The sequence below is a fragment of the Coffea arabica genome, chromosome 5c (genome assembly GCF_036785885.1).
Source record: "Coffea arabica cultivar ET-39 chromosome 5c, Coffea Arabica ET-39 HiFi, whole genome shotgun sequence".
In the NCBI taxonomy this organism is placed as follows: domain Eukaryota; kingdom Viridiplantae; phylum Streptophyta; class Magnoliopsida; order Gentianales; family Rubiaceae; genus Coffea; species Coffea arabica.
Genome location: NC_092319.1, coordinates 46,803,777 through 46,875,865, shown reverse-complemented (window position 1 = coordinate 46,875,865; position 72,089 = coordinate 46,803,777). Strand labels below are relative to the sequence as shown.

The 72,089-nt window shown below is 34.9% G+C and overlaps 5 protein-coding genes and 1 long non-coding RNA gene across 12 annotated transcripts in view; 3 read left to right on the top strand and 3 right to left on the bottom strand.

Moving 5' to 3' along the window:
- The window catches only part of LOC140007846 (stem-specific protein TSJT1-like), a 1,647-nt gene extending 1,106 nt beyond the window's left edge, over positions 1–541 (bottom strand). Inside the window, exon 1 of the mRNA XM_072051322.1 lies at positions 86–541. Coding sequence (XP_071907423.1) covers positions 86–303 — 218 coding nt within the window. The 5' untranslated portion in view covers positions 304–541. The remainder of the gene's footprint in view (positions 1–85) is intronic.
- Positions 542–12,360: 11,819 nt separating this feature from the next.
- On the top strand, positions 12,361–15,628 carry LOC113743813 (CBS domain-containing protein CBSX5). Of its 2 annotated transcripts, XR_011815304.1 has the most exons (3): positions 12,361–12,874; positions 13,497–14,502; positions 14,978–15,628. XR_011815304.1 is itself a non-coding variant. In XM_027271913.2 (2 exons), the coding sequence occupies exons 1-2, from the start codon at positions 12,531–12,533 to the stop codon at positions 14,347–14,349; spliced, it is 1,197 nt and encodes a 398-aa protein (XP_027127714.2). In that variant the 5' UTR covers positions 12,361–12,530; the 3' UTR covers positions 14,350–14,620. The 2 variants fall into 2 exon arrangements, 1 of the variants encoding a protein (XP_027127714.2); XM_027271913.2 differs by lacking the exon at positions 14,978–15,628 and having other exon boundaries at positions 13,497–14,620.
- Positions 15,629–17,503: 1,875 nt separating this feature from the next.
- On the bottom strand, positions 17,504–21,941 carry LOC140007844 (ultraviolet-B receptor UVR8-like). 2 transcript variants are annotated; one of them, XM_072051319.1, is made up of 6 exons: positions 21,151–21,941; positions 20,072–20,284; positions 19,421–19,531; positions 18,714–19,082; positions 18,488–18,595; positions 17,504–18,041 (listed from the first exon to the last, which is right to left on the bottom strand). In XM_072051319.1, exons 1-6 carry the CDS (start codon positions 21,487–21,489, stop codon positions 17,700–17,702), a joined length of 1,482 nt encoding a protein of 493 aa, XP_071907420.1. In that variant the 5' UTR covers positions 21,490–21,941; the 3' UTR covers positions 17,504–17,699. The 2 variants fall into 2 exon arrangements, with proteins under 2 accessions (XP_071907420.1, XP_071907421.1); XM_072051320.1 differs by having other exon boundaries at positions 20,072–20,281; positions 21,151–21,633.
- Positions 21,942–22,866: 925 nt separating this feature from the next.
- Positions 22,867–27,481, top strand: LOC140007843 (uncharacterized). Its single transcript, XR_011815303.1, has 3 exons — positions 22,867–23,303; positions 25,025–25,111; positions 26,976–27,481. It is a non-coding gene; the product is annotated as an uncharacterized lncRNA (long non-coding RNA).
- A 10,218-nt stretch (positions 27,482–37,699) lies between these two features.
- Positions 37,700–39,125, bottom strand: LOC140007388 (plant intracellular Ras-group-related LRR protein 6-like). Its single transcript, XM_072050145.1, has 5 exons — positions 38,926–39,125; positions 38,738–38,834; positions 38,580–38,654; positions 38,041–38,096; positions 37,700–37,898 (listed from the first exon to the last, which is right to left on the bottom strand). The coding sequence occupies exons 1-5, from the start codon at positions 39,123–39,125 to the stop codon at positions 37,823–37,825; spliced, it is 504 nt and encodes a 167-aa protein (XP_071906246.1). The 3' UTR covers positions 37,700–37,822.
- A 689-nt stretch (positions 39,126–39,814) lies between these two features.
- LOC140007842 (putative F-box protein At5g55150) lies at positions 39,815–48,214 on the top strand. Of its 5 annotated transcripts, none has more exons than XM_072051317.1 (3): positions 39,815–40,210; positions 41,933–42,019; positions 46,498–48,214. In XM_072051317.1, the coding sequence occupies exon 3, from the start codon at positions 46,523–46,525 to the stop codon at positions 47,987–47,989; it is 1,467 nt and encodes a 488-aa protein (XP_071907418.1). In that variant the 5' UTR covers positions 39,815–40,210; positions 41,933–42,019; positions 46,498–46,522; the 3' UTR covers positions 47,990–48,214. The 5 variants fall into 5 exon arrangements, 2 of the variants coding, with proteins under 2 accessions (XP_071907418.1, XP_071907419.1); XR_011815302.1 differs by lacking the exon at positions 46,498–48,214 and adding an exon at positions 44,064–44,691 and having other exon boundaries at positions 39,821–40,210; XR_011815300.1 differs by lacking the exon at positions 46,498–48,214 and adding an exon at positions 42,593–44,691 and having other exon boundaries at positions 39,821–40,210.
- Positions 48,215–72,089: the final 23,875 nt, after the last annotated feature.

Genomic DNA, 72,089 nt, shown 5'->3' with positions numbered 1-72,089 from the left:
GAAACAGACACTCGTACAACTAGAATTTAAAGAAGAATAGCATTTAAAGAAACGAAAGGGAAAAAAGAAAAGGGGCTGATATTACCTTTGGTTCTTGTGTAGGAGGGAAGGTTGGTCATGTCGAACATAAGAAAGCACAGCAGCATCTCCAAAGCTCAAAGAAAAAGCATCACTGGGGTTAGAAGCGAGAAACTCTTTGAGGGTCTCCTCTGGCATCTTTGGCTTCTTGCTACCATGGTGAGATGCAGGGCTATTAAGCTCATCTGGTGGATGAGCAAATGCCTTGTGAAAGATTGCCAGCATCTTTTCCTCTATCTGAAGCTTGAACCAAATAGTCTATAACTAGCTGATAATTATAAAATCAACTTAAAAATGAGATTCCTCGGTTTTACTATAGAGACGGGATGTGATTGGAACCAGGAACGGTTTTCATTAAACTGAGAGTGATATGGCTTAAACAAAAACAAATGGGACTTTAAAAGAGACGCACCATATATTTGTAGCAAATTGGAAAGGATACAGGATAACACAAACAGGCGATCGAAGGGGGGGCAGTTTTATCTTTATATAAGGGAGAGACGGACAGAAGTCACAGAGGTGTGGGGTTGATGTGTAAATGAGGACAAATTGATGATGATGATGTTGGATAAGGATTCTCGTACTTCGATGACATTACTCTTGTCCAACGGATCTTCTGTCCCACACCCCGTGTCATTCTCTGTCCCACTTTTTATTATATTACTATTTCTCTCTCATAAATATCATATTTTAAATTACATATAAATTTGTCAAATTTGTCAGATTAAATTACATATAATCCCCTATAGTTTTGCATAATACACATCATTCCCTCAAATTCTAAAATAATCATACAATCTCTGTGAATTTATGCAAAGTAAAAAATCATCTACTACGTCTATTGAATCACACGCATTCAAAAAATTCATATGATGAAATCGTAATATCAACTTTACTTTTTTATGATTTATATGAATATCCACTCTACTCTCCTTTAATTATTATCTTTATCCATATAATTTTCTTATATTTTTATACAAGATGATCGGCTCATTGTATGATTTAGTATTTAAATAAGGGTAGTACCAATATTTCAACTAACAATGTTATAGAGATTATTTCTAGTCAATTTTTCACTTTACAAGAAATTACAGAGAGATTAAGTGAATATTTTAAAATATTGGAAGGGTTACATGGCAATAAATGAAATAATCAGAAGGTTATGTGTAATTTACCAATCTTTTGTTTATTTTCTTCCAACAGCTTTATCCATGCCATTGCAGCGGCAGGAGTCATCTATCTATGTTATCCTATTAGAACTAAGGAAGAGTGCTTAAGCAACTTCTCTTCTGCCTTTCCTCGTCACTCTATTTTTTGGACTTTTCTTTTGTCTCGAACCTCTTGAAATTAAAGGAACCAATGATCATTATCCGTTTCCCTAGGGAGATCCTTTGTGTGTCTGGGTTATTTCCCCCGCGGGGGGGGGGGGGGGGGGGGGGGGGGGGGGGGGGGGGGGGGGGGGTGCGGAGGAGGAGGAGGAGGAAAAAGTAGATTAAACATTTCATTAATGCTTGCGGGTAAAACTTGAGGAGGCTGGAGGGATAGTGAGAGCTCTCCAAATGAGGAAAGTTTGGTTTCGATTCTTATCCAAAACTGGTCAGCATTGTCGAGCAGCCACGCCATTTTTAGAAACCTGTGGGCATATCTGCCTGATTCAAACGTAATCTGACCCACAGTTTTGTGAAGACGTTTAGGAAAATGTTATTTACACACTTATTTTTATTAATCATATTTTTACTATCATTTTGATTATATAATTTTTATTTATTAAATTTTATAATAAATAAATAATGAGAGTGTAAATAACCAAACATTTATTTCCGAAAATATCAGTCAAATGGCAGATGGTTAGAACAATAATCCGATCCTATTTTCCAAAACAAGTCAAAAGAAAGAAGATTAAAAGAAAAAAAAAAACCCATAATCCAACCTTTTTCTTTTGTTGCTTTTCTTTTTCCTTGAAGAAGAGTCCGAAATTTACTATGTGATTGATTTTAAAAAATTAAGAAAAAAGAAAAGGTTTATTCTCTGTGGGCTGTTATGGTGAAGCGTTATCGATGTCCTTACGACCCAATTTAGTACTGCCGCCTTACAGAGACCCCATGGAATTTGTTGTGTGTTTTGTGGGTTTGTATTTTTAAGTTGGTGAAAGGGTGGAACGACAAACAAGCCCAAACAGAGACACCCACAGCTGGTTCCGGCATGTATAAGTAGAAGTTTTCCTGGCATCTCTTTTTTGGATTTTTGGAGTTTAGGCAAATGGGCTTTCTTGGAGTTGCACATAAAAAGCCCAAAACTAGTCGGGCTTCTGAGTTAGCTTATTTTGTATTTTTTTCAAACAATATCCATTTCAACTGGCCTATTGTTCAAAAACTAGTTTTTTATATATAATGTTATAATAATAGACAAATAAAAACAATTCATCTATATAATATATTAAAAATAATGCACGAATATACAAATATATATATATATATGAATTCTATAACATTTTTCACTTATCACCACCACTTACCAGTACCACCACCATCTCCACCCATAAGCTGGTTTGGGCAAGTAGAAGTTTCCCTAGCATCTCTTTTGCAGAGATTAACCAAATGGCCTTTCTTGGAGGTGCACGTAAAAGCCCAAAACCACTCGAGCTTCTGATTTAGCTTTTTTGTACTTTTTCAAACAATCTGTTTGGATTTGGCCTATTTTCAAAAAATTAGTTTTTCATATAAAATGTTACAATTATATATAAATAAAAATAACTTTAAAAATACCTTATCCATACAATATATTACAAAGAAAAATTCTACAACATCTTCCACCTATTACTAGGGCAGTGCATCGAAATCGAAATCGGTAAATCAGAAATTTGAAATTGAAATTTTTCGAAAATTTGACATAAATTTTCCCGATCGAATTCGATTTCGAAATGGCCAATTCCGATTTCAAATTCGATATCCGAAAGCTCTAATTCTTAGGCTTCACAAACCTCCTCCTCAACACCCATGCCGAGCTCGATCTCACCGTCCAATCCATAGTTGACGCCTTCTTCGCCGCTGAGAAGCCTCGCTATGTCATCCTCTCCGCCGCTAAAGTCGGCGGCATCCACGCCAACAACACCTACCCTGCTGATTTCATTACCATCAACCTCTAAATCCAGACCAACGTCATCACTTCCTCATTCTCCCATGGTGTCAAGAAACTCCTCTTCCTCGGCTCCTCTTGCATTTATCCCAAATTCGCCTCCAACCCATCCCCGAAAGCGCGCTGTTGATGGGTCCTTTGGAGCCCACAAACGAATGGTACGCGGTTGCCAAGATTGCTGGGATTAAAATGTGCTAGGCTTATAAAGTGCAACACAAATTCGATGCGATTTCAGCAATGCCCGCGAATTTGATGTGGCTGAAGAGGGAAGAGGTAAGAGGCGGCTACCGTAGAGGAAGACTCTCGAGAGACGATGAGGAAGAGGCGGTGGAAGAGTAACAAGAGAACATATTAGGTTTTTGCAATTTCAATTGTTAGATGTATTATTAACTTATTATGTTATATAATATATATTATATATGTATTGTTAAAAAAATATTATATTATATATAAATATTATTAATCGAATTCGAAATCATATTTCCTATTTCAAATTCCCAATTCGAAATCGGTAATTCTGATTTCAAAAATTATATTTTCGAATTCGAACCGATTTCGACCAATTCGTAATCGGAATTACCGAAATTCCGAATTCGAAATTTCGAATTCAATTCAAAATCGGTCGGTAAATCGAAAATTTTCGAATTTGCACACCCTAACCTATTACCACCACCATCTCCACTCATTATCGCTACCACCCCTTCCCTCTTTCTTTCTCCTTCCCCTCCTCCTCCTCTCTCTTTTTTCTCATGTCCTTCCTCATCTCCCCATCCTCTTCCCTCTTCCTCCTCCCTTCCCCTCCTCTTTCTTGCTGCCTCTCCGTCTCCTTCTCTCCCAACCTTAATCTAGCCTCAACTAGATCGTGATAGGGAAGAAGGGAGAGGAAGGACGAAATTGGGCGGGAGACGGGGGTTGGTGGGAAAGAGGAAGGGAGGAGAAAAAGGGAAGGAAAAGAAGGGAGAAGAAATGAGAAAGATAAAAAAGAGGAAGGTGGAGGGGGGAAGAGGAAGGGGGTGGTGGGTGTGGGTGGTGATGGTTTGTGAGTGGTAGTGTTAATTTTTAAAAATATATTCTAATATTTTTTAATTTTAAATAGTACCAAAAAATATATTCCAAAAATCCTTTCAAAAACACCGCATAAAAACATTCAAAATAAAAATTTTTCATATACACTGCTGTAGCAAATACATTTCAAAAATCCCTCCAAATAGTGTTTTTTTTTTCTTTAAAAGATTATGTGTAACTTACAATTATGCAATCAATATTCACATTTTTTTTTAGTATAAGTGGGAGGTCTCAAGTTGGAGATCTCTCACTTACATTCCATCCCTCCGTACCATCCAACTCATTTTCTTCCATGAATCAATATTAACATACTATAGCTAGTCAACACATAGTGAAATAGGTATTAACATAAATTTAGGTGAAAACTTAAAATTAAATATATATAACTCTTAAGTCCTTTACCTTGAATGTCTTAATATTATAGTAGATTAAAGCCTCTTTGGCAAAACTATAGAATGTTAGAATAAGTCATCTAAATGAAATTTATTAGTTTCCCACACACTTAGTGATGATCCAATAATATATTATATTGGTGCAACTTAGATATAGTAATTTGAATACGTTCTTATTTGTCAAAAACTATTTGATTGCATCATAAATATATTTTTTAATTTTTTTAATTTTTCAATCATATTTTTATCTCATATACATCACATCATTAATATCACTACAGTGCTTTTCAAAAAATTATTACAAATAATCACCTATCCAAACACACATGTTATACATTGGTTTATGGAGTTGAGTAGGGATACCCAAGAATTTCTTGGGTAAACAAGCAAAAAAGTTTTCTATTAATTTCCTTTCTTTTTGCACCAATAGCGGCACTTATCTATCTATGGATCATTTTAAGTTGAAACATTGCAAAGAAAATCATTGAACGGATAAGAACAACAGAACATGTATCCCAATATCTTCAAAACTTAGCAGCACAAGAACTGGATATAGCTAATGCATTCATGCAATGGCCATGTTTTCAAGCAAAATTTTTTAAATAGCAACCTTCTTACCCTGTCTAAAGTTTTTTTGTTATTTCCAAGTAAAAATCCTTCAATATAGAACTCAAAATTTTGTAAACAAAAATGAGTAGCCACACTTTCTCTAAGTTAAGACCTTTCCAAGTTAAATTTGCTATGGTAGGATCTTCATGGTGTATCATTTTTTCTCCTTAATTTAAATCACATAAACCCCAATATTTTATAAACTTCCAGAATTCTAATTATATAATTAACTCAGAAATCTAAGTCAAGTCGTCAATTTGGAAAAACTTTTCAAGAAACATACTTAATCGAACAACCATGATGGAGTGTACTTGGATAATAGATTATTTGACGTAAATTTTTTTTAAAAAAAATTCTCTAGCACTTTTTTGATATAATGTGAGTGAGATTAAAAGTAATTGAAAAATATGTTGATAAATAAAATTTGATAAATAAACTACAATCCAACAAGCCCATATTCCTATCATATAAATTTTTTTTTGAATACGACAAATTCTATTTTACACATATCATACTCTATACTAAGAGGAAGGGATGGATCCAAAGAGGTCAATGAGTAACTCGGAAGGGACTAAACTGTCATCGAACCAAACAAATAGCTTAACATTCATCGGTGAAATTTTCAAAAAATTCTGGATAAGAATGCAAATCAAAAGAATGAATTCTAAAGCTATCCCTCATCGCTACTCTAGGAGTGATTGGTCCCATATTCCTACCATATAATTGCATTACGGGAAGAATTGAATCCCGAAATGGGTCTCACGGGGTTTTGCTTCCTCTGTCCTTGTCGAAAAGAGGAAATGCTGAGAAGCCAATGAGAGCGATTCCACACCTTTGTGCAGATAAGCCAGTGCACGTTTCATCATCTTCTCTCATTAGCGCAATCAGTAGATAGTAATGGCCCCAGCTGCAGCCCCCATCTCCGCACATGGTCACCGCCTCCTCCGTGTACTTTTCTGTCATTTCGTATGTACTACTTTTTTGTCGCTTGTGAAAAGTACGGAACTCGACAGCTCATACCATGATATTATCGCTGGCCACGTCGAAGACCTTCTGCAATATTTCATGTGCGGCTCTGCGACTTGCTTTATCAGCCTTTCGTATTATAATTAAATTATTAAGACTTTTATTTTCTTTGTGTTTTTTTTTTGGAATATTCGTTGATTATCATAGTCAGCTGCATGTTTTTGTGCTGTCATCGTACTTGTGACAAAGTACGAATGGTTTTTTTTTTTTTTTTTTTGGAATTTAAGTAGAACATGGGAAAGGAAAAAAGTTATTAGTACGAACTATCATTGGTCAAATATATTAATGATTGAGATAGTGACCATTTGGTAGCCAATGCCAACTTCTTGTTGATGCCATCATGTGTCTGGAGATTCTTAATGGTAATTGGAAAAATTCAGAAACTTTTATTATTTAGAAAAAAAAAAAGAAGAAGAAGAAGAAGAGGCTAGCATCCATCAAGAGCATTTTTCTTGATCATCATACAAATTAGAGTCAAACAAAGTGGCATAATTTTGTCTTGATTGATGATAATGATAATAAAGGTATCATCAATATTTAAAAAAAAAAAGTCTTTATCAGTATTATAATATCGTAGAATACAACTCCTCCTTGTATAGGACGAGGAGATAAATAGGTTGAGCGGTTTTTGACAACCTGTTGAGTGGGTTGAGAATTTGAACAAAAACAAAGGCATGTTCGTTGTACATTAGGTGATCCTTCGCACGGATTACAGTACAGCCGTCATCAACAGAACAGGGTGCATGGAGCAACATGCTACGTACGTACATTAAAATAATCAATATGGTTTGGTCACAAGTCGCTTATTCAATTGGCGTAATTTTCGTGATTATAGTTATACTACTTGGTTTGTCTTTTGTACGTGATAAGCCGTATCAATTTTCAATTCCCAAGGCTTGTTCCGAGCAAATTCCACAAGCTCATTTGGTTTTATGATAGCACCTTCCTATCCTCTACTTTTATTATTCCGATGGTTGTTGTAATAGCGGAGTTGAGGATCAGAGATAGGTCGATTTTGCAGAAGCATATACCCTAGATATTGTACTCTTGAATAAAGAAAATTTTTTTCAGAACAGGAGTAAAGAATATTCAACTGGCCGTCTCAATTGACAATATGGGGGGGGGGGGGGGGGGCGCAGGTTAGCTATATTTTATTTATGTGCATTTTAGATACCCTCGGTGGAGTATGGAGACCGGAGAGTTGACTCGGTGACATGATTGCTCCTCAATCCTTTTCGATGACTACAAGACGGATTCGAATGCCGGAAAGTATTTTTCTGAATTATTATTAGAAATAGCAGCCAGGATTTCATGTATTATTGACTTCACTTTACTTTTCACCCTTTTAAGGGAAAGGAGATGACAAAATGGGTTGGTTACTAGTAGTATATATATTGCAACATATACATGCACACATACGTTAGCATTTGCAGCATGTCCTACAATACAACGTTAACATTTCCAGCAAACCTTCGATTGTTTGATCGTCTTTGGCGACAATGTATACATACATATACATATATATGTTGCAAAATGAAGATAAAATTCAAACTTTTTCTTTCCATTTATATAAATTCATGAATTTTTATTTATAATACAAAAAGTCATCAACATAAAATTCATCATTAATTAGTCCTTACCGCGTTGAAAACGTTTTCTACTACTTGACGCCAACCTACTCCTAGCTTGGTTTTCCACTTTTTCATGCATGTGCCTCTTAATTATTTATTATTAACTTTTCAAGTTACAAAAAGGACAAATGCAATGAAACTGCCAATCGAGGCCCTGTAGGAATTTGCCTGCGAATAGGAGCCAAGGGACAAAAGTACACAATTGTGGGCTATGGCTTGGTTTGGTGGCGTACGCACGGAAAAGTCTGATAACTTGTCCTCCAATATTCAGCAATCCGACGACTCTTGGTTGTACGGTTTTACTAATCTTTATTACCGCCTCTTTGAGTAAATACTGCATTCAATGAATAAGTTTTTTCAGAAGAGGTTTGAAAACTGTTGAAAATTTTAAATAAAAAAAAAAAAAAAGAACTTGCTGTTTGAAAATTTACTCTCGTTATAGCACTGGTAATCATCACTAAACATGCCAAAGCTAAAGTGCCTTAGTAGGCTCACCAAATAATCACACATTTATCCTAAATTAGTGGACCCTTATAACTTCCTCCGACATCAATAATATCACTTTTACTAGTAGTAGGAATTGGCCACACCGGCAAAAGTGCAATGAATGTTTAGAAGTTTCCAGGTAAAAAAGTGGAAAGTGATGAACTGTTACTTTAATGTTAAGTTTTATTTCCAAATCTCCATCACGGGTCAATATCTTGTTCCATCCATACCCATAATCGTCAGCACCCCAAAAAAGAAAAAGAAAAAGAAAACAAAGAGAGAGAGAGAGAGAGACATTTTTTTCGGACGAAGGAGATGAGGGGGGCGGGGTTATTGGACCTCTAGTCTACATCGATGTAAATTTTGTGCTGATTTTTTTCCTTTTTTGTGGCAAGGAAAAAATTTTGTGCCGATTCATTTACGGGGTTCAATCAATTACTCCCTCCCTTCTTTTATAACTGACGTTTAAGGTTTTGCACACCAATTAAGAAAAGTTTTTCATTGTTTAAATCTATACATTACTTTCCTTTTGTACCCTCATTAATTATCCAATTCACTCATGTTTTCTCTCACTAGAGTATTAAATGGTGCTGTTTTACTAGACCAAAAGCAAAGAGAGAAGTAATAATTACTAGGAGTAGTAATTAAGAGCCCTGTATTGGTAGAGAGAGATAAAAGGGTAAAATTGTAAAAAAATAATTAATGCTGCATGGGAATAATACAAGATAGATAAAAGTACTTAAGAGCAAATTTCTTAAATGTCAGTTATAAAAAAAGGGAGGGAGTATAACGCTAGTGGATGTACAAAAGAAGTACACTTTTACGTGTTAAACAAATATCCCTTATCCATAAGTTCTCCTGCTATGAATCTGATGAAAAAGAAGTTTGTTCTCATCTCGTGTTTATTTCCTTGATTGTGATAGAAATTAGTCAACTTTTTTGTGATATGCTCTAAACATTTCCAAAATCAGTGTGACAAAATCTAAAGAAATTTTTTTTTTTTTGGGGGTCAGTATGATCCCTTAGAGCTCCTTTAAATAATGGAATACTTTTCATTTCAGAATAAGTGGTCCGCCAGTGTAATTGTTCTGGAGTTATTCATCTTGTTCTTGGTCTCGTGTTGATAATTAAGAATATGTCTTGGAATATAAACAACCTGTTGAAAGGAAGAAAATTTTGGTACAATACTGTGAGGGTGATTAAGTTATTTTAGCACTTAAAATTTTGGATCAAATCTTACATCACTATGTGGAAAAAGGATTATGCATTTAAATACTTAAAATTAGACGAGTAGTCTCTTTTTGACAATCATACGTTAAATCATAACCAATTAATATTTGATCTCGACTCATTCCAAACACCAAAATCCAAATGGACTTTTGGTACATGTAATCATGTAGGTAGATACTACTATTTGTCAGCGGAATCATACCTAGGGACAAAGTTTTTTTTTTTTTTTTTAATAATACGAGGATCAATATCAATTCAGGTAATATTACAAATTAACTCACAAATGATAGGAAAAATAATAACACATAAACTAAGCAATTCACACAGTGAGACTTGAACGGAAAACAAGACTAGTATAAGACCAACTATCATTATAGCAGTAACTCATGTAATTAATGGGTTCATTTGGTGGTTAAACTCGGTCTTTCTTGGGCTAAACACTACTTCTTCCGTCCCATTTTGATAATTTTGATTTTTTTCGCTCAATTTGAAAAAAAAAATTAGTTAGCTGAAGACTAAATCTAACCTATTATTTTTATAAAATACTCTTACATTAATATTAGTAGTATGGCTAATTATTATACCTTGACATTAATTACAAATAACAGTATTGATAGAAAGTTGCACCGTTCAAAGAATGAATCAAAGCAATTATTTAATAAGATGGGTTATATTCATTGATGATAAAATATATTAAATAATAACATTTTAAAGAAATTAAAAGTTGATTATATTTTTTTAATTAAAAAATGAAGTATAATTTAAAATCGATGAAAAAGAAAAACAAGACAATCAAAATAGGAACGAGGGAATAATATTTTTCAGTCATTTTATTACTTATTTACCGCGATACAGCACCCTTTCCCTTATTCCATCAACCAAATTTTAGTTCGTGCCCAGTTGCTCTTTTGTACCATACCAGAAACAAAAAATAGGACAGAGAGCTCTTTTGTTCCATCAACAAAATAGGTCATTTTATTACTTGTTTACCGCGATACAGCACCCTTTCCCTTATTCCATCAACAAAAGTTAGTACATTCCCAGTTGCTCTTTTGTACCATACCAGAAACAGAAATTGCCCAAAAAAAAAAAAAAACAAAAAAGCAGTCGGGGGTTTAATCAGCAGTGGGCTCAATACGGCAGCGCAGTTTACCTGTGGCTCCAAAGGACGAACGGATGGGCTGGGGTAATTGTTACTTTTGTACAATGTTGACTAGTAATCCTCATCATTTTTTAATAAAGAAATAGTAATAATAATGCAACCGAAAAACTTTATACGACTAGACTATTAACTACTAAGTGTCAAAGACCCCACTAATTTTTTTCAACAGTTTTATAGCACAATCAAGCACTGGTTCTAAATACCTTCAGCTTTAATTTTGCACTTTTATTCTAGAACTAAAAGTAGATGCTATGGGGTCTATTGAGTCCAATCCAGTTATTATTGGTATTAGACTCAGAGTGAGTGAATCCCTGGTAATTGTGAGATCTGTTTCTATGTATATTCATGGTTCCTTAGTTAATTTGTGTTAGGCTATTGTGTTAGTGGCCGCTATGCTATCATTTTTTTCTTGGTACTTTTCCCTTCTGGACTTTAAATCACGGGATTGTTTGCTAAGTCATGGCAAGTTAGAATGTTATATTGATCTTTTGAAAGGTGACATTTTTTTTAGACATTCTGATGGAAGGTGAACCTCATTCCTTTTTTCAACTGATATCTTTGAATTTTTTTCCCTCGTCCCGGGAAATTTTTATTTTTTTTTTGGGTAGAAGAAGGTGCCAACATGTTCTTGCTTAATATTGCATTAAGTGGTGCGATCCATGTTTGAATTTGCGTATGCCAAATTGTGAATTCAATGGTTTGTTGATAAGCACTAATTCATTGATCTCCAAGGAAAAAAACGTCAAGGATATGGATAGAATTTGAAACTTTTATTCGGACAATGCTTAAGAATGCGCAGTCTAAAGATACAGACATGGCCTAGGATTGCTTCGACCGTGAGCTTCCCCACTATGTTTTTGTTTTCTTTCTTTATTTGCTAATCAATTTTATAAAGCCAATTTCACCAATTAAACAATTTAAGAAAAGGTTCAACTAGCTACCCTAATAATCAAAAGAATTATTTTCGCTAGGAAAAAAATAGAAATGACCTTAAAATTAGCTAAGCAGCAAAGGCTGCATGTTACAGGTCTTCCAAAAGACATCTGGTAAAATTTATTGTCCAAAAAGCATAAAGTAATCAGTAATCATTCATCCAATCGCTCCAAAAATTTGGTATTCTCCGACTTCGAGCTACTTCACAGTCATGCTCAAATTTGTATCACTCCAACACCTTTATTGTAAAGACCAAAATAGAAGGAAATTGAAAAAGAAAAAAGGGCAGAAGGGCTGGTTGTCAAATACATGCAAAATAAATATGGTCATAAATATATAGGCATGTTGTTCATATATTATTTCCAGCTATTAATCTTGAGCTGTAAATGAATAGGCATTTTTCTCATTTGATATTCATATTCCCAACTATTAATCATGAACTGGGCATATAAGCTTTTATTTCTACCGCGCGGAGCGCGGTTTATACCTCCTAGTAAGAAAGAAATAGTAATAATAATGCAACCGAAAAACTTTATACGACTAGACTATTAACTACTGACCCCACTAATTTTTTTCAACAGTTTTATAGCACAACCAACACCCCGCACCCCTTCCCGAGAACTCCCACTGAGCCGGCAGCCCAACCAACATCTCTGCTTATAAATATACAAAAAACATCCACTCCCCTGCATCAGCCACTTTCCACCCCATTCCTTTTCCAAGTAGATTCTTTAATTTCCTGAACAAAACTTCTTAAACAACCTCCAATATTTTCAGAGTTGCATGGCAGCTGGTTTGTTGGCTCATGAGGTAGCTGACCTCTGTTTAGGAAAGCCACCCCTGAAATCTCTTTCCATTTCGGCCACTGTTGCTGATGCTTTGACTGCTCTCAAGGCTTCCGATGAGAACTGGATCAGTGTATGGAGCTGCGACCACCACTCCAACAAGAACAGCTTCAATGTGAATGAGGATTGTGTCTGTATTGGAAAAATTTGCATGGTTGATATCATTTGTTATCTTTGTGAAGAAGAGAACCTTTGTTGCCCTTCTTTGGCTCTGCAGTCTCCTGTTTCTGCATTGCTGTCAAAGGTTCCTTGCTTGGTGAGGCACGTGGAACCCTCTTCAAGGTATTGGTCCTATTGGATATGGATATCAATCTCTATCTCCATATCCCTCCATCTCCTCTCTCTTTCTTTGTCTTGTTTCTTTTTTTTTTTTTTTTTTTTTTTTCTGTTGCATACTTCAAGAAATTTGGCACTTTCTGCAGTGTTGTCTTCAATCTTCATCAGAAGTACTGCCTGCTCAGTCCGATTGTTGTTGAGAAACAAATATATATTTCTGTACCTTTCTAAACCTCATTAATGGCCTTAACTCCAATTCTGTTTACTTATAGTTTCCCTTTGACTTAATTAATATCCTGTTCCTAGGAGTTTCTTTAACTTTTCTTCTTCGTTTAAAGAAAGGTCTAGCTTTGAATAACAATATATAAGTAGAAGGTAATTATGCGGAGGGAGATTCATGTGCCCAAAGATCCTTCAATTTTTGTTTTTCAGGTAAAAGTCACTGTTTGTTTTTTTCTGCAATTTTGCAACGAACATGAGAAGGATTTCTCATTTTTATGTTGGCATTAGCTATTGTTTTCTTTTCTTTACAGGAGTCACCGGCACCTGAATGAAAACTATGTTTATTTGGTTGATGACAAGATTTGAGGATCTAACCTTAATTCAAACCCTGTCTCTCTTTTTACAGCATAGTCGAAGCTATTGATCTGATCATTCAAGGGGCTCAGAATCTTGTTGTCCCTATAAAGAGCAGAATTACTGGAAGCTCAAGAAGGAAATTACTCCAAAAATCAACCTCAGTCACTCCCACGATACACAATGGCCGTGAATTTTGTTGGTTAACACAAGAGGATGTGATCAGATTCCTTCTCAACTCCATTGGCCTTTTCTCGCCAATTGCTGCACTTTCAATTGAAAGACTTGGGATTATTAGCTCCGAATTTATGGCCGTAACGTACCACTCGCGGGCCTCATCAGCGATTGGAGCAATTGCACAAGCCCTCAGCGATCAAACATCAGTGGCTGTTGTTGATGATGACGGATTTTTGATAGGAGAGATTTCTCCCTTCACCCTTGCTTGCTGCGACGAGTCCGTGGCAGCTGCAATCACAACCCTCTCCGCAAGTGATCTGATGGCCTATATAGATTGCGGGGGTCCACCTGAGGACATTGTGAGGCTTGTGATTGCAAGGTTGAAGGAGAGAGATCTCCAGGGAATGTTAGATGAGTTCATGATCGATTCGTCTAACATTTCCTCTAACTCCTCATCTTCATCTGACGAGGAGTTCTCATCCTCAACCACGACGTTGTCACGGTTGGGGAGACTTAATAGGTCTAGTAGTTACTCAGCTAGGATGATGAGAAGGGCCGAGGCAATAGTTTGCCATCCAGGAAGCTCTTTGGTGGCTGTGATGATTCAGGCACTTGCGCATCGCGTAAATTTCGTTTGGGTGATTGAAGAGGATGGCAGTGTGGTTGGAATCGTCACATTTTCAGACATTTTGGGGGTTTTCCGCGAACATCTGGATTCCATGGTTTAAGGGATTTGATCGCTCATCAGTAGAAGTTAATAATGCGGTGTTGTAAAATAGAAAAAAGGGGCACATGTGAATATGTCGAGCGAGCCTGGGCCCCAGTTTTTGTTTTCTGTCGTCGCATGTGAGATTGAACATTTGCTGACTGAGAATCCGGCTGTACGTTTTGTATGCTTGACTTTTATGACTTTCTTCATGTATGAACAAATCTATCACGAGTACTCTTCTCTTCATTGACCCCTATTTACATGGCAAAGCCAAAAAGGTTTAGCACCCACTTTCCTAACATTTTCCGTAGAAAATTGCAGCATCTAGTATTTTCTTAATGTGCATTGATCCCCTGCTTGAAATGCCGCTTAAGGCACGCATGATAGCTCGGTTACTCGATGCTAGGCTCTCTGAAAAGAATCATAAATTCTTGATCCTTCAATTTTCAGTCGCCGTCTCTCAAGGCAGTAGATGCAAGGAAGACATTCGCAAAGTTGTCGTCGTAGTCCTGTTAGCTAGCTATGTATTTTGTTAGTCTGTCTCTATCTTTGGCAAAGAATGCAAGAATACACGGTTGCTTTACTCATAGCTTATTGACTTAAATGAACTTTTTCCGAAGAACTGAAGAAGTTTGTTTTTCCTACAGCATCCTAGTCTCTTCCTCGGCTCAACAACAAAGCCTTTCTACCTAGAAAATGGGGGACAAAAGAGATGGATTTCAACAAGCATGAAAATATGTGATTCTAACACATATTTCAACAAGCATGGTATGTGGTTCCAATTTGTTGAAATTGATTGAAAGCACGTTGAAGAGAGAATGTCACAAGTAGCTTCAAAGGCTAGGATGAATTTATGTAAGCAAATAACTTCAAGTTTTTTTTTTTACCTGTGTTCCCCCTAGCAAAGCTATGCCTTAAAAAAAAAAAAAAAAAAAAAGTCTTTGCAACCATGTTTCAACGCTAGCAACACCGCAATATGGTGTCTTGTACTTGCATGATGAGTAATGGTATTTATGATTTCTTGTTCAGAGAAGACGAGACCAAGTTTGTCTTGCATGTTAACTTGGCATCTATGTATGAAGAATTCTTTTTATGGGCTATATATATAACCAATTCTTGTATCGATGTTAAGAGAGCTCAGGCATGGCAGTTAGTTTTATCTCTGTACAAGCATTATGCCTCGTTCCACTGTATATTTCATAGATTGGGTCATGTACTGCTACGAGCTTCTTCAAGATGGCTGGTGAGTTTCCTTTTCCTGGCCCAAAAGATGATGTGGATTTCTTAAGTTTCTTTCTGTCTACATCCTGTTGTCATTATAACTATATGTATAGAAGTAATCTCCATTAATGAGATGAAAGGCGTATGCTTCTCGCTTTCTTTTTGCCTACTTCTTGTTTTGTACTATTTTGATTATTTAACACGTTCACTTTCGAGTGAAAAGACAAAAAAACTACTCCAGTTATAATACAAACTGGCATACATTGATTACATGAGACGTGAGTCTCATAATACACAGAGGGCAACTGTCCTCATAATATAGGATATGACGAGTTGATTTGATAGCACTAGTGGGAGGTGTTCTTTATTCTTGCTCTAATCTACCCAACATTCTTCTGATATAATCCATCGAATCGAAAGTAAACCAGCTAGTATTATTATATGGTTTCTCCCGGGATTATGTATGTTTTCAGAACATCAGCAGTGTGCATGCAAATTGCAATCCCTTTAAAATTGGGTTGCAGGCTTCCAGCTCCTACTTCTCTGGCATTCGTGGTGAAGGTATTAACAGAGGTAGGTAGGTTTAGCTGCTGTGAAATGAAAGCAATAGCGGAAAACAGTAAAAGCAATTGAGACGCGAAGGAAAAGTGGCAAATGGTGAAGGCACGATGCATTACGATGATTAGGCCATGGTGTTAGAAAGGAGCAGGTGGGGCAGTTGCTCCAACCTATGACAAAATGGGACTGCATTTTATAGTTGAGAATTCGTTTTCACCCACTTTTTTCCCCCTTGTCTCCTCTGATTTGAAAGCGAGTTCCGGTTATTTTTTGGGACTATGAATAAGTCTGGTAGTATACACGAATAATTTCACAAGGCTTGCACAGTAAAAACTTGTTGGTCTATTCAGTCATAATTTCAATATTATCCAGTTGACAACTTGGTCAAAAATGTGGAACTTCATTTTCGAAATTTACCTAACCCATTTTGGTGGGTTTTAGCTATACACTTTATTGGGGTGTAAGCTATGAATCAGTTTCAAATCTGCATATAGGTACAGTATCATGAATTAATAAATCAATCAAGTCCTTACTCTTCTTCATTGGCCAGCCATGAAGCCATGCCATTTGCCTATTACTAAATGTTAATGGGGTTAAATTTCACTTCTGATCAGGCTCAAGTCTCTGCTACTAATTACTACTACATGATTAGACGGCAAACATATCCTTAGTTATTGGACGGTCGAAAGTCTAACTGAAATAATGAGGGCCATTTATCTGATGGTATGATAAGCCTTTTTTTTTTTCCTTTAAAAAAAATCTGCATCATCACTTATTTGCTAACAACAACATGTACTTGATTTCCAAAGAAACTTGATGGATAATAAAACTGTTCAATCAAGTTCTCATCAATCCTCGGCCACACAGGTTCTTTACGGACATTCTGGAGGCCGAGGTACAAGTACAGCAAAGCTGCCACAGCCACGAGGAGTAAAAGCTTTTCAGATTGTTGCAGACGGTGTAGACGTGTGTTATTCGGACACGGGGCAGGGACCGTCATCCATCCTGTCCGTGTTATTCACTATTGTAGTCCTACATTTTTCAGAGCTTACTAGGAGGGGAGGAGGGAAGTACATCAGAACTGCTGCTCTTCAAGAAAGGGTGATGCATGCAGATATAATAATTGCAGTTTGCATGGTTCATTTTCACGTGGTCCACAGGCAAATATACAAGGAAACGTTTGTGCTTCCTTTGCCTTTTGAAAGTTAAGTTGTAGCTGTAGGTAGCAAAAATGTAAAAAGCTTCAATTATTGGCACAAGCCAGACCAGAGCAATCTTAACAGTAGCACGTGAAGAACCATTATGCAAAAGCTAAGTGGCAGCCAGGTTTGGATAAACCGATTTTAGCAAGAAAAAACCAGGAATGATTACAGGAAAAGATCTTTGGACATCAATTTTGCAGTAGAAGTTCCACCAAGGAACAGGACGTTAGATAAGCATACCCACATAAAAGCATTCAAAAATCATTATCCAGCACAAGCACTGCAACACTACAACTGTCTTGTCATCAGTTCCGAACATCGAGCAATAATTCTCCAATACAAACACAAAATAATATCTAGCCTCCAATAATCAAAAAGAAGAGAACCCCTATTCAGCACTTTCTGGCACAAGGTCTATGCCATCTATTTCCTGAAGAAAGATTTCAGTTGGTTTAAGGCATCCTCTGAGTGAGTCGTGCCCGAGTTGTGCTCTTTCATTATCTCCGAACCCAAACATTTGTCCCTGATTAGTGACCACGACACTGTGGTACAACCCAGTACTAACTTGGGAAATGTGGTGGTTTCTCAAGCAGTCAAGAACTCGAGGCCATAATATTTTGTCAGACACTCCCCTGTCAGGAAAGCCCAGACTACCAAATCCCATCCACCCGAAGCCATAAAGAGAACCATCATCCACCAGAACAAAGGTTTTCCTCTTGCTTGCACAGACCTATGTAAAATGATTCATTAGGTCAATGCGCAACTTTGAAGGAATAAAGCAATTAAGAAACGATTAGACGCATAAATTGGATATTAGCAACTTAAATAAGGCTATTGCAGTGGACGTCTAAGATGACGTGTGAAGAAATGATAAACAATCTCCAAAGCTCAGACATTTTGTGGATCACATTAACACAGATAAAATAGAGGTACAAAGGTATATTGTTGAGACTAAAATATTATTTAGGACATTGTATTTGTAACCCAGAGAGTGATGCCCTTCCAGCAAGAGTCTGGCTCCTAGTTACAAGTTTTAGATTGACGGATTCCATCTTCAGACCTCACATCTAGATATCTTTTCCAATATGACCTATGCTTAACACGTGAATAAATTACAACAATAACACATGTTTTTCTCAGCCAATTACTATATAAATTATAACACATAAACAATACCTGCACAGCAAGGTGACTCTGAATGCTGCTCAAGAGCTCTGGAGTCGTCCTATCAGTTTCATCTCCATGGCCAAGTGCACCACAGTAACCTTTGCCCCAAGTATACACCTGTAGGTTATCAAATAATGCATAAATATGATTGGGATAATTGAGTAACTAACAGCAAACATCTCTGCAACAAAAAAAAAAAAAAACTCATTTTCTCTTAGCTAATGTGAGGGATTACATATCCGCAGGAATCAAGTGCCACCACATGTTCATCACCAGCAGATACACGAACCACATGAATTCCTTTTCTCCTGAATGACTGTAATGCACGTGGTTGAAGCTCATTATGTTGCTCGCCGTGTCCCAGGCAAAAATTAGTGCCTGAACCAAAAGAGAAGAGCGTCCCATCTTTGCATACAGCAAAAGCATAACTTGGACCCGCAGCAATATGAACTATAGAACCAAGATGTTCAAGTAATTGTACAATTTTCGGTGTTGGTCTATCCAGTGTGTCACCATGTCCAAGTTGACCATGTGCATTGGTGCCACATGTATAGACATGGCCTTGTCTTGAGAGGAACATAGTGAAACTAAGCCCTGCAGCAACCTGAAACAAGTTTTATTAGTGTCAATAACAAACTCACGAAAAAACAAAAATTCAATAATGGGCCTAATGGCTCCAAAATGCCAAGAACTTAATTTAAAACTCAGCAATAACATGAAAGCTGTCCATTCAGAGTTGGAAGGGTAGACTCAAAGGGAACCATTCCACTTCAACCCAAAACACTGTGTCTTCTAAGCAACCACCTTATGGACTATAATTCTTCTAGTTAGGAAAGAAAAGGGTAGGAGGAGAGGGTTTTTGGGTCACTACTTGCATAAGTTTACTAGCAGTGTCTATAACAAGGGATGGTTACATAGAAAAGCGTAACAACAATTATATACCTTCTCACAAGGAATTCCTTTCAGTGATTCAACAAGACGAGGCCGGAATATAGGACGGTTTGTGTCTCTGTGCCCACAACAGAACGATGAATTATCTCCACAGGTGAAAACCTGCATCATTAAACAGAATCACAAGAATGTCAAAATAAAGGGCTTCAGAATTTAAGATACTCAAAATATTAATCATAAAGGGGAGATTGATATATACAAATAAACCAGGACAAATTACCCAAAAAATATGCATTTAAATACTGAAACCTTTCCTGAGACAAATGCAAAAGAAATACAGTTGTATTCCTTTGAATTATGTATAACAATTTCTCCACTCATGTAGCAACAGTATTAGAGTCTCCACTCCAGAAAAATGTAGATATCATTTAAGCCCAAATTAAAAATAAAAAGATAAAAAAGGAAACATTATAAATGACATGCTATTCTTACTTCTTAACCCCTTCAAAATGCAAATACAACCAATGCCAGCAAAAGTAGAAATGGAACACCTAAATATATATTTAGGCATAATCTCATCTTACATGCTCAGGACATCACAAACAATGCAGTGAATCAGAAGCAAATGGAACTATCTTCTTCCAAAATATTACTGGAAATATCCAAGGATAGATAGAAAAAGAAGTAGAAGTAGCAACAAACCTCTCCAGACCGAGTAACAAAAGCAGCATGGTTGTGGGAGGCCGACACATGGACTACTTGTGAAGCAGTTGGGAAGCTAATGCATGTAAATGCTACACATTGTGTTGTCTCTGGACCGTGACCAAGAACGCCGCATAAGCTGGAACCACAAGAGTATACCTCTGAATCCTTGATCAGCAGTGTGTGATATCTACCACATCTTATTTGCATCTGCTGGTAACACTATTGAAATTAGTACCTAGAACACTTGCATCCTGGCTAACTAAACAAAGATCACAACTCAAACACCATAAACATAGTCATAGACTCTTTTAACTCCCCTTAGAATCTAAGATCTCATTTTTGATACTTCCACTCGATAACTTTAATTTGTTTCTATCCTTCTTCAAATCAGATATTTATAGTTAGCAACTTAGCTTTGCAATACTTACCCAAAATTTTAATTTTCTATTATCTTCAAGTTCTGCTAATATACGCTACAATGGCATACAGAACTAATATCCCGAACAATGCAAAGTATCAAGTTTAAATAACCAAGTAATGCTGTTCGATTTCATGTTGCCACAGTTTACACCTAGGTTTGTGCTTTATTGTCAGAGAAATCAAACTTATCCATGTAAAAGCAATACTCCCATAACACAAGGAAAAAAAAAAGTGCCATGGTAAAGAAGTAAACGACTAAATGTCCTGGCAGACTTGACTCATTTTTCGTCCTCTCATTGCAGCGATGGGGTCGTGTACAATTTTTTTCTCAACTGTTTGGTTGTTTTTTGCCTTCTATATCGATCCTAGAGACCGCCGGATTTCTCAGACAATATTTGTCTGCCTCACCTTGGCCTTCTCACCTAGACACCATATATGTTTGTAGCAAAAGCCAAAAACATTTCAAACTAACAATTCCTGGATAATTCTAACGAAACATACAACAGCATGACATATCGACTGCAGTACTACATAAATAAGGTATACAACCATGTTACGAACTTCCAAAATCAAATGCAAATAAAACCAGCAAACAAATAAGCGAGCAAACGAGAATTCAACTATTGAAAACTAATTTAATTTCCAAGAAGTAGTACATTGCCTGCAGAGGTTTCAACCACGTCCGAGGATTTCTCCACAGACTGCAAGAACCTCAACAGCCGCTTCCAATTACCGTTACACCTATTCAGAGCCTCTTTCTGAGCATTGAAATGCAAAGAAGCATAAACTGGGTGCAACTGACAGAGCCTAAAGGCAGCAAAATCCACAAAAGACCGGAATTCTTTGGAAAACAACCCATGATTCTCTCTAAAAGTCCTTGAAGTCAGCTCCAAACAGGCCAAATCAACCGCACTTAGCCTCCCTGAGATCAATATATCAAGTACCAAATGCGAAGGCAAGTCCTCCATTGAAGGAGCCCTTAATCGATCCCCCATTTTTAAAGAGAGAAAAATGGATCCTTTTTTCTTCTTTTTAAGGAGAGTTGGGTAATTGAGCTTGAATAAGTGGGATTGAATTGGTGAAAGGTCAAATTTTTAGTCGAAATCGGAGACAGTATAAGCAAATTATGAAGAAAATGATGTCAGAGTGAAGAAAATTTGATGATACTAAGGGTTTAAACGAGAAATTCAATCGTAATTTAAGCAGTGAAATAATATAAATCATGAGAAGCCTAAAATCAGAGCTCAAAACCCGAATTGTGCAAGAAAGATTGAATTTTTGGAAAGCCCAGCTGAGAAAATGTTCGATCCAAAGAGAGAACAGATCAGCTACAGTTGAACTCTTTAAAAAAAGCGTGATTCTGAAGTGAGAAAAGAAAAATGTGGGGACTTAGGGGATCAGAAACTAGGGATTGATTCAATCAAGTAGGTAAAGAAAAGCCAGCAGCAGTTTTTAGACAGTGGAATCATTTTGCCTATAAACAAAAACAGACTATTAGTGAAGGAAAAGAAAAAAGAAGAGGAAAGTGACTAATGAAAGCTTTTTCGGTGCCGATTATTTTAATCTTTCCTACTTTTTGTAGCCCAAATGGCAAAAGAAAAAGGAAAAGTTGAGGAGGACTTAGCGACCAATCCATCAAAGGCCGGGCTCAATGGGTGCTGATTGTTGAAATTTGCTTAAAAGATGTGGACTTTATAAAGCCGAGAAGACTGACAAATGAAGTAATTTTGTGCTACTTTTATATAAGAAATTAGAAAAAAAATTGCTCAAGAGATGGCCAGGTATCTTCTTTTCAACGTATGCATGGAGCTGTCTGAACTAATGACAATGTAGAGTGCCTTATGCATCTCCTATTTTTGTCTAACCAATGTGGAATTTTTAGTCTGAAATTTCTTGTAGGAATAATTTGAAGCATGAAACTTCAATTGTACTTTTAGTGTGTTAGTGTATCCGGGTTTTGATGACTTGAAGCCTGGCGTCTTTGTTGGTGGATTTTCGAGCTGTCGGCCCTTGGTGGCTGTGTTCTCTCTCTCGTTCCTCGAGATGGATTCGTCATTCTTGCAAGAATTTTGTCGCGTGGACAACCTTTTCTCTGACACGTAGGAGAGTATGTGAAATTCTGCGTCAGATTCCACTGTTAACGAGGACTCGCAGGAAGGAATATTTCGCTTGTCTGGATAACACAAATACCTCAAATAATATTTCGCTTGCATCATAAATACATTTTTCAATTCATCTTTTTATATTTTTAATTATTTTTTTATTTCACATACATCAAATCACAAAAAGTGCTACAGTAATTATTCCAAATAATATTTCAAATAATACTCTATCCAAACAAAATTATTTTACACGCACAGCACAACCGCAGAAAAATTTTTCAACATAAGTAGATAAAGTAGCAACTCGATTCGATTCAGCCAAATCCTTCGTCGTCCTCTTTTTTCAAAAAAGTCTCATGTTTTTTGCGTGATGTGCTGTGATTCTAATATCTCTTCCAAAAACTAGGCCAAGCATAAAACATTTCTTGATACCTTCACCGCTCTTCCCCTCCTATCTTTCTTGTCCTCTCCAAATTTCTAAACTCTCGTCGCATCCTTCCTTTCTCTTTCTCATTCCGTGTTTCTATTTTTTTTAATTCCAAATTCTTCTCTCTCTTCTCGTTCTTTTCTTCAATTGCTAACATATTTCCTTAGAATCTCTTAAAATTTCAAAACCTTCAGATGATTGAAGATCCACCGCAAGTGCAAAATTGTAGGTGGAAAGTGTATTTCTCGTGAAGTGGCGGAGTTTCGTTACTTGATTTAAGGTCATCATTGAATCTGGTTTTGTTTCTCTTAACATTTACCAGTGATTTTTCCTTTCCCCATGATTTTATTTTTCTTGCTGACTTGTAAAGATCACCCTTTTTCCTTAATTTTGTTTTTCTTGTTGGCTTGTAAAAATCACCAGATTTCAATTTCCACTTAAATGTGTACCAATAGTGTATGTGTGTTCCCAAACATCTGTACTTATATTGTTTCATTATCCCTCTTTCGAAAGTAACCTTGCAGCAGTCTTTGAATCAATTTTACAAAGGGGAGCTTCTAAATTAGCTGTTTTGTTCTTCTAAAGTGAGTACGATTTGGATATTTTGTACTAATTTTACGATTTTTTTTAATCTAAAGTCTCTCTCTTCCATATGGATTAAGTTTCACTATTCGTAAATGTTGGAGTCATTTTCTTATTTGATTTCACCATTGATTAGATTTGCTAATGTTGCAATTAAGGAGACTGTTAGAGATGTTAAATCCAACTTCACTTGTCTTGCAAGGACGAAACTTCTTATTATGATACAGAGTTCAAATTACAGTGGAATGGTTGGGGTGGTTGGAAGTGATTTCTTATGGTTGTTTTTTCAAAGATTTCTTTTCAGACCTTTTTCATTTCTCCTATTATATTATTTTATATGCTAAGAAAACCTTGGGGAGGGAGAAGAAGATAGCTTTTCCTTGGTACTTTAATCCTTAATGCAGAGAATATAACCCTCATTTAATTGCTGAAAATGTTGTCCATTCATCTTACTTTTAGGATAATGATAGTATACTTACTTCCACCGTTGAAGACCTGATCTTACTTGGTTTCATTTTTAGTGAAGTTCTCCATCATTTTTCTTTTTGAAAAATTTTCATTTTCCAAATATTAGATTTAGTCTTAATGAATTATTGCTTTTTTCTATTTAAATAAGATGATAAAAGCTTTGCGAGACATTTCTTATCATTTTTCTATAGCAATAGTTACTGGAAAATATAGAGCTAAGTACATTTATGTAAAAAAATGAATATTCTGCAATATTTTCAAAGTGAGACTTATTTTAGCTAATGAATACTTATTAGCGGATTTACAATTTTGTTAAGTTACCAAAGCCTTATTCTGCCAGCAATACACTATATAACCTACCTACACAACCTGGCAAATGTGTTTTTATTAGGTTTTAGGCAAGAATAATGAGTTTTTTTGCTAAATTATGGTAAGGTTGAGTATGAAAAAATTTAGTCCTTGGGGAAAATGCCATATTCACATTTTACATGGCTAGTGTAAAGTTTTTTATTTTGTTAGTTGTGTACATTGATGGCTTGTATCTGGTAACATGAAATAATTGCTTAGAATAATCGTCCGTGCAAATTGATAGGGTCTGATGCCAAGTTTAAGAAGGGTAGGAAAGTGTAATGTAAGTGTTTATGCCTAAATGAGACAGTTTCAATTAGTGAACTGTTTTTGTTTACTTGATGATGATGTAAAAAGCGAGTTACATAATACTATAGGGATTGGGCAAAGAGGAAAGGAATTATATTACAATGAGGCGTATGCTTGGTAAATGTAGTTATTTGGATATGAAAATGATAATAATGCATAATGTTTTTGCCCAAAAAGGTGATAGTAGTAATTATTTTTCTGTTAAGTTTGGTTCATGATAAACTGTAGTACTTAGTTTGCTCTAATTATGGTTGATATCATCCAAATTTGAGCTTGTTTGTATGTCATTTGCAGGTTGATGGCGCCAAAAATTTCTTGTAGATTTGAACAAGATACTTAAATGAGCTTACCTTTCTTCAAATCGAGAATGGTTTATGGATGGTATATACAATTTTTAAAGTTTTTATTACTTTCCATCTACTTGCAAGTAGTTTTGCAGTTACACTTTATGCTTTTCTCATTTTGGTGATGTTTTATTATAGTATTATATTTTACTAAGCAAGATGGAAATTAGAAATTTTAGAATGATGAGGGAATGCGTTTAGTAGGCGAATTTGCCAATATTTAATGTCACATACTATGGTAACTTATTACTTTTCTAATGCATGATTGCTAATGTTTGAAATGCATTAGCCTATTTCTATCTTTAGGGGGAGGGGGGAAATAAAGCATAAACAATCAGTACTAGCTAATTGGAAGTTTAGGATTTTGACCTTTTTTTGGTGGTTTTTTTTTCTTATCTTTGCTTTTTTCATTCGACTTGGATAGAGGTATCATGTCTTGATTTCAGCCATAGTATGGTTAGGGTAGATGGTTTATTCAGATATCGAGAGTGTTTTAGGAGTTCTTATCCTTTGTTTGTTTAAACCACTATGGAGTTATCCTATTATCTATAAAATAGTTGTTAAAACATATAATCAGTGTTTAGTATCTAATCGTAGTATTTGAAAATAGTGTTGCAGTGCTTAGCAAGAAGCTTAGAAGATCCATTGGTATTCAACCTGCCCCCGAACACAGCATCTTTGAATTTATAGGAAGAAACTTGCCCGAATTACTCTCAGAGGTTCTTGTAAACCTGAAAGTGTTATGCACTTGCTATAGAAGTATAGGATGATGTGCTAACCTAAAGTGTTATTATAGCAGAAAGACACAGGTCAGAATTACTCCCAAATGGGGAATGGTTTATGGATGGTAATATACGATTCTTAAAGTTTTTTTTACTTCCCATCTGCTTGAACATAATTTTGCAGTCACACATCATATTTTGCTCATTCTGGTGATGTTTATTGTAGTATTCTATTTTACCAAACAATATGAAAATTGGAAATTTTAGAATGATCTGAGGAAACGTATTTAGCAGGTGAATTTGCCAACATTTAATGTCACATATTGTAGTTCTAATGCATGACTGCTAATATTTGAAATGCATTAGCCTATCTCTATTTTTAGGGGATAAAAAGCGAGTATAAACCATTAGCACCGGCAAATTGAAAGCGTAGGATTTTGGCCTTTTTTGATGTTTTTTTTTAACATATGCTTTATTCATTCAACTTGGGTAGAGCTATCATGATAGCTGAGTGAGATTTTAGTTCTGCCAGACCTGCTAGTCTATTCCCCCTTTTTTTTTTTTTTTAATGCTTTGACTGGCACAATGGAATTCTAACCGAAATTTTTAAGGATCCTTTTGTCTTCTGATGATTATTGCTTGTAGTTGTGCAAGTGGTTGGCATGCCCGTCAACAACCGCTCTTTCACCATAGTCAAGGCCCTTCATTTCTTATAACGAATATTGTGCCATTCAGTAACGTGAAAATGTAACTTAGAATGACTGCTTTAGTACTTGAAATGGAATTTTTGGTGATCCTCGAGTTGCTTTCAGGTTAGCTCTTTTGGGACTTAATTAAAAGTTGTAGATGAAATGATTGCCAAATTGTCCCACTTTAAAGAATAAGCTAGCTATGGGTTCTAAAATTTCCTATGTTTTGCTTGTTTTACGTTGCCTTTCTGGACTTCCTGTAAGTACTGGGGGAGAAAACGAGGAATAAGAAGAATATCTGCCCCATTGCCCCTGAAAGAGTAGATGAAATTTTACAAACATGTTTGGACACATTTTGGACTTTGAAATGTTGAATTTCTTCGTTTTACACAATTTGTATCCTTCTTCTAATAGTACTAGCAAAAATCTTAGGAATACATGTATTGAACACCTTTTCCTATATTATACTAAAGCTGAGTTATGTTTGTAGATGCTGCTTCCGAGCTCCATCAAGAAACAGGACCATCTGAAGCCAACCTTTTCTCCGGAAGATGTACAGTAGACAACAAGCGTCAAGCGGGCACCCGCTAGCAAGTCAAGCCAGTCATACAGCTCCATAAGATTCTAAAGTTTAGATTGTCGCAAGAAGCAGACATTGGAGATTCTACAGCCAAGCAGACGAATATTGTCAATAACAAGAATTCAAACCTGAAAGTCTGATCTTTTGTAGTTTGTGGTATATTTTAGCAAGTTTTAGTAGCAGGTGATTTCTTGCTAGGTAGCGCAGCTGCTTCTGGGCTGTGGCCAGCATAATTCTTTGGTTGATTTGTTCCCTCAAGCCATAACTGTATATGGGGATACGCAATCGGAGGAACCATACCTTTGTCCTCAAAAGCGAAAACAACTTCATAGAAACTTAGAATTAGTTTATGTTGGTGTTTAATCGATTGCATAGACGATACTACTGAACTACAATAAACATGTTTCATGAGCAAACTCTCTTTTTCCAATTATTTAGGTGTAGAAAATACTTGCTAAAGTGAGTTATTGAAAGAGGTTAAGTGCCAAGTTTCAAAACCTCGCCTAAAACACCACAGAGAAGTGACAATCCATGAGAGGAAGCTTGGTTGATAATTGCTTTCAACGCTGCATGGCTGACATCCGTTATCAAGTTATTGTCTAAAACGAATACCAAGTTGACGGTAAACATTACAATGCATGCAGTGATGTCAAAGGTAATGTAGATGAACGTTCAAATCAATATCTTAGGTTCCCTTGGAAGAGGATCGATTGCCCTGTTGCAAGTTTCAAAGAAACAAGATATTCAAGAGGATCGGATCAACAATTCTGGACAATGCTTGAAGTGGTAGATTGAAGCAAAACTAAGAAGATACAGTGCCAAAATAAGTTGGTAGAACTTGTCTGATTTGGCCATATCTAAGAATTCACTAGTTCTGAGTTTCAAATGCTTATAATCTGTAAATGCTTCATGAAGGCTCTATTTATCCTGGCTAAAATTTTTTATACCCCAAGGAGCAAAGAACAAGTCAAATTTTGAGAATACACACGCACTGGGCTAGACACTGAGGTTGAGATCGTTTATGGTTCAATTTTTGAGTCTTGATGCTATCAGATGCAACACACTGATAGATGAGCCGATTGTTGTATGGAGATAGATCTATGGCAGAGTGAATTCACTCTTGTGATTACAGAAAACCAGACCATGATGTAAGTCACTTGATTGTGCCTCCAGAAGGAATTCGTTGGTTTTAACAGCTCTATACTTATTTTCATTCGTCAGTAAATGCCAGTATCCCCAATTTTCAATTGGACATTGATACTTCTCACAATTGCAAACATCAATTCCATTGCCAGCTTTTTGAAAATTTCGGATGTTTCTTGAAGGATTGCTTGGTGGGAACTCTCTTGCCAATGCTTCGGGGATGGGATTTTTTTTTTTTTTTTTTGGGTAAGCAAAGATGTCTTGATTGTGTCATGGAACCCAAAGGCCCCCAGGCCCCAGCAAGTGTAAAAAATTTATACTAATTTCTTGTAGGACGTATTACTCCTTTATTTAACAGGCAAAATAGTCATTTCCCTTTCATTGCAATAGTGAGATATTTCATTTTGCTCTTTTTTTTTTCCCAAATACGTAATTCCTCGATAAACTTTTTCTGAGACCCTAATTCACATTATTGTTATTCCAAAAGTTTTGGAAACACCTATATTCCAATAACCAAAATTTCCTTTCTTATAATCGTTTCCTTCTTTTATTAGTTTCCTTTCCTCCTTTTCCTGTGCTCTTCTGGTGCTTGCTTATATAATCTCTTCCTTAATCATCTAACCCTACTGCCCTGCCACTTCTCTCTGCATCCACCCCCCGCTCTCTCATACAATTAAAGGTGCGCCTGCTTAGCTCTGCTTTTTAAACATCTTCAACTAATTATTTTTGTTTGTTCTTTTGGCTTCTGTGTACTGAGTGTGTTTGGATAGGAGATTATTTGAAATAATTACTGTAACACTTTTTATAATTTTTTGTGATATGATATATATGAGATAAAAAGGTGATTGAAAAGATAAAAAAGTTTGTTAAAACTTGTGTTTGTGATGCAAATAAATTACTTTTTTTTCAAATCATTCCTATCGAAACAAACCCGTATTTGTATTTTTTTCATCTTTTGGGTAAAGTACAAATGAACATCCAATATCATTATTTGTGCGGTAACGTAAAACTAGATACGTGGATATGCTTTGCAGTTGCTTGGAACTTTAATGCCTAATACTCTTGCAAGACTTGCGCTGACTTCTCTCTTCTAAATTTTTGCACACGCCTGACCCTAAATTGTTATGTATTTTGATTTTTTGAGTTTTTAAAATTTTGTGTATTACTCAGTTAGTAGTTATTGGATTTTAAAGAAATATAAAAAAATTAAAATATGATATTTATGAATGAAAAATAGTAATATAATAGAATGAAACAAGGAGCAGGAGAGAAATCCGTTGTGCACATTATAAGTCTCCGAGAATTATGTAAGAATGATGCCTGAACCTTACATTGCCTACTTTCATTTATCACATAAGTAGTGAAGTGACTTAAAGATTTACTTCGCTTACTCAATTGGGTTAGTTATTCATTTTGAAAGGGAATCATTCGGGCATTTCGAATTTTACTGAGTGTGATTAATCTAACTTTTAGACTACATAACATGAATATATTAACTGAATTTTTACGTAGGTTGAGTATTGATGCTGTGGATATTTACATAAACATAAAAAAAGATTGCATCGACTCTCCTAATGACGCTCATAAAAGAACTACTACTAGTTGACGCTTTGTTAACTCTCCAATAAAATTCGTTTTGTGGTGTAGTTCATGTCTATGCATGCTGAAGGAATCCATATGTATTTGTTTCTTTTTTTAAGATTGAAATTTGTTACTAGTTGCAAAACCCTTTTTGTCCTTGTTGCACAGATCATCTTCGCGCTTGACATAATATATGGCGGACTGGGCTAATCTTATGCCAGAGTTGCTGGCACAGGTAGCCCAACGACTTGCTGGCCATGACTTTATTGTCTTCCGCGCAGTATGCAAGCCGTGGCAATTTGCATCGCTTACTTTAAAGGAGAAGCCACCTTTGCCTCCATGGCTGGTGCTTGCTGAGGAGGAAAAGGTAGGACTTGATGACATTTTTTACTGTGCTTCTTGTAAAACATGGCAATCTGCATCATGTACTTTAAAGCAGAAACCTCTCGTACCTGCTTGGCTCCTGCATGCTGAGGACGAGGCTAAGGGAAAGGTAGAAACTGATGACATATTCTTCTGCCTTGATTGCGAAATATATCAATCTGTGTCCCGTTATGCTTCGAAGGAGGAATCACCTCCTTTACCACCATGGTTCGTGCTTGTTGAGGATGAAGATGGATTAAAAGATGCACCTAAAATTCGACGTTTCTTTAACTTGTCAACTTTGAAGGCGTACGAATTTGAGTTGCCCGAAGCTTCGGGCAGGAACTGTGTGGGAGCATCTTACGGATGCATCTTCACTTTAGGCCATGATTTACAAATTAGTCTTGTGCATCCCTTCACCCGTAAACAGATTTCCCTTCCTTCCATGCTTGCCTTTAGTGATCATTATGCCTACCATCACGAATATAGGCCTCAGGAACGCTTTCGTATGTTTGTAGAAAAGGTAGCATTGTCCTCAAATCCTTGGCTGGATGAAAAGACTGGTTTGCATGATGATCACACTCATCAGGACCGCTGTGTTATAGCTGCAATATATGGCGAAGTGAGGATATTAGCGTTTGCAAGGCTAGGAGATGAGGTGTGGACTAACATTCGTGTCCCTTCTAAGGCTTATCAGGATATTATTTTCCACCAGGACAAACTGTATGCAGTGGATTGCCATGGAAGTGTGGTTGCTTGTGACATCGATGATGACAAGAGGGGTGGCGATGGACCAAGAGCGAAAATAATTGCACCAATTCCTTATGAACCTCCAGATTACACTCAAAAGTACCTGGTTGAGTCATCAGGAGATCTTTTACTGGTTTCTCGTACTCGTGGAGGCGAGGAAACTGAAGATGGTGAAGTGCTGAATTATTACACAATTGGTTTTTCTGTTCTGAAGCTGGAGGACAGGCTTGGTTGTCATGATCATTTAGAAGAAAACATTGATGATAATGAATATCCTTACAAATGGACTGAGGTGAGCGGTTTGGGAGACCGGGCATTATTCCTTGGTAGAAATCCATCTTCGTCTTTGCCTGCATGCAAGTATAATGGATCCTTGAAACCCAATTGCATCTACTTTACGGATGATGATCCGGATAATTTCTGGGGTGACCGAGATGGAGGGGGTCTAGACATGGGAATTTTCAACTTGGAAAATGGTACAATTGAACCCCATTTTCCCGGAAAGTCCATCCATCCTGAATTCCCACCTTTCTGGTTAATGTAATGTATCGAGCTTTAGGCTATTGTGTTTGTTTTAATATAAACACAAAATAAGTGTTTAGGCTAAAGGTGGGATATAAATGTTGTCTTTTTCCTTCCATTGAATGAAGGTTTCTTTAACCCTCCCCCTAAAACTCCTTACCTCCCCCTAAAACTCAATAAATAGGCACTTTGCCCCCTTATTTTATGTTTCACAACAAAATGCTCCTTCTATATTAATTATTATTTTATTTCTTTTTTCTCTTTATCTACTTGTCCTTTTTTCTTTATATATATAAATTTTTTTCCTTTCTCTCATGTGACCAACTACTTTCTTTTTTTTTTTACTATTATTATCTATATATTAATTTTGATCTTCTTAAACTTATTTTTTATTTATTTCTATCTTTTTTTACTTGTTTTTATTGGAAGTAATAATTATCATAAAATCTATGCTATAACAAAGCAAATACTATCTATGCGTATAGACTATTTCGTATATTATTTAAATCAATGCATCTAGAATTTAAAATAAGTTGATTTTTAATAACAACAATAACAAATTCAATGACAATAATTGTGATTAATCAACCATGCATAAAAAAGTAATAAAAATATTAAGCACTTTATTTTTATGGGATATATTTTTAAGTATTAAGTAAATTAAAGTTCTAGTTTGGTAATATCTTTTTAAATATTCAAATTGCTAGTAATATACACTTTTTTTATTATGACAAGTACATATTAGTTTTATACACTATACAATTTACGTACCTTGAATTTTTCTAATAGTGTAAACAAATAAAACAAGAATAAATTATATGTAAAAAATAATTATAATAAGCTTGCTCGCAAATGAGTAATACTAATGGGAAAGTGAAACAAAATAGTGACATAAGAGAAGTGAAAAAAAAGAAAATAGTAAAAGAAGTAAAATAAAAAAATAAAAGAAAGTAGTGGAAAAGGAAAAACAAGGGAATGAATAAACAAAAAAGAAATAAAATAAAATAATAAGAGCGCGCAATGTTGTTTTAAAATATCAAATAGAGGGCAAAGTGCTTATTTAACGGGAAATGTACTAGTACTTTGTAGTTTTGCTTTTTTATAGATTTCATGGGGAAATAATTTAGATTAGAGCCATTTTGAATATATGATGGGTAATTTGGTTGGAACCCATTTCTTAATTCAATGGAATTATTATTTGATAGAAAATTTCATGAATTAATCTTTCATCATGGGGGGCGCGAATATATAAAGGATTTTATAGTTTCTGTGGCGTTTGAGGGGCATCTTATGTATCAAAATTGAATTTACGTTCAAGTGAAATCGAACTCATATGTAGTTCTAAATGAACTACCATTTGATTGAGAAGTTTTCACTTTCTTTTCCTTTTAAAAAGAATTTCATAAAGTCCCAGTGATGGGTGGAATTTTCCCTAATGACCCTAATTTGGGAGAGTCAAACTTATGAAGTTTGTGTGATTATTGTCATTTAGATAATATTATTAAATCACATGTGACTGGATTTAGCTCCGTTTGAGGGAAATATCTTGAATTGTCTAAGAATTACAAATTTTTTATGATCAGAGAATTGATTTTCAATACCAAATTGACTTTCATTCCGTCGGTTATTACTTGAAAAAGATTCTGTCAAAGGTCGAATTTACAAATGAACGCTATGATTGATAATTCCATACATTTACCAAATAAAATAAAAGGAATTCCAAGATTTTCAAGCCGTTTTCTGGTGCGAAGGTCTGATTTAATTAAATTTGGCTTTGACACCTTTTTTTTTTTTTTTTTTGGGTAACCCGGAACATGCCCTGACTAGAACCCTTTGGACCCGAACCGGCACGCCAAACCGGAGGGAAGCTGATAGGCCCATACAGCTTTTCCGGGCGAGTCAGGATGTGCGACATAGTGGGCACGAATCGAACCCTGATCAGTGAAGAAACCAGCAACACAAGGCTGACCCCTCAATCGCTGCGCCATATGCCCGGGGGCTTTGACACCTTGGAGAAGGAAGATGGGCACAAGTCAACCCTCTAGGCAGCGGGTAGTAGCATGAAATTGTATTGTGGTTAGAGAGCCAAAATGCGTTTCAACACATTGAATAGGCAAGCAAAGCAAGAGGGAGGAGCGTAGCCCTTAAACTGAAACATTTTACGCTCTCTTTCCATTAGAGCTTAAATTAATTTGTTGAGGTGTAATGAAAAAGAAAAAACGGTTGAAGGATATTAACATCCAGTGTGGGTGAAGATTAATTGGATTATAACATCAGACTTCGTGTAACTTATTTCCTGTAAAAACTAAAAAGAAAAAAAAAACACTAATTCAAACACATAGATGAGTCCATCAAACAAATTATGCAGGCCGTCGTCATTTGTTTAGTATCTCAAATAAGACTTGAAGGTCGGTTTTGACAAGAAAATTATACGACCAAAAGAGAAGAAATACAAGCCAATGATTGCAAAAAAAGAAAAAAAAAAACTAAAATTGAAGGATGTGGAGGACAGGGAGGAGGTAGGAGGGAGGTTAGTGCCACGTTAGCTTGGGAGTCCATCATTTTTCTCACACGTCTCTTGCGAACAAGTCTAGAAAGAAAGACGATGTAAACTATAGAGTGAGTGAAAATCTTTTGCGTGCACGGTTCATTTTTTGTCTTTTTAATCTTTCTGCTACTGCAGCTGCTGTCCACTTTGACAACCAAATGCAATTTTTATACAGCATTTGAGAGGAAGGATGGCTTTCTACAGAACTTCTAATTCGGTGGCATTACCTCACCACCCAACTTGAGGAAGGCACGACGGTTTCTTCTGTTATAGGGAATGTTAATAACTGGTCGGGTGCACTCACTGTGGATGACCCCCACCCCAGATTCTACACTGCGGATGAGATGACCCCAAACAATGGTCATGAAATGAAATAATTTGGTTCTGGGAAAAGCTACCAAATTTCATAAATATGTAGAAGCTACCCGTTGTCTGGTTGTTTTGAAGAGAATAGACAATCCCACCTTCAGCCATCCAATTACAAGAAAGAAAGAAAGAAAGAAACACCGTCGCTGAACTCAACAATCGCAAAGAAGATTCTGCAGACCAATAGAAGAAATCAAATGATACTACTGGTGGTACATGCTAGTAATTTTTAAAATGAACTTATAGCTTCCTACAAACAAACAAACAAACAAAAGAAAGGCTGCTGTTGCAACATGGCACGCAATGAAGTTCCTAATTTGCAGCAATGAACGATGAGCAAGAAGACGTCCCCAGGAGAATTATTTTACCCCAAGTATAGTGCAATCGATCTGTTGGCATCTTACAATTTCAAGTCTTTAATTACAGCAAGCCAGAATTAAACCCATTGCTGTATAAACATTTGGAGTCCGAAGATCAGAAAGAGGAGTTGCTTCAATGTTATGGAAAAATGGTTCGAAAAGCCATTTCTCTAAGGCCACCACACCCCGAGATACCATATATAATAACCCCACCACTCCCAATTGAAAATACAAGTCTTTAGTATTAGCTTAGATTTACTTCCCTAATAAAAATTCCAGTAGAAGTACCGACAGATAAAAAGAGCAAATAAGTGTTGGAATTTTAATGGCTAGGGACAAAAAAAAAATATATGTAAAACACTACAATATTATATTATATTGATTGATAAGAAACTTTACAGCAGCAAGCCTTTGACACCTTCCTACCACTAGTAACTTGCCAACTTTGACACCTTCTTACCACTGTTAACTTGCAACCTCTCCGAAATGGTCTCGATCCGGAGTGTGCTTTAAGCAAAGAAGCATACTATTTGACCCTAACAACCAAACTTTGACACCTTCCTAGTAACTTGCAAGCTCTCCAGAATGTAGCAGACCATTTGACACTAACAATTAACCAATTAACTACTTACTTTTCTAATACTTGACTCTTATAACTAATAGTGGCTAACATTAAAAAGTCGTCGATGCTTCAGTGCCTTGTGCTCGTCACACTGCTCTTGAGACTCGAACCTCGTGCCACAATATCCACACTCAAATTCAAGCTCGTCATGACGCTTTCTGTTGTGTTTCCTCATGGATCTTGCCAACCACCAACTCTCGTTACAAGCGTAACAGAAGTTTTCAATTCTTTTTTCCTTCCCCTTGTCCCTTCCCATGACTTCAACTCTCTTTTCCCTCTTTTTTTTTTTGTAACACTTCTCTTCTCTGTCTTTTTTTCTCTGTCTTCTCTTCTCACGTTTTGCTTTGCCAATGGACTGGAAAAGGGTTTCGGTTTTATAGTGAAAGATATGTATTTTGATTCTCAAAATATCAAAAGTGTCTACATCACTGGAAAAAAAATAGCAACGAAAACATCAACACCATTATGCGGTTAATCTCCACCAAACATCCAGTTTAAAGACTCAAGTCAAGAGGGAGGCTGAGAAGTTTAGCCAGCCAAAAGCGCATGTTAGAAGGGAAACCAAAAAAGGAAGACAGATACCATTACCAAGAAGGAAAATGGGTTGAGAAGACTTCATTCTTGGTACTAGACAATAAAATATCTCTTTATTGCTGCCAGGATACTAGCTAAAAGTGTATATAGCTACGTAAAAGTGTGGGTTACCAATGCAGGTAAGACTTGCATGAGGAAGTCAGAAAATAGAGCACCAGAGGGGGAAGGATTCGTTGGTTTGCTAGCTAAAAAGTGTATATTACCCAAGTAGCGATAAGACTTGCATGAGAAGTCACACTAGAATGAACGAAGCTCTCAAGGTGTAAGTCAATTTTGATTGAATTACTAAGGTTGTAGGGCCACCGGCCACGCCAATGCATGTCCGCCCCTACTTATTTGTAGTACAGAACTAGGGAGACTTGCTTGTACAAGGGGCAAAGCTTCCATAACCTTATTCTATATTTTTATTGTGTTTTATAGCACGTAAGTGAATCATGGCAATTCTTATTCTTAGAAAAAAAAAATAATTTAAAACCTACATGTCGTTACATATGATCTAATGTGAAAGCCTCGTTAAACCATTAGTACTTGAAATTAAACTATCTTAATGTAATTAATATGCCAATATCAAAATCGTGCAAGTAAAATATCTAAATCTGTGAAATATCACATAAGGTAAAACGTCAATTCCACGTACGCTCTCCAAAAAAAATCTTTTTCTCACGTTATCTCTGAATCAATACAACTACACAATTTTTATGTAAAATAAAAATAAAAAGACTATATGCACGATATATATATATATAATCTCTTTCACTTATAGACGAGACCCAGAATTTGGGGTAAAAAATTTACACTAATTTTTTTGTAGGACGCATTACTCCTTTATTTAACAGGCAAATAGTCATTTCCCCTTTCATTGCAATAGTGAGATATTTCATTTTGCCTTTTTTTTTCCCAAATACGTAATTCCTCGATAAACTTTTTCTGAGACCCAAATTTACATTGTTGTTATTCCAAAAGTTTTTGAAACACCTGCATTCCAATAATCAGAACGGACTCCCTTTATTATGATCGTTTCCTTCTTGTATTAGCTTCCTTTCCGGGCGAGTCAAGATGTGCGACGCAGCGGGCACGAATCGAACCCTGGTCAGTGAAGAAACCAGCAACACAAGGCCGTCCTAACTAGTAGCTACGTAAAAGTGTGGGTTACCAATGCAGGTAAGACTTGCATGAGGAAGTCAGAAAATAGAGCACCAGAGGAGGAAGGATTCGTTGGTTTGCTAGCTAAAAAGTGTATATTACCCAAGTAGCGATAAGACTTGCATGAGAAGTCACACTAGAATGAACGAAGCTCTCAAGGTGTAAGTCAATTTTGATTGAATTACTAAGGTTGTAGGGCCACGCCAATGCATGTCCGCCCCTACTTATTTGTAGTACAGAACTAGGCAGACTTGCATTTCATAGATGGCTGTTCAGTGATTTCATAGATTAACTGAAAAGACGATCCCAATCCGTAAGAGGGAGAGCTTGGTTAATATATAATTGACTTTCAACTCTGCATGATTTGCTTCCATCGTCAAGTTTTTGTTTCAAAGTGAATTCCGAGATGATGATGCGGACACTACAACACATGCGGCGACGTAGATGAATATTCATATCAATATCTTAGGTTGCTTGGAAGGGATTGATTGCGCTCTTTCAAGCATCAAAGAAACAAGATATTCAGGACGATCGAGAAACTTTGCTTGGCAAAAGATGGAGTGCAACTCAGACTCGCGACTGGATTTTCTCGCAAGCAAATTATACCATTACCAAATTGAAAGAAAAAGGGGATAGGCTCGAGTAATTTGTAATATCAAACTTTATAACAACAATTTTTGGAAGTCGCAGGAGCAAATATCTGTTTCCGCCGAGCCCATGCTGGCACAAGAAGTAGCCATAATAGATAGCTACGGGCGCAGAGAAATTAGTCCTCGGCGACTCTTTCCTTTAGGTACTTCAGAATAGCTTTTGTTCCTCGATCCAAAATTGTCCTTCGGATGCTGAAAAAGTGTGTATATAAATCATAGTAGAAGCATTGTTGCTTGCACCAACATTTTTACATTCTGAAGCATGATTCTTGTTTTAAAGTCTTTTAAGAATGAAGTCAACTCAATAAAACAGAGAAATATAGCACTCGCCTACCTTCTTAATGGGTTTCCGTCGAGTTTTAATACCTGTAGGCTGGGTTCAAGCAATCCCTGCAGGACAAAATCGTAAGGATATCACTGCCAGTGACTCACTATGCTAAATGCAAGCTACAACAACAAATTCTGTACAAATGAATTGAGAATCACAGAAAGATATCCCTGTGTACTGTTGACGATTGAACTTTCAATAAATCATGCAGCATTTTCAATTGCATTGATCTTTTCCAATCACAGAAAGGTTAAATCACCAATATGAAGTTGAAATGTCAGGCCATATAAAATAAATACCGGATGTGTCCATGATTTACACGTTCGCAACTAGTAGTAAAAAAGATATGATATGCTCTGCAACTTGAGCAATAAATGAAATTAGAACAGCTTTCGTCTCACCATCTATGTAAATGTGTGTCTCTGTGCTATAGGGGAAAAAGATGAAGCCTTAAAAAACTTCAGAAAGAGTCACAGTGAATCCACGTGGACATCGTCAACAGACTACTTACGAAGGTTTCAGAACAAAAAGAGCTTTGTACTAACCAGTTCTGGTGGAAGTGCAGAAATGTTATTGTCTGAAAGGTCGAGCTGTGTAAGACTAGTCATATCTTTTATACCCTGCAAGCAAAATACTAGCATTACAGAGATTCAAGCAGAACACTAAAGGCACACTAGTTCTCTATGCCAAAAAAAAAAAAAACCTGCGGAATGTGTTGAAGAGAATTTTGGCTCAAATCAAGAGTTCGCAGCTGCTTCAAGCTCATAATCTCTGCTGGGAAGACGGATATCTGCATTCTTCTGTGATTAGATTTGAAATGTGAGCCAAGAACAAAAGTTTTGGACAGGGCTGTCAGATGACAACATAAGCACAAAGTTGCAAAACACAAACCTCAGATAAAGCTCCTGCAACTCTGGCATGCTAGAAAATTCTGGATGTTCTGGCAAACAACCAGCATTGCCACTCAGATCCAGTATATGGAGTTTTGGAGTAGTTTGAAAGGCATTTGGTGCAATCTGTTTACCAAGACAAAGTGGACTTGGAATGAAATGATAGAGAGAAGTGGCATAGTTTGGGTTGTGATAGTCCATGCATAGAACAAAGCTTGAAAAAAAAATGAAGCTCTGGCCTTACTTATTCAAGGAGCAACTTGCAGATGATAATAAGTCAGAAGGTGCTAATGAAGATTCTTTTATATTACACAAATTTCAATATTGTCATCATCAACATACATCTGTCTCGCTCTCTCAACAAGGTCCCAATGTTTGTTAACTGGCAAAAGGAAGGACTTTGTCTAATTCATTTGCAGTGTTAGTGTATCCGGGTTTTGATGACTTGAAGGCTGGCGTCTTTGTTGGTGGATTTTCGAGCTGTCGGCCCTTGGTGGTTGTGTTCTCTCTCTCGTTCCTCGAGATGGATTCGTCATTCTTGCAAGAATTTTGCCGCGCGGACAACCAGGAGAATATGTGAAATTCTGCGTCAGATTCCACTGTTAACGAGGACTCGCAGGAAGGAATATTTCGCTTGTCTAGAATCTCTAGATAGCACAAATATCTCAAATAAAATATTTCGCTTGTATCGTAAATATATTTTTCAATTTACTTTTTTATATTTTTAATTATTTTTTTATTTCACATATATTACATCACAAAAAGTGCTACAGTAATTATTCCAAATAATATTTCAAATAATACTTTATCCAAACAAAATTATTTTACATGCACAGCACAGCCGCAGAAAAAAATTTTCAACATAACTAGATAAAGCAGCAACTCGATTCGATTCAGCCAAATCCTTCGTCGTCCTCTATTTTCAAAAAAGTCTCATATTTTTTGCGCGAAGTGTTGTGATTTTAATATCTCTTCCAAAAACTAGGCCAGGCACAAAACATTTCTTGATACCTTCACCGCTCTCCCCCTCCTATCTCTCTTGTCCTTTCCAAATTTCTAAACTCTCGTCGCATCCTTCATTTCTCTTTCTCATTCTGTGTTTCTATTTTTTTTAATTCCAAATTCTTCTCTTTCTTCTCGTTCTTTTCTTCAATTGCTAACATATTTTCTTAGAATCTCTTTAAATTTCAAAACCTTCAGATGATTGAAGATCCACTGCAAGTGCAAAATTGTAGGTGGAAAGTGTATTTCTCGTGAAGTGGCGGAGTCTCATTACTTGATTTAAGGTCATCATTGAATCTGGTTTTGTTTCTCTTAACATTTACCAGTGATTTTTCCTTTCCCCATGATTTTATTTTTCTTGCTGACTTGTAAAGATCACCCTTTTTCCTTAATTTTGTTTTTCTTGCTGGCTTGTAAAAATCACCAGATTTCAATTTCCACTTAAATGTGTACCAATAGTGTATGGGTGTTCCCAAACATCTATACTTATATTGTTTCATTATCCCTCTTTCGAAAGTAACCTTGCAGCAGTCTTAGAATCAATTTTACAAAGAGGAGCTTCTAAATTAGCTGTTTTGTTCTTCTAAAGTGGGTACGATTTGGATGTTTTGTACTAATTTTAGGGTTTTTTTAAATCTAAAGTCTCTCTCTCCTATATCGATTAAGTTTCACTATTCGTAAATGTTGGAGCCATTTTCTTATTTGATTTCACCATTGATTAGATTTGCTAATGTTGCAATTAAGGAGACTGTTAGAGATGTTAAATCCAACTTCACTTGTCTTGCAAGGATGAAACTTCTTATTATGATACAGAGTTCAAATTACAGTGGAATGGTTGGGGTGGTTGGAGGTGATTTCTTATGGTTGTTTTTTCAAAGATTTCTTTTCAGACCTTTTTCATTTCTCCTATTATATTATTTTATATGCTAAGAAAACCTTGGGGAGGGGGAAGAAGATAGCTTTTCCTTGGTACTTTAATCCTTAATGCAGAGAATATAACCCTCATTTAATTGCTGAAAATGTTGTCCATTCATCTTACTTTTAGGATAATGATGGTATACTTACTTCCATCGTTGAAGACCTGACCTTGGTTTCATTTTCAGTGAAGTTTCTTCTCCATCATTTTTCTTTTTGAAAAATTTCTATTTTCCAAATATTAGATTTAGTCTTAATGAATTATTGCTTTTTTCTATTTAAATTAGATGAGAAGAGCTTTACGAGACATTTCTTATCATTTTTCTATAGCAATAGTTACTGGGAAATATAGAGCTAAGTACATTCATGTAAAAAAATGAATATTCTGCAATATTTTCAAAGTGAGACTTATTTTAGCTAATGAATACTTATTAGCGGATTTACAATTTTGTTAAGTTACCAAAGCCTTATTCTGCCAGCAATACACTATATAACCTACCTACACTACCTGGCAAAGGTGTTTTTATTAGGTTTTAGGCAAGAATAATGAGTTTTTTTGTTAAATTATGGTAAGGTTGAGTATGAAAAAATTTAGTCCTTGGGGAAAATGCCATATTCACATTTTACATGGCTAGTGTAAAGTTTTTTATTTTGTTAGTTGTGTACATTGATGGCCTGTATCTAGTAACATGAAATAATTGCTTAGAATAATCGTCCGTGCAAATTGATAGGGTTTGATGCCAAGTTTAAGAAGGGTAGGAAAGTGTAATGTAAGTGTTTATGCCTTAAATGAGACCGTTTCAATTAGTGAACTGTTTTTGTTTACTTGATGATGATGTAAATAGCGAGTTACATAATACTATAGGGATTGGGCAAAGAGGAAAGGAATTATATTACAATGAGGTGTATGCTTGGTAAAGGTAGTTATTTGGATATGAAAATGATAATAATGCATAATGTTTTCGTCCAAAAAGGCGATAGTAGTAATTATTTTTCTGTTAAGTTTGGTTCATGATAAACTATAGTACTTAGTTTGCTCTAATTATGGTTGATATCATCCAAATTTGAGCTTGTTTGTATGTCATTTGCAGGTTGATGGCGCTAAAAATTTCTTGTAGATTTGAACAAGATACTTAAATGAGCTTACCTTTCTTCAAATCGAGAATGGTTTATGGATGGTATATACAATTTTTAAAGTTTTTATTACTTTCCATCTACTTGCAATTAGTTTTGCAGTTACACTTTATGCTTTTCTCATTTTGGTGATGTTTTATTACAGTATTATATTTTACTAAGCAAGATGGAAATTAGAAATTTTAGAATGATGAGGGAATGCGTTTAGTAGGCGAATTTGCCAATATTTAATGTCACATACTATGGTAACTTATTACTTTTCTAATGCATGATTGCTAATGTTTGAAATGCATTAGCCTATTTCTATCTTTAGGGGGAGGGGGGAAATAAAGCATAAACAACCAGTACTAGCTAATTGGAAGTTTAGGATTTTGACCTTTTTTTGGTGGTTTTTTTTTCTTATCTTTGCTTTTTTCATTCGACTTGGATAGAGGTATCATGTCTTGATTTCAGCCATAGTATGGTTAGGGTAGATGGTTTATTCAGATATCGAGAGTGTTTTAGGAGTTCTTATACTTTGTTTGTTTAAACCACTATGGAGTTATCCTATTATCTATAAAATAGTTGTTAAAACATATAATCAGTGTTTAGTATCTAATCGTAGTATTTGAAAATAGTGTTGCAGTGCTTAGCAAGAAGCTTAGAAGATCCATTGGTATTCAACCTGCCCCCGAACACAGCACCTTTGAATTTATAGGAAGAAACTTGCCCGAATTACTCTCAGAGGTTCTTGCAAACCTGAAAGTGTTATGCACTTGCTATAGAAGTATAGGATGATGTGCTAACCTAAAGTGTTATTATAGCAGAAAGACACAGGTCAGAATTACTCTCAAATGGGGAATGGTTTATGGATGGTAATATATAATTCTTAAAGTTTTTTTTACTTCCCATCTGCTTCAACATAATTTTGCAGTCACACATCATATTTTGCTCTTTCTGGTGATGTTTATTGTAGTATTCTATTTTACCAAACAATATGAAAATTGGAAATTTTAGAATGATCTGAGGAAACGTATTTAGCATGTGAATTTGCCAACATTTAATGTCACATATTGTAGTTCTAATGCATGACTGCTAATATTTGAAATGCATTAGCCTATCTCTATTTTTAGGGGATAAAAAGCGAGTATAAACCATTAGCACCGGCAAATTGAAAGCGTAGGATTTTGGCCTTTTTTGATGTTTTTTTTTAACATATGCTTTATTCATTCAACTTGGGTAGAGCTATCATGATAGCTGAGTGAGATTTTAGTTCTGCCAGACCTGCTAGTCGATTCCCCTTTTTTTTTTTTATGCTTTGACTGGCACAATGGAATTCTAACCGAAATTTTTAAGGATCCTTTTGTCTTCTGATGATTATTGCTTGTAGTTGTGCAAGTGGTTGGCATGCCCGTCAACAACCGCTCTTTCACCATAGTCAAGGCCCTTCATTTCTTATGACGAATATTGTGCCATTCAGTAACGTGAAAATGTAACTTAGAATGACTGCTTTAGTACTTGAAATGGAATTTTTGGTGATCCTCGAGTTGCTTTCAGGTTAGTTCTTTTGGGACTTAATTAAAAGTTGTAGATGAAATGATTGCCAAATTGTCCCACTTTAAAGAATAAGCTAGCTATGGGTTCTAAAATTTCCTATGTTTTGCTTGTTTTACGTTGCCTTTCTGGACTTCCTGTAAGTACTGGGGGAGAAAACGAGGAATAAGAAGAATATCTGCCCCATTGCCCCTGAAAGAGTAGATGAAATTTTACAAACATGTTTGGACACATTTTGGACTTTGAAATGTTGAATTTCTTCGTTTTACACAGTGAATTAGTTTATGTTGGTGTTTAATCGATTGCATAGACGATACTACTGAACTACAATAAACATGTTTCATGAGCAACCTCTCTTTTTCCATGTTTCATGAGTTATTGAAAGAGGTTAAGTGCCAAGTTTCAAAACCTCGCCTAAAACACCACAGAGAAGTGACAATCCATGAGAGGAAGCTTGGATGATAATTGCTTTCAACGCTGCATGGCTGACATCCGTTATCAAGTTATTGTCTAAAACGAATACCAAGTTGACGGTAAACATTACAATGCATGCAGTGATGCAAAGGTATGTCAAAGGTAATGTAGATGAACGTTCAAATCAATATCTTAGGTTCCCTTGGAAGAGGATCGATTGCCCTGTTGCAAGTTTCAAAGAAACAAGATATTCAAGAGGATCGGATCAACAATTCTGGACAATGCTTGAAGTGGTAGATTGAAGCAAAACTAAGAAGATACAGTGCCAAAATAAGTTGGTAGAACTTGTCTGATCTGGCCATATCTAAGAATTCACTAGTTCTGAGTTTCAAATGCCTATAATCTGTAAATGCTTCATGAAGGCTCTATTTATCCTGGCTAAAATTTTTTATACCCCAAGGAGCAAAGAACAAGTCAAATTTTGAGAATACACACGCACTGGGCTAGACACTGAGGTTGAGATCGTTTATGGTTCAATTTTTGAGTCTTGATGCTATCAGATGCAACACACTGATAGATGAGCCGATTGTTGTATGGAGATAGATCTATGGCAGAGTGAATTCACTCTTGTGATTACAGAAAACCAGACCATGATGTAAGTCACTTGATTGTGCTTCCAGAAGGAATTCGTTGGTTTTAACAGCTCTATACTTATTTTCATTCGTCAGTAAACACCAGTATCCCCAATTTTCAATTGGACATTGATACTTCTCACAATTGCAAACATCAATTCCATTGCCAGCTTTTGAAAATTTCGGATGCTTCTTGAAGGATTGCTTGGTGGGAACTCTCTTGCCTATGCTTCGGGGATTGAATTTTTTTTTTGGGTAAGCAAAGATGTCTTGATTGTGTCATGGAACCCAAAGGCCCCCAGGCCCCAGCAAGTGTAAAAAATTTATACTAATTTCTTGTAGGACGTATTACTCCTTTATTTAACAGGCAAAATAGTCATTTCCCTTTCATTGCAATAGTGAGATATTTCATTTTGCTCTTTTTTTTTTTTCCCCAAATACGTAATTCCTTGATAAACTTTTTCTGAGACCCTAATTCACATTGTTGTTATTCCAAAAGTTTTGGAAACACCTATATTCCAATAACCAAAACTTCCTTTCTTATAATCGTTTCCTTCTTTGATTAGTTTCCTTTCCTCCTTTTCCTGTCCTCTTCTGGTGCTTATGTATATAATCTCTTCCTTAATCATCTAACCCTACTGCCCTGCCACTTCTCTCTGCATCGCTCTCTCATACAATTAAAGGTGCGCCTGCTTAGCTCTGCCTTTTAAACATCTTCAACTAATTATTTTTGTTTGTTCTTTTGGCTTCTGTGTACTGAGTGTGTTTGGATAGGAGATTATTTGAAATAGTTACTGGAAATAATTACTGTAACACTTGTTGTAATTTTTTATGATATGATATATATGAGATAAAAAAGGTGATTGAAAAGATAAAAAAATTTGTTAAAACTTGTGTTTGTGATGCAAATAAATTACTTTTTTTTCAAATCATTCCTATCGAAACAAACCCGTATTTGTATTTTGTTCGTCTTTTGGGTAAAGTACAAATGAACATCCAATATCATTATTTGTGCGGTAACGTAAAACTAGATACGTGGATATGCTTTGCAGTTGCTTGGAACTTTAATGCCTAATACTCTTGCAAGACTTGCGCTGACTTCTCTCTTCTAAATTTTTGCACCCGCTTGACCCTAAATTGTTATGTATTTTGATTTTTTGAGTTTTTAAAATTTTGTGTATTACTCAGTTAGTAGTTATTGGATTTTAAAGAAATACAAAAAAATTAAAATATGATATTTATGAATGAAAAATAGTAATATAATAGAGTGAGAGAAATCCGTTGTGCACATTATAAGTCTCCAAGAATTATGTAAGAATGATGCCTGAACCTTACATTGCCTACTTTCATTGATCACATAAGTAGTGAAGTGACTTGGGATGTTTCGAAAACTATAGGGTGAAACATAGAGAATGCACGTTGGAATTAGTCGACGAAAAGTTGGACATTTGCTATCCAAGAAAAGTCGCAAGTTAGCATACCAAACTTTCAGCTTTCAGTTACATTAATTCACTCGTTACGAGTCCTAAATTATCAGTAGCAATTGTACTCTGTGCAAATGTGCTTAAAGATTTACTTCGCTTACTCAATTGGGTTAGTTATTCATTTTGAAAGGGAATCACTCGGGCATTTCGAATTTTACTGAGTGTGATTAATCTAACTTTTAGACTACATAACATGAATATATTAACTGAATTTTTACGTAGGTTGAATATTGATGCTGTGGATATTTACATAAACATCAAAATAGATTGCATCGACTCTCCTAATGACGCTCATAAAAGAACTACCACTAGTTGACGCTTTGTTAACTCTCCAATAAAATTCGTTTTGTGGTGTAGTTCGTGTCTATGCATGCTGAAGGAATCCATATGTATTTGTTTCTTTTTTTAAGATTGAAATTTGTTACCAGTTGCAAAACCCTTTTTGTCCTTGTTGCGCAGATCATCTTCGCGCTTGACATGATATATGGCGGATTGGGCTAATCTTATGCCAGAGTTGCTGGCACAGGTAGCCCAACGACTTGCTGGCCATGACTTTATTGTCTTCCGCGCAGTATGCAAGCCGTGGCAATTTGCATCGCTTACTTTAAAGGAGAAGCCACCTTTGCCTCCATGGCTGGTGCTTGCTGAGGAGGAAAAGGTAGGACTTGATGACATTTTTTACTGTGCTTCTTGTAAAACATGGCAATCTGCATCATGTACTTTAAAGCAGAAACCTCTCGTACCTGCTTGGCTCCTGCATGCTGAGGACGAGGCTAAGGGAAAGGTAGAAACTGATGACATATTCTTCTGCCTTGATTGCGAAATATATCAATCTGTGTCCCGTTATGCTTCGAAGGAGGAATCACCTCCTTTACCACCATGGTTCGTGCTTGTTGAGGATGAAGATGGATTAAAAGATGCACCTAAAATTCGACGTTTCTTTAACTTGTCAACTTTGAAGGCGTACGAATTTGAGTTGCCCGAAGCTTCGGGCAGGAACTGTGTGGGAGCATCTTACGGATGCATCTTCACTTTAGGCCATGATTTACAAATTAGTCTTGTGCATCCCTTCACCCGTAAACAGATTTCCCTTCCTTCCATGCTTGCCTTTAGTGATCATTATGCCTACCATCACGAATATAGGCCTCAGGAACGCTTTCGTATGTTTGTAGAAAAGGTAGCATTGTCCTCAAATCCTTGGCTGGATGAAAAGACTGGTTTGCATGATGATCACACTCATCAGGACCGCTGTGTTATAGCTGCAATATATGGCGAAGTGAGGATATTAGCGTTTGCAAGGCTAGGAGATGAGGTGTGGACTAACATTCGTGTCCCTTCTAAGGCTTATCAGGATATTATTTTCCACCAGGACAAACTGTATGCAGTGGATTGCCATGGAAGTGTGGTTGCTTGTGACATCGATGATGACAAGAGGGGTGGCGATGGACCAAGAGCGAAAATAATTGCACCAATTCCTTATGAACCTCCAGATTACACTCAAAAGTACCTGGTTGAGTCATCAGGAGATCTTTTACTGGTTTCTCGTACTCGTGGAGGCGAGGAAACTGAAGATGGTGAAGTGCTGAATTATTACACAATTGGTTTTTCTGTTCTGAAGCTGGAGGACAGGCTTGGTTGTCATGATCATTTAGAAGAAAATATTGATGATAATGAATATCCTTACAAATGGACTGAGGTGAGCGGTTTGGGAGACCGGGCATTATTCCTTGGTAGAAATCCATCTGCGTCTTTGCCTGCATACAAGTATAATGGATCCTTGAAACCCAATTGCATCTACTTTACGGATGATGATCCGGATAATTTCTGGGGTGACCGAGATGGAGGGGGTCTAGACATGGGAATTTTCAACTTGGAAAATGGTACAATTGAACCCCATTTTCCCGGAAAGTCTATCCATCCTGAATTCCCACCTTTCTGGTTAATGATGTAATGTATCGAGCTTCAGGGGTGCCAAACATAGCATTCACAGTTTGGGTTTGCAACCCAATACTGCTTTGTGATGAACTCTAATTGAAGAGCTAGCGGGCAACATTTTCGCCTTAAAATGATTCCCTCCTCCTTTATTGAATGGTGTCAAAACCGCTTTCATGACCGGCACCCTTTCAAAAAGACTGGTATGGGAGTACGCAGGTTTAATTGTTACTTTTTTGATTAATTGTTATTACATGTTAGTTCCGTAAACATCATAAATACATAGCATCTCCTTAGACATTATAAACATTATAAGAAAAAAATCTTAATCATCTTAAAATATTCAAATTTAGTTTAAATTACAAATGTTTAAAAGAGTTTGTTATTGACATATCATTTTACCAGTGGGATGGTGGGACATAAAATTTTGTCACTTAAAATATATATATATATATATATATATATACACTATTCGTAGGATAATAAACTCGTACGTTTTGAGATTTCTTTTAGCAGGTGAGATATAGATATAGATTTCAAAATTTCAACAACGTTCTAGGGAAATTTCATTAATTTGTAAGCATAAATTTGCTGAAAATACAAGGCTCAAGAATTTCGTATATATATTTAGGACCTACTTAACATCAAACAAAGTGATCACTGGAGTATATTAGTGGTATACAGAAATAAGAATTTTCACATTGATAGAATTCTATCGACTTGTTAATTAAGGTAAAAGCTCTCTGACAAACAATCATCGTTAAATTGGAAACAATTGTGTTTGTTTTAATGTAAACACAAAATAAGTGTTTAGGCTAAAGGTGGGATATAAATGTTGTCTTTTTCCTTCCATTGAATGAAGGTTTCTTTAACCCTCACCCTAAAACTCCATACCTCCCCCTAAAACTCAATAAATAGGCACTTTGCCCCCTTATTTTATGTTTCACAACAAAATGCTCCTTCTATATTAATTATTATTTTATTTCTTTTTTCTCTTTATCTACTTGTCCTTTTTTCTTTATATATATATATATATATATATTTTTTTTTTTTTTTTTCCTTTCTCTCATGTGACCAACTACTTTCTTTCTTTTTTACTATTATTATCTATATATTAATTTTGATCTTCTTAAACTTATTTTTTTATTTATTTCTATCTTTTTTTACTTGTTTTTATTGGAAGTAATAATTATCATAAAATCTATGCTATAACAAAGCATATACTATCTATGCGTATAGACTATTTCGTATATTATTTAAATCAATGCATCTAGAATTTAAAATAATTTGATTTTTAATAACAACAATGACAAATTCAATGACAATAATTGTGATTAATCAACCATGCATAAAAAAGTAATAAAAATATTAAGCACTTTATTTTTATGGGATATATTTTTAAGTATTAAGTAAATTAAAGTTCTAGTTTGGTAATATCTTTTTAAATATTCAAATTGCTAGTAATATACGCTTTTTTTATTATGACAAGTACATATTAGTTTTATACACTATACAATTTACCTACCTTGAATTTTTCTAATAGTGTAAACAAATAAAACAAGAATAAATTATATGTAAAAAATAATTATAATAAGCTTTCTGACGGGTATTTTACATACGTGCAAGCTAAAAAATACCGAATTACACCCGTTCACTGCAAGTATACAGATCAACTAGTAGTTTAGGGTATATATCGGGTCGATCCCACAAGGAAGAGTGAACAATTACCGGTATTACTAAAGCTTCTCTATTATTTAGACTATCAATAAATTATAACAAATTTAACCTACTGAAATTATACACAATAACAAATAAAAGCTCCTTAGGTTGTGGTATCCCTAACTATTCATGCAAGTGCTATATTTGGATCATTGAGTACTACATCTAAGCTAGTTATGGTGTAATTTTCTTATGCATTTGAATCCTACTTTCGTAGTGAATCAATTATACTAATAACCAATCCATACCTATTCTCATGGTTATGAAATTAGTTACAAGTTCATTTCTTCAATTAAATTACATGAAATTAATCACCAAAACCCCATAGGTGCACCTCTACTCTCGTGAGTGTACTCCCCATGTTTAGCACTTATTGAACTAATGTTAAATCTCAATTTTCATTGCAGAAATAACACCTTAGATAATCACAATTAATGGTACCAGATTAATCATGATTTAAAGAGCCAAAGTGCTAAATAACTTGTTCAATTACTAGCAATCAAATAGCCAAATAATAAACACTAATAATCATAGGAAGTTCAACCAAACCCAAGGCATAAACTTTAGAAACAAATAATAAACATAAATTCCAGAACTTGCATTATAACCATAGTTAAGAATCCAATACAAAAGATAAAGAATTGGAGTAGAGATAACCCATGTCACTTGAGCTTCAATTCCTCCTTCTTCATCTCCATCTTCATCCTAATCTAGCTATTATACAAGAATGGATTAACTACACTTACTACACTATCCTACACTAAGGAAATGAAAGAACTACATTTCTGCACTTCAAGTTCTCTCCCGTATGATAATGAATGAATGAATCCTCTGTCTCTGCATATAAACTCATGAAAAGTTCCTCTTCTCCCAGTCCAAATTTGCTGCTATGATTCTTCAAATCTCATTTTGTTAAGATAGTCAAAAACCATTGTTTTTGACTTGAAAATAAGCCATATTGTCTGCCATTTTGTCTTCTGAAGCATGTGCACCGAATTCCCTTGCATCTTATAGCTGGAAAGTGGTATGAACACAAGGGAAATGGCTGAGTCAAATTGCAGAATTTCGGCCAGAAAACGCGCCTACACAAAACGCGGTTACAAGTCACGTTTTGTGTACTCGCGTATTCACTTTGTCCTTATTTCAACTGCGATTTTCTCTATCATAAAGGCTGAACTGGCTTTTGTGCAAAACACCAAAGTTGTAGCCCTTTGAGTTAGCTTTCCAATGCTTCAAGAATCATCCAAATCGGAGCTTTGTAGACTGAGATATGATGAAAATACTAAACACTGGTCGGAACTCTGTTTTCCACTTTGGACAGCTGAGTTGAATTTCGGTATTTCAACTTTTGGACTATGAAAACGGCTGAATCGGACTTTGATGTCTTCATACCAAATGTAGATCTCTTTCTTAGCTTTAAATTGGTATAAAGATCACCTCAATCCGATCAGTGTAGCTCCATATATAGTCGAAATACTGAAGAGTGTCAAAACTGTCTTGACTTGCATTTCCTTTCTTAAACGTTTTTCACTTCATTTTTCTTTTTACCACTTTGAATTCATCACCAAATCTCTATTTTTCACTTCACTTGACATCCTTTGGTGGTTGAATCATCATTCCTGCATAAAAATGAAGTTTTTACTATTAAAATCAATAGAAATGCAATATTAGCCATTTTAACATAAAATGTAGTTTTTTACCAAAACCTTAGTTATTTTAGTTATAAAACTAAATAATCAAACCAAAATTAACTAATAAAACACACTAAAAATACGTAAAATAAACCCTTGTCAAATACCCCTACACTTGAATCATTGCTTGTCCTCAAGCAATAAGAAATACAAACCAACAATGATCCAAAATTTGAAAATAAACATATGTAGCATTTCAACTTCATTTCCTCAAAACAAAGTAAATAACCATTATGCAATTATTTAATTAAATTCAAGTACTCATAATATCAAGTAAAGGAGAGCCAATTATACCGTCATTATAACAAATTCAAATCAATTTTTCATCCTTACCCAATCTTACAAGTAAGTAACTCATATGGTCAATAAAATACTTTCTAAACTCATGATCACCTTTTTATTCTACTTAAACAGATATTTATTCATATAACGTAGCTAAATATTACTTAAGTTGTGAAAGTGTCTTTTGACGCGAGAATCGACATTTTTAGATGAAGATCACCGGTTACTCAACACTTCACATACTCAAGTTGCTTTGCATACTCTTAATTCAAGTACCGTTTTACGCGAAAGTCGACATTTGTAGATGAAGACTCCCGGTTACTAAGTACGAGAATCATTGGAGTAGAATAAATCTTTTTTTTTCTTTTTCTTTCTTCTTTTTTTTTTCTTTTTACAGCAAAGATAATAATAAATTCCTTAAAAGAATAATCATGAGAAGAGTATTGCACTTATTGACCATATTTATCACTTAACTTATAAAATCCAAGAAAGAGAAGAAATTTCATCAAATATGCAAAAAAATATAGGCATAATTTTCTCCACTTTAAAAGATATACTTTCCTACAAATGCAAAAATTATAATCACATAATAGTCATTTCCAAGTTAAATGAGAAAAGAAGTTTCCAAATCATATATATTTATCTCAAATGTAGAAGGAATTTGAACTACTAATGGTATGGAACTTGTTACCTCTTGGATAAAATAAAAAAAATTTAAAAATTGTTGAGGCAAGTTTGCAATTTTGGACAAGATTTTGGAAAAATTTTGAATTTTAACACAAGTCCAATATTTGCAACTAATAAGTCAATCACATACAATATATATAATCTCAATTCTCCCCCCACACTTAACATACACATTGTCCTCAATGTGTAAAAAGAAAAATCAAGATAAAGAAAAGTAATACTCCCCTATTGTTGCGATTGAATATGAAGCTTCAAAATCCATTGTCCGTGTATCTTTAGTGCTTCATAACTTCCATTTGGTAACCATTAGTGATATAAACCTAAAAATGGAAAATGAGAAACAAAAGTGATAACAAAGGTTTAATAAACAAAATGATGATCCGTAACTTCAATCCTTTGTTTTCGTGACTCAAGGTACAAGAAAATATATGAGGAAAAGAAGAAAAAAGAGAATCAAGGAATCTGCAATTTTTTTTTTTTTCCGAAAACGCGACTCATTAAAACGCGCCACCAAGCTGCGTTTTGTGAAGTCGCGTTTCTTCACATATCTTGCAGGATCGAAAACGCGACTGTGTTATAAAACGCAACTTTGAGTCGCGTATTTTAAGGCGCGTTTTCAATTTTTGATCAGGTTGGAAAACGCGACTTGGTAGAAAACGCGACTTCCTGTCGCGTTTTGAAGGCGCGTTTTCTTCAGTATAGGCGCAGAATTGAAAACGCGATTATGGAAAACGCGATTCTAAGGCGCGTTTTCAGCCCAAGTGCGTTTTCTTCTGCGAAATTTTTGCAGAAAGCCAATTTTGAAAAATTACCATTTGTACCCCAATCATTCAAAATGCATCATAGATCATTTGTTTGCTAAAATTCTCAATGCATGCACATGTAAAATGATCAAAATATGCATTTTAACCCCTTCTAACAAATCAAAAACAACAATTCCTAAAATTGAGGGTTTGAGTTCCTTGATCAAATTTCGCCTTTTTCATCTCATTTGGTCACTTTTGCTTCCATTTCCAATACCTACAAATGAAAAATAACAAAATAACTCAAACATATACTTTAAACATAAAATCACCCCAAAATAACATAAACTTAAACAAACATTGGGTTGCCTCCCAATAAGCGCTTCTTTAAAGTCAATAGCTTGACTATTTCACCTCATTTTTCAAGGAGGCTTAGTTAACGAATAATCCACCATTTTTGGTCGTGGTGGATCATTAAATGGTGACTTTATAGCAAAAGTCACATGATCTATTGATAGGAGAAATGAAAGTGACTTACATATTCCAAGTGTTTCATAAATATTACCTTGAATATGCACCACTTGAGAACTTACCAAAGGAAATGTCATGAGAGGATCTTGGGCAGCAATACCCTTAGAACCTATACTTTCAATGCACTCCTCAAGAGGGGTGAAAAATGAGTCATTAAAACTCACCTCTTGAGGCTCAAAGTTAGTTCCAAAGATATTATCATGTGAAATGGATATTTGCTCATTAAAACACAATTGAAATTCATCATTTTCATCCAAATGCAATCCATTTTCACATACAACATTCCCACCATTCATGCTAGGATCATTTTGCAAATTATTAGAGAAAATAACTTCACACAATACATGTAATTGATCTTGTATTCTACCAAAGTGAGAAGCCAATTCATCTATCCTTTCCTCAATCCTATCAAAACGGTCGGAAGTCACATTAGCTAATTTTTCTATAACTAACTCCCAAGATGGTTTTGATTCATATTGGACACATTCAGGTTGGTAATCGTAAAAATATGAAGAATTATTATAAGTACATTGATTATCCCAACCATAAGCAGGAGAATTGTTCCAATTAGCACTATATTGATCAAAACAAGGATTGTAATGCTTTGATTCATCATAATATTCAATATTTTGTGCTTGCATACATGTATTAGTAGCATGATAACCTCCACACAAGTCACAAATCACATGATAAGAATTAAAAGCATTAACATTCCTCCTCTGCTCAATTTCATGCATCATGGTGTCCATTTGAACTTGTAACTTAATTACATCAAATTTTGCCTTTAAGCACCTTAAACCATCTTCAAAAGACATACATTCAGTAAATTCTTGGTTACCTCTGTTGAAGGAGCTTTGCACTTGGTAACCATCCATTACCAATCTTCCACTTCTCAAGCATTGTCCTCCAAATTGTCCTACCCTTCTCATCACCTAAAATTGCTTTTAAACAACTTAAGAGCAAAATTAGTAAGAAGAATAGGTGATAAAATGTATACACACAAAAAATACTAAAATGACAGAAAATAACATTCACACAATAACTAATAAAATGTCTAAACTAATAAAGTTACTCTTCACACCGATATTGCCAAATCTTCCCCGGCAACGGCGCCAAAAACTTGACGGGTATTTTACATACGTGCAAGCTAAAAAATACCGAATTACACCCGTTCACTGCAAGTATACAGATCAACTAGTAGTTTAGGGTATATATCGGGTCGATCCCACAAGGAAGAGTGAACAATTACCGGTATTACTAAAGCTTCTCTATTATTTAGACTATCAATAAATTATAACAAATTTAACCTACTGAAATTATACACAATAACAAATAAAAGCTCCTTAGGTTGTGGTATCCCTAACTATTCATGCAAGTGCTATATTTGGATCATTGAGTACTACATCTAAGCTAGTTATGGTGTAATTTTCTTATGCATTTGAATCCTACTTTCGTAGTGAATCAATTATACTAATAACCAATCCATACCTATTCTCATGGTTATGAAATTAGTTACAAGTTCATTTCTTCAATGAAATTACATGAAATTAATCACCAAAACCCCATAGGTGCACCTCTACTCTCGTGAGTGTACTCCCCATGTTTAGCACTTATTGAACTAATGTTAAATCTCAATTTTCATTGCAGAAATAACACCTTAGATAATCACAATTAATGGTACCAGATTAATCATGATTTAAAGAGCCAAAGTGCTAAATAACTTGTTCAATTACTAGCAATCAAATAGCCAAATAATAAACACTAATAATCATAGGAAGTTCAACCAAACCCAAGGCATAAACTTTAGAAACAAATAATAAACATAAATTCCAGAACTTGCATTATAACCATAGTTAAGAATCCAATACAAAAGATAAAGAATTGGAGTAGAGATAACCCATGTCACTTGAGCTTCAATTCCTCCTTCTTCATCTCCATCTTCATCCTAATCTAGCTATTATACAAGAATGGATTAACTACACTTACTACACTATCCTACACTAAGGAAATGAAAGAACTACATTTCTGCACTTCAAGTTCTCTCCCGTATGATAATGAATGAATGAATCCTCTGTCTCTGCATATAAACTCATGAAAAGTTCCTCTTCTCCCAGTCCAAATTTGCTGCTATGATTCTTCAAATCTCATTTTGTTAAGATAGTCAAAAACCATTGTTTTTGACTTGAAAATAAGCCATATTGTCTGCCATTTTGTCTTCTGAAGCATGTGCACCGAATTCCCTTGCATCTTATAGCTGGAAAGTGGTATGAACACAAGGGAAATGGCTGAGTCAAATTGCAGAATTTCGGCCAGAAAACGCGCCTACACAAAACGCGGTTACAAGTCACGTTTTGTGTACTCGCGTATTCACTTTGTCCTTATTTCAACTGCGATTTTCTCTATCATAAAGGCTGAACTGGCTTTTGTGCAAAACACCAAAGTTGTAGCCCTTTGAGTTAGCTTTCCAATGCTTCAAGAATCATCCAAATCGGAGCTTTGTAGACTGAGATATGATGAAAATACTAAACACTGGTCGGAACTCTGTTTTCCACTTTGGACAGCTGAGTTGAATTTCGGTATTTCAACTTTTGGACTATGAAAACGGCTGAATCGGACTTTGATGTCTTCATACCAAATGTAGATCTCTTTCTTAGCTTTAAATTGGTATAAAGATCACCTCAATCCGATCAGTGTAGCTCCATATATAGTCGAAATACTGAAGAGTGTCAAAACTGTCTTGACTTGCATTTCCTTTCTTAAACGTTTTTCACTTCATTTTTCTTTTTACCACTTTGAATTCATCACCAAATCTCTATTTTTCACTTCACTTGACATCCTTTGGTGGTTGAATCATCATTCCTGCATAAAAATGAAGTTTTTACTATTAAAATCAATAGAAATGCAATATTAGCCATTTTAACATAAAATGTAGTTTTTTACCAAAACCTTAGTTATTTTAGTTATAAAACTAAATAATCAAACCAAAATTAACTAATAAAACACACTAAAAATACGTAAAATAAACCCTTGTCAAATACCCCTACACTTGAATCATTGCTTGTCCTCAAGCAATAAGAAATACAAACCAACAATGATCCAAAATTTGAAAATAAACATATGTAGCATTTCAACTTCATTTCCTCAAAACAAAGTAAATAACCATTATGCAATTATTTAATTAAATTCAAGTACTCATAATATCAAGTAAAGGAGAGCCAATTATACCGTCATTATAACAAATTCAAATCAATTTTTCATCCTTACCCAATCTTACAAGTAAGTAACTCATATGGTCAATAAAATACTTTCTAAACTCATGATCACCTTTTTATTCTACTTAAACAGATATTTATTCATATAACGTAGCTAAATATTACTTAAGTTGTGAAAGTGTCTTTTGACGCGAGAATCGACATTTTTAGATGAAGATCACCGGTTACTCAACACTTCACATACTCAAGTTGCTTTGCATACTCTTAATTCAAGTACCGTTTTACGCGAAAGTCGACATTTGTAGATGAAGACTCCCGGTTACTAAGTACGAGAATCATTGGAGTAGAATAAATCTTTTTTTTTCTTTTTCTTTCTTCTTTTTTTTTTCTTTTTACAGCAAAGATAATAATAAATTCCTTAAAAGAATAATCATGAGAAGAGTATTGCACTTATTGACCATATTTATCACTTAACTTATAAAATCCAAGAAAGAGAAGAAATTTCATCAAATATGCAAAAAAATATAGGCATAATTTTCTCCACTTTAAAAGATATACTTTCCTACAAATGCAAAAATTATAATCACATAATAGTCATTTCCAAGTTAAATGAGAAAAGAAGTTTCCAAATCATATATATTTATCTCAAATGTAGAAGGAATTTGAACTACTAATGGTATGGAACTTGTTACCTCTTGGATAAAATAAAAAAAATTTAAAAATTGTTGAGGCAAGTTTGCAATTTTGGACAAGATTTTGGAAAAATTTTGAATTTTAACACAAGTCCAATATTTGCAACTAATAAGTCAATCACATACAATATATATAATCTCAATTCTCCCCCCACACTTAACATACACATTGTCCTCAATGTGTAAAAAGAAAAATCAAGATAAAGAAAAGTAATACTCCCCTATTGTTGCGATTGAATATGAAGCTTCAAAATCCATTGTCCGTGTATCTTTAGTGCTTCATAACTTCCATTTGGTAACCATTAGTGATATAAACCTAAAAATGGAAAATGAGAAACAAAAGTGATAACAAAGGTTTAATAAACAAAATGATGATCCGTAACTTCAATCCTTTGTTTTCGTGACTCAAGGTACAAGAAAATATATGAGGAAAAGAAGAAAAAAGAGAATCAAGGAATCTGCAATTTTTTTTTTTTTCCGAAAACGCGACTCATTAAAACGCGCCACCAAGCTGCGTTTTGTGAAGTCGCGTTTCTTCACATATCTTGCAGGATCGAAAACGCGACTGTGTTATAAAACGCAACTTTGAGTCGCGTATTTTAAGGCGCGTTTTCAATTTTTGATCAGGTTGGAAAACGCGACTTGGTAGAAAACGCGACTTCCTGTCGCGTTTTGAAGGCGCGTTTTCTTCAGTATAGGCGCAGAATTGAAAACGCGATTATGGAAAACGCGATTCTAAGGCGCGTTTTCAGCCCAAGTGCGTTTTCTTCTGCGAAATTTTTGCAGAAAGCCAATTTTGAAAAATTACCATTTGTACCCCAATCATTCAAAATGCATCATAGATCATTTGTTTGCTAAAATTCTCAATGCATGCACATGTAAAATGATCAAAATATGCATTTTAACCCCTTCTAACAAATCAAAAACAACAATTCCTAAAATTGAGGGTTTGAGTTCCTTGATCAAATTTCGCCTTTTTCATCTCATTTGGTCACTTTTGCTTCCATTTCCAATACCTACAAATGAAAAATAACAAAATAACTCAAACATATACTTTAAACATAAAATCACCCCAAAATAACATAAACTTAAACAAACATTGGGTTGCCTCCCAATAAGCGCTTCTTTAAAGTCAATAGCTTGACTATTTCACCTCATTTTTCAAGGAGGCTTAGTTAACGAATAATCCACCATTTTTGGTCGTGGTGGATCATTAAATGGTGACTTTATAGCAAAAGTCACATGATCTATTGATAGGAGAAATGAAAGTGACTTACATATTCCAAGTGTTTCATAAATATTACCTTGAATATGCACCACTTGAGAACTTACCAAAGGAAATGTCATGAGAGGATCTTGGGCAGCAATACCCTTAGAACCTATACTTTCAATGCACTCCTCAAGAGGGGTGAAAAATGAGTCATTAAAACTCACCTCTTGAGGCTCAAAGTTAGTTCCAAAGATATTATCATGTGAAATGGATATTTGCTCATTAAAACACAATTGAAATTCATCATTTTCATCCAAATGCAATCCATTTTCACATACAACATTCCCACCATTCATGCTAGGATCATTTTGCAAATTATTAGAGAAAATAACTTCACACAATACATGTAATTGATCTTGTATTCTACCAAAGTGAGAAGCCAATTCATCTATCCTTTCCTCAATCCTATCAAAACGGTCGGAAGTCACATTAGCTAATTTTTCTATAACTAACTCCCAAGATGGTTTTGATTCATATTGGACACATTCAGGTTGGTAATCGTAAAAATATGAAGAATTATTATAAGTACATTGATTATCCCAACCATAAGCAGGAGAATTGTTCCAATTAGCACTATATTGATCAAAACAAGGATTGTAATGCTTTGATTCATCATAATATTCAATATTTTGTGCTTGCATACATGTATTAGTAGCATGATAACCTCCACACAAGTCACAAATCACATGATAAGAATTAAAAGCATTAACATTCCTCCTCTGCTCAATTTCATGCATCATGGTGTCCATTTGAACTTGTAACTTAATTACATCAAATTTTGCCTTTAAGCACCTTAAACCATCTTCAAAAGACATACATTCAGTAAATTCTTGGTTACCTCTGTTGAAGGAGCTTTGCACTTGGTAACCATCCATTACCAATCTTCCACTTCTCAAGCATTGTCCTCCAAATTGTCCTACCCTTCTCATCACCTAAAATTGCTTTTAAACAACTTAAGAGCAAAATTAGTAAGAAGAATAGGTGATAAAATGTATACACACAAAAAATACTAAAATGACAGAAAATAACATTCACACAATAACTAATAAAATGTCTAAACTAATAAAGTTACTCTTCACACCGATATTGCCAAATCTTCCCCGGCAACGGCGCCAAAAACTTGACGGGTATTTTACATACGTGCAAGCTAAAAAATACCGAATTACACCCGTTCACTGCAAGTATACAGATCAACTAGTAGTTTAGGGTATATATCGGGTCGATCCCACAAGGAAGAGTGAACAATTACCGGTATTACTAAAGCTTCTCTATTATTTAGACTATCAATAAATTATAACAAATTTAACCTACTGAAATTATACACAATAACAAATAAAAGCTCCTTAGGTTGTGGTATCCCTAACTATTCATGCAAGTGCTATATTTGGATCATTGAGTACTACATCTAAGCTAGTTATGGTGTAATTTTCTTATGCATTTGAATCCTACTTTCGTAGTGAATCAATTATACTAATAACCAATCCATACCTATTCTCATGGTTATGAAATTAGTTACAAGTTCATTTCTTCAATGAAATTACATGAAATTAATCACCAAAACCCCATAGGTGCACCTCTACTCTCGTGAGTGTACTCCCCATGTTTAGCACTTATTGAACTAATGTTAAATCTCAATTTTCATTGCAGAAATAACACCTTAGATAATCACAATTAATGGTACCAGATTAATCATGATTTAAAGAGCCAAAGTGCTAAATAACTTGTTCAATTACTAGCAATCAAATAGCCAAATAATAAACACTAATAATCATAGGAAGTTCAACCAAACCCAAGGCATAAACTTTAGAAACAAATAATAAACATAAATTCCAGAACTTGCATTATAACCATAGTTAAGAATCCAATACAAAAGATAAAGAATTGGAGTAGAGATAACCCATGTCACTTGAGCTTCAATTCCTCCTTCTTCATCTCCATCTTCATCCTAATCTAGCTATTATACAAGAATGGATTAACTACACTTACTACACTATCCTACACTAAGGAAATGAAAGAACTACATTTCTGCACTTCAAGTTCTCTCCCGTATGATAATGAATGAATGAATCCTCTGTCTCTGCATATAAACTCATGAAAAGTTCCTCTTCTCCCAGTCCAAATTTGCTGCTATGATTCTTCAAATCTCATTTTGTTAAGATAGTCAAAAACCATTGTTTTTGACTTGAAAATAAGCCATATTGTCTGCCATTTTGTCTTCTGAAGCATGTGCACCGAATTCCCTTGCATCTTATAGCTGGAAAGTGGTATGAACACAAGGGAAATGGCTGAGTCAAATTGCAGAATTTCGGCCAGAAAACGCGCCTACACAAAACGCGGTTACAAGTCACGTTTTGTGTACTCGCGTATTCACTTTGTCCTTATTTCAACTGCGATTTTCTCTATCATAAAGGCTGAACTGGCTTTTGTGCAAAACACCAAAGTTGTAGCCCTTTGAGTTAGCTTTCCAATGCTTCAAGAATCATCCAAATCGGAGCTTTGTAGACTGAGATATGATGAAAATACTAAACACTGGTCGGAACTCTGTTTTCCACTTTGGACAGCTGAGTTGAATTTCGGTATTTCAACTTTTGGACTATGAAAACGGCTGAATCGGACTTTGATGTCTTCATACCAAATGTAGATCTCTTTCTTAGCTTTAAATTGGTATAAAGATCACCTCAATCCGATCAGTGTAGCTCCATATATAGTCGAAATACTGAAGAGTGTCAAAACTGTCTTGACTTGCATTTCCTTTCTTAAACGTTTTTCACTTCATTTTTCTTTTTACCACTTTGAATTCATCACCAAATCTCTATTTTTCACTTCACTTGACATCCTTTGGTGGTTGAATCATCATTCCTGCATAAAAATGAAGTTTTTACTATTAAAATCAATAGAAATACAATATTAGCCATTTTAACATAAAATGTAGTTTTTTACCAAAACCTTAGTTATTTTAGTTATAAAACTAAATAATCAAACCAAAATTAACTAATAAAACACACTAAAAATACGTAAAATAAACCCTTGTCAAATACCCCTACACTTGAATCATTGCTTGTCCTCAAGCAATAAGAAATACAAACCAACAATGATCCAAAATTTGAAAATAAACATATGTAGCATTTCAACTTCATTTCCTCAAAACAAAGTAAATAACCATTATGCAATTATTTAATTAAATTCAAGTACTCATAATATCAAGTAAAGGAGAGCCAATTATACCGTCATTATAACAAATTCAAATCAATTTTTCATCCTTACCCAATCTTACAAGTAAGTAACTCATATGGTCAATAAAATACTTTCTAAACTCATGATCACCTTTTTATTCTACTTAAACAGATATTTATTCATATAACGTAGCTAAATATTACTTAAGTTGTGAAAGTGTCTTTTGACGCGAGAATCGACATTTTTAGATGAAGATCACCGGTTACTCAACACTTCACATACTCAAGTTGCTTTGCATACTCTTAATTCAAGTACCGTTTTACGCGAAAGTCGACATTTGTAGATGAAGACTCCCGGTTACTAAGTACGAGAATCATTGGAGTAGAATAAATCTTTTTTTTTCTTTTTCTTTCTTCTTTTTTTTTTCTTTTTACAGCAAAGATAATAATAAATTCCTTAAAAGAATAATCATGAGAAGAGTATTGCACTTATTGACCATATTTATCACTTAACTTATAAAATCCAAGAAAGAGAAGAAATTTCATCAAATATGCAAAAAAATATAGGCATAATTTTCTCCACTTTAAAAGATATACTTTCCTACAAATGCAAAAATTATAATCACATAATAGTCATTTCCAAGTTAAATGAGAAAAGAAGTTTCCAAATCATATATATTTATCTCAAATGTAGAAGGAATTTGAACTACTAATGGTATGGAACTTGTTACCTCTTGGATAAAATAAAAAAAATTTAAAAATTGTTGAGGCAAGTTTGCAATTTTGGACAAGATTTTGGAAAAATTTTGAATTTTAACACAAGTCCAATATTTGCAACTAATAAGTCAATCACATACAATATATATAATCTCAATTCTCCCCCCACACTTAACATACACATTGTCCTCAATGTGTAAAAAGAAAAATCAAGATAAAGAAAAGTAATACTCCCCTATTGTTGCGATTGAATATGAAGCTTCAAAATCCATTGTCCGTGTATCTTTAGTGCTTCATAACTTCCATTTGGTAACCATTAGTGATATAAACCTAAAAATGGAAAATGAGAAACAAAAGTGATAACAAAGGTTTAATAAACAAAATGATGATCCGTAACTTCAATCCTTTGTTTTCGTGACTCAAGGTACAAGAAAATATATGAGGAAAAGAAGAAAAAAGAGAATCAAGGAATCTGCAATTTTTTTTTTTTTCCGAAAACGCGACTCATTAAAACGCGCCACCAAGCTGCGTTTTGTGAAGTCGCGTTTCTTCACATATCTTGCAGGATCGAAAACGCGACTGTGTTATAAAACGCAACTTTGAGTCGCGTATTTTAAGGCGCGTTTTCAATTTTTGATCAGGTTGGAAAACGCGACTTGGTAGAAAACGCGACTTCCTGTCGCGTTTTGAAGGCGCGTTTTCTTCAGTATAGGCGCAGAATTGAAAACGCGATTATGGAAAACGCGATTCTAAGGCGCGTTTTCAGCCCAAGTGCGTTTTCTTCTGCGAAATTTTTGCAGAAAGCCAATTTTGAAAAATTACCATTTGTACCCCAATCATTCAAAATGCATCATAGATCATTTGTTTGCTAAAATTCTCAATGCATGCACATGTAAAATGATCAAAATATGCATTTTAACCCCTTCTAACAAATCAAAAACAACAATTCCTAAAATTGAGGGTTTGAGTTCCTTGATCAAATTTCGCCTTTTTCATCTCATTTGGTCACTTTTGCTTCCATTTCCAATACCTACAAATGAAAAATAACAAAATAACTCAAACATATACTTTAAACATAAAATCACCCCAAAATAACATAAACTTAAACAAACATTGGGTTGCCTCCCAATAAGCGCTTCTTTAAAGTCAATAGCTTGACTATTTCACCTCATTTTTCAAGGAGGCTTAGTTAACGAATAATCCACCATTTTTGGTCGTGGTGGATCATTAAATGGTGACTTTATAGCAAAAGTCACATGATCTATTGATAGGAGAAATGAAAGTGACTTACATATTCCAAGTGTTTCATAAATATTACCTTGAATATGCACCACTTGAGAACTTACCAAAGGAAATGTCATGAGAGGATCTTGGGCAGCAATACCCTTAGAACCTATACTTTCAATGCACTCCTCAAGAGGGGTGAAAAATGAGTCATTAAAACTCACCTCTTGAGGCTCAAAGTTAGTTCCAAAGATATTATCATGTGAAATGGATATTTGCTCATTAAAACACAATTGAAATTCATCATTTTCATCCAAATGCAATCCATTTTCACATACAACATTCCCACCATTCATGCTAGGATCATTTTGCAAATTATTAGAGAAAATAACTTCACACAATACATGTAATTGATCTTGTATTCTACCAAAGTGAGAAGCCAATTCATCTATCCTTTCCTCAATCCTATCAAAACGGTCGGAAGTCACATTAGCTAATTTTTCTATAACTAACTCCCAAGATGGTTTTGATTCATATTGGACACATTCAGGTTGGTAATCGTAAAAATATGAAGAATTATTATAAGTACATTGATTATCCCAACCATAAGCAGGAGAATTGTTCCAATTAGCACTATATTGATCAAAACAAGGATTGTAATGCTTTGATTCATCATAATATTCAATATTTTGTGCTTGCATACATGTATTAGTAGCATGATAACCTCCACACAAGTCACAAATCACATGATAAGAATTAAAAGCATTAACATTCCTCCTCTGCTCAATTTCATGCATCATGGTGTCCATTTGAACTTGTAACTTAATTACATCAAATTTTGCCTTTAAGCACCTTAAACCATCTTCAAAAGACATACATTCAGTAAATTCTTGGTTACCTCTGTTGAAGGAGCTTTGCACTTGGTAACCATCCATTACCAATCTTCCACTTCTCAAGCATTGTCCTCCAAATTGTCCTACCCTTCTCATCACCTAAAATTGCTTTTAAACAACTTAAGAGCAAAATTAGTAAGAAGAATAGGTGATAAAATGTATACACACAAAAAATACTAAAATGACAGAAAATAACATTCACACAATAACTAATAAAATGTCTAAACTAATAAAGTTACTCTTCACACCGATATTGCCAAATCTTCCCCGGCAACGGCGCCAAAAACTTGACGGGTATTTTACATACGTGCAAGCTAAAAAATACCGAATTACACCCGTTCACTGCAAGTATACAGATCAACTAGTAGTTTAGGGTATATATCGGGTCGATCCCACAAGGAAGAGTGAACAATTACCGGTATTACTAAAGCTTCTCTATTATTTAGACTATCAATAAATTATAACAAATTTAACCTACTGAAATTATACACAATAACAAATAAAAGCTCCTTAGGTTGTGGTATCCCTAACTATTCATGCAAGTGCTATATTTGGATCATTGAGTACTACATCTAAGCTAGTTATGGTGTAATTTTCTTATGCATTTGAATCCTACTTTCGTAGTGAATCAATTATACTAATAACCAATCCATACCTATTCTCATGGTTATGAAATTAGTTACAAGTTCATTTCTTCAATGAAATTACATGAAATTAATCACCAAAACCCCATAGGTGCACCTCTACTCTCGTGAGTGTACTCCCCATGTTTAGCACTTATTGAACTAATGTTAAATCTCAATTTTCATTGCAGAAATAACACCTTAGATAATCACAATTAATGGTACCAGATTAATCATGATTTAAAGAGCCAAAGTGCTAAATAACTTGTTCAATTACTAGCAATCAAATAGCCAAATAATAAACACTAATAATCATAGGAAGTTCAACCAAACCCAAGGCATAAACTTTAGAAACAAATAATAAACATAAATTCCAGAACTTGCATTATAACCATAGTTAAGAATCCAATACAAAAGATAAAGAATTGGAGTAGAGATAACCCATGTCACTTGAGCTTCAATTCCTCCTTCTTCATCTCCATCTTCATCCTAATCTAGCTATTATACAAGAATGGATTAACTACACTTACTACACTATCCTACACTAAGGAAATGAAAGAACTACATTTCTGCACTTCAAGTTCTCTCCCGTATGATAATGAATGAATGAATCCTCTGTCTCTGCATATAAACTCATGAAAAGTTCCTCTTCTCCCAGTCCAAATTTGCTGCTATGATTCTTCAAATCTCATTTTGTTAAGATAGTCAAAAACCATTGTTTTTGACTTGAAAATAAGCCATATTGTCTGCCATTTTGTCTTCTGAAGCATGTGCACCGAATTCCCTTGCATCTTATAGCTGGAAAGTGGTATGAACACAAGGGAAATGGCTGAGTCAAATTGCAGAATTTCGGCCAGAAAACGCGCCTACACAAAACGCGGTTACAAGTCACGTTTTGTGTACTCGCGTATTCACTTTGTCCTTATTTCAACTGCGATTTTCTCTATCATAAAGGCTGAACTGGCTTTTGTGCAAAACACCAAAGTTGTAGCCCTTTGAGTTAGCTTTCCAATGCTTCAAGAATCATCCAAATCGGAGCTTTGTAGACTGAGATATGATGAAAATACTAAACACTGGTCGGAACTCTGTTTTCCACTTTGGACAGCTGAGTTGAATTTCGGTATTTCAACTTTTGGACTATGAAAACGGCTGAATCGGACTTTGATGTCTTCATACCAAATGTAGATCTCTTTCTTAGCTTTAAATTGGTATAAAGATCACCTCAATCCGATCAGTGTAGCTCCATATATAGTCGAAATACTGAAGAGTGTCAAAACTGTCTTGACTTGCATTTCCTTTCTTAAACGTTTTTCACTTCATTTTTCTTTTTACCACTTTGAATTCATCACCAAATCTCTATTTTTCACTTCACTTGACATCCTTTGGTGGTTGAATCATCATTCCTGCATAAAAATGAAGTTTTTACTATTAAAATCAATAGAAATGCAATATTAGCCATTTTAACATAAAATGTAGTTTTTTACCAAAACCTTAGTTATTTTAGTTATAAAACTAAATAATCAAACCAAAATTAACTAATAAAACACACTAAAAATACGTAAAATAAACCCTTGTCAAATACCCCTACACTTGAATCATTGCTTGTCCTCAAGCAATAAGAAATACAAACCAACAATGATCCAAAATTTGAAAATAAACATATGTAGCATTTCAACTTCATTTCCTCAAAACAAAGTAAATAACCATTATGCAATTATTTAATTAAATTCAAGTACTCATAATATCAAGTAAAGGAGAGCCAATTATACCGTCATTATAACAAATTCAAATCAATTTTTCATCCTTACCCAATCTTACAAGTAAGTAACTCATATGGTCAATAAAATACTTTCTAAACTCATGATCACCTTTTTATTCTACTTAAACAGATATTTATTCATATAACGTAGCTAAATATTACTTAAGTTGTGAAAGTGTCTTTTGACGCGAGAATCGACATTTTTAGATGAAGATCACCGGTTACTCAACACTTCACATACTCAAGTTGCTTTGCATACTCTTAATTCAAGTACCGTTTTACGCGAAAGTCGACATTTGTAGATGAAGACTCCCGGTTACTAAGTACGAGAATCATTGGAGTAGAATAAATCTTTTTTTTTCTTTTTCTTTCTTCTTTTTTTTTTCTTTTTACAGCAAAGATAATAATAAATTCCTTAAAAGAATAATCATGAGAAGAGTATTGCACTTATTGACCATATTTATCACTTAACTTATAAAATCCAAGAAAGAGAAGAAATTTCATCAAATATGCAAAAAAATATAGGCATAATTTTCTCCACTTTAAAAGATATACTTTCCTACAAATGCAAAAATTATAATCACATAATAGTCATTTCCAAGTTAAATGAGAAAAGAAGTTTCCAAATCATATATATTTATCTCAAATGTAGAAGGAATTTGAACTACTAATGGTATGGAACTTGTTACCTCTTGGATAAAATAAAAAAAATTTAAAAATTGTTGAGGCAAGTTTGCAATTTTGGACAAGATTTTGGAAAAATTTTGAATTTTAACACAAGTCCAATATTTGCAACTAATAAGTCAATCACATACAATATATATAATCTCAATTCTCCCCCCACACTTAACATACACATTGTCCTCAATGTGTAAAAAGAAAAATCAAGATAAAGAAAAGTAATACTCCCCTATTGTTGCGATTGAATATGAAGCTTCAAAATCCATTGTCCGTGTATCTTTAGTGCTTCATAACTTCCATTTGGTAACCATTAGTGATATAAACCTAAAAATGGAAAATGAGAAACAAAAGTGATAACAAAGGTTTAATAAACAAAATGATGATCCGTAACTTCAATCCTTTGTTTTCGTGACTCAAGGTACAAGAAAATATATGAGGAAAAGAAGAAAAAAGAGAATCAAGGAATCTGCAATTTTTTTTTTTTTCCGAAAACGCGACTCATTAAAACGCGCCACCAAGCTGCGTTTTGTGAAGTCGCGTTTCTTCACATATCTTGCAGGATCGAAAACGCGACTGTGTTATAAAACGCAACTTTGAGTCGCGTATTTTAAGGCGCGTTTTCAATTTTTGATCAGGTTGGAAAACGCGACTTGGTAGAAAACGCGACTTCCTGTCGCGTTTTGAAGGCGCGTTTTCTTCAGTATAGGCGCAGAATTGAAAACGCGATTATGGAAAACGCGATTCTAAGGCGCGTTTTCAGCCCAAGTGCGTTTTCTTCTGCGAAATTTTTGCAGAAAGCCAATTTTGAAAAATTACCATTTGTACCCCAATCATTCAAAATGCATCATAGATCATTTGTTTGCTAAAATTCTCAATGCATGCACATGTAAAATGATCAAAATATGCATTTTAACCCCTTCTAACAAATCAAAAACAACAATTCCTAAAATTGAGGGTTTGAGTTCCTTGATCAAATTTCGCCTTTTTCATCTCATTTGGTCACTTTTGCTTCCATTTCCAATACCTACAAATGAAAAATAACAAAATAACTCAAACATATACTTTAAACATAAAATCACCCCAAAATAACATAAACTTAAACAAACATTGGGTTGCCTCCCAATAAGCGCTTCTTTAAAGTCAATAGCTTGACTATTTCACCTCATTTTTCAAGGAGGCTTAGTTAACGAATAATCCACCATTTTTGGTCGTGGTGGATCATTAAATGGTGACTTTATAGCAAAAGTCACATGATCTATTGATAGGAGAAATGAAAGTGACTTACATATTCCAAGTGTTTCATAAATATTACCTTGAATATGCACCACTTGAGAACTTACCAAAGGAAATGTCATGAGAGGATCTTGGGCAGCAATACCCTTAGAACCTATACTTTCAATGCACTCCTCAAGAGGGGTGAAAAATGAGTCATTAAAACTCACCTCTTGAGGCTCAAAGTTAGTTCCAAAGATATTATCATGTGAAATGGATATTTGCTCATTAAAACACAATTGAAATTCATCATTTTCATCCAAATGCAATCCATTTTCACATACAACATTCCCACCATTCATGCTAGGATCATTTTGCAAATTATTAGAGAAAATAACTTCACACAATACATGTAATTGATCTTGTATTCTACCAAAGTGAGAAGCCAATTCATCTATCCTTTCCTCAATCCTATCAAAACGGTCGGAAGTCACATTAGCTAATTTTTCTATAACTAACTCCCAAGATGGTTTTGATTCATATTGGACACATTCAGGTTGGTAATCGTAAAAATATGAAGAATTATTATAAGTACATTGATTATCCCAACCATAAGCAGGAGAATTGTTCCAATTAGCACTATATTGATCAAAACAAGGATTGTAATGCTTTGATTCATCATAATATTCAATATTTTGTGCTTGCATACATGTATTAGTAGCATGATAACCTCCACACAAGTCACAAATCACATGATAAGAATTAAAAGCATTAACATTCCTCCTCTGCTCAATTTCATGCATCATGGTGTCCATTTGAACTTGTAACTTAATTACATCAAATTTTGCCTTTAAGCACCTTAAACCATCTTCAAAAGACATACATTCAGTAAATTCTTGGTTACCTCTGTTGAAGGAGCTTTGCACTTGGTAACCATCCATTACCAATCTTCCACTTCTCAAGCATTGTCCTCCAAATTGTCCTACCCTTCTCATCACCTAAAATTGCTTTTAAACAACTTAAGAGCAAAATTAGTAAGAAGAATAGGTGATAAAATGTATACACACAAAAAATACTAAAATGACAGAAAATAACATTCACACAATAACTAATAAAATGTCTAAACTAATAAAGTTACTCTTCACACCGATATTGCCAAATCTTCCCCGGCAACGGCGCCAAAAACTTGACGGGTATTTTACATACGTGCAAGCTAAAAAATACCGAATTACACCCGTTCACTGCAAGTATACAGATCAACTAGTAGTTTAGGGTATATATCGGGTCGATCCCACAAGGAAGAGTGAACAATTACCGGTATTACTAAAGCTTCTCTATTATTTAGACTATCAATAAATTATAACAAATTTAACCTACTGAAATTATACACAATAACAAATAAAAGCTCCTTAGGTTGTGGTATCCCTAACTATTCATGCAAGTGCTATATTTGGATCATTGAGTACTACATCTAAGCTAGTTATGGTGTAATTTTCTTATGCATTTGAATCCTACTTTCGTAGTGAATCAATTATACTAATAACCAATCCATACCTATTCTCATGGTTATGAAATTAGTTACAAGTTCATTTCTTCAATGAAATTACATGAAATTAATCACCAAAACCCCATAGGTGCACCTCTACTCTCGTGAGTGTACTCCCCATGTTTAGCACTTATTGAACTAATGTTAAATCTCAATTTTCATTGCAGAAATAACACCTTAGATAATCACAATTAATGGTACCAGATTAATCATGATTTAAAGAGCCAAAGTGCTAAATAACTTGTTCAATTACTAGCAATCAAATAGCCAAATAATAAACACTAATAATCATAGGAAGTTCAACCAAACCCAAGGCATAAACTTTAGAAACAAATAATAAACATAAATTCCAGAACTTGCATTATAACCATAGTTAAGAATCCAATACAAAAGATAAAGAATTGGAGTAGAGATAACCCATGTCACTTGAGCTTCAATTCCTCCTTCTTCATCTCCATCTTCATCCTAATCTAGCTATTATACAAGAATGGATTAACTACACTTACTACACTATCCTACACTAAGGAAATGAAAGAACTACATTTCTGCACTTCAAGTTCTCTCCCGTATGATAATGAATGAATGAATCCTCTGTCTCTGCATATAAACTCATGAAAAGTTCCTCTTCTCCCAGTCCAAATTTGCTGCTATGATTCTTCAAATCTCATTTTGTTAAGATAGTCAAAAACCATTGTTTTTGACTTGAAAATAAGCCATATTGTCTGCCATTTTGTCTTCTGAAGCATGTGCACCGAATTCCCTTGCATCTTATAGCTGGAAAGTGGTATGAACACAAGGGAAATGGCTGAGTCAAATTGCAGAATTTCGGCCAGAAAACGCGCCTACACAAAACGCGGTTACAAGTCACGTTTTGTGTACTCGCGTATTCACTTTGTCCTTATTTCAACTGCGATTTTCTCTATCATAAAGGCTGAACTGGCTTTTGTGCAAAACACCAAAGTTGTAGCCCTTTGAGTTAGCTTTCCAATGCTTCAAGAATCATCCAAATCGGAGCTTTGTAGACTGAGATATGATGAAAATACTAAACACTGGTCGGAACTCTGTTTTCCACTTTGGACAGCTGAGTTGAATTTCGGTATTTCAACTTTTGGACTATGAAAACGGCTGAATCGGACTTTGATGTCTTCATACCAAATGTAGATCTCTTTCTTAGCTTTAAATTGGTATAAAGATCACCTCAATCCGATCAGTGTAGCTCCATATATAGTCGAAATACTGAAGAGTGTCAAAACTGTCTTGACTTGCATTTCCTTTCTTAAACGTTTTTCACTTCATTTTTCTTTTTACCACTTTGAATTCATCACCAAATCTCTATTTTTCACTTCACTTGACATCCTTTGGTGGTTGAATCATCATTCCTGCATAAAAATGAAGTTTTTACTATTAAAATCAATAGAAATACAATATTAGCCATTTTAACATAAAATGTAGTTTTTTACCAAA

What these genes read in the sequence shown, in the direction of transcription:
- LOC140007388 (XM_072050145.1), bottom strand. Translation starts at nt 39,125, where the DNA reads ATGGACTATCACAACCCAAACTATGCCACTTCTCTCTATCATTTCATT. An exon ending in TTGCAGGAGCTTTATCTGAG is followed by an intron (nt 38,835 to 38,925) that starts GTTTGTGTTTTG and finishes ATCTAATCACAG; the next exon opens with AAGAATGCAGATATCCGTCT. An exon ending in CTCTTCAACACATTCCGCAG is followed by an intron (nt 38,655 to 38,737) that starts GTTTTTTTTTTT and finishes TTTTGCTTGCAG; the next exon opens with GGTATAAAAGATATGACTAG.
- LOC113743813 (XM_027271913.2), top strand. Translation starts at nt 12,531, where the DNA reads ATGGCAGCTGGTTTGTTGGCTCATGAGGTAGCTGACCTCTGTTTAGGA. An exon ending in CACGTGGAACCCTCTTCAAG is followed by an intron (nt 12,875 to 13,496) that starts GTATTGGTCCTA and finishes CTCTTTTTACAG; the next exon opens with CATAGTCGAAGCTATTGATC.
- LOC140007844 (XM_072051319.1), bottom strand. Translation starts at nt 21,489, where the DNA reads ATGGGGGATCGATTAAGGGCTCCTTCAATGGAGGACTTGCCTTCGCAT. An exon ending in AAGGAATTCCTTGTGAGAAG is followed by an intron (nt 19,083 to 19,420) that starts GTATATAATTGT and finishes AACTTGTTTCAG; the next exon opens with GTTGCTGCAGGGCTTAGTTT. An exon ending in AGAGTCACCTTGCTGTGCAG is followed by an intron (nt 18,042 to 18,487) that starts GTATTGTTTATG and finishes CATTTTACATAG; the next exon opens with GTCTGTGCAAGCAAGAGGAA.
- LOC140007842 (XM_072051317.1), top strand. Translation starts at nt 46,523, where the DNA reads ATGGCGGATTGGGCTAATCTTATGCCAGAGTTGCTGGCACAGGTAGCC.